Genomic DNA, 70204 nt, shown 5'->3' with positions numbered 1-70204 from the left:
CCACATTCTTCACATTCCAAACAGATCAAGAGATCCGAGAGGACCCAGAAGAGGAGGAGACGCGTGCTCGTCATAGGCGATTCCATCCTGAGAGGTGCGGAAGGGCCCATTTGTCGCCAGGACCCTTCAGCACGAGAGGTCTACTGCCTGCCTGGAGCTAAGATTCAGGATGTGACGGAGGTAATCCAGGCCAGGATCAAGCCCACCGATTACTACCCCATGGTCCTTGTCCATGTGGGTACTAATGATGCGGCCAGGAGAACCCCCGATCACCTGATGGCGGACTACCAGGCTCTCGGCAGCGTGCTGAGGGAATTTGGTGCACAGGTGGTATTCTCTTCCATCCTACCAGTGAACGGACGTGGAAGACGGCATGAGAACTGCATCCGAGAGACCAACTGATGGCTTCGGCAGTGGTGTCTCGAGGCAGGCTTCGGCTTCCTGGACAATGACCCACACATTACAACGAGGGACATGCTCAGCTGGGATGGGCTTCACCTGTCCCCCAAAGGTAAGCGTGTGTTTTCTTCCAGGTTGGCGGATCTCCTCCGGCGGGCTTTAAACTAGGCTCGTCGGGGGGAGGGGAAGATGAGGGTGGGGGAGGCTGTGGACCACCAAACCAGGTGGCACCCACAAGGACAGCCCAGCCTGAAGAAAGAGAGCTTTGGGAACGTGAAAGGCAGGGGGTGGACAGCAATACGGCACAGGTAAGGAACGGGAAGGTTAGAGACAAAAAGCCCTTTAGGACTTGGAGCGAGGGGGTAGCAAAAGCACCAGTCACAGGGCTCAAGTGCCTATATACTAATGCTAGGAGCATGGGGAACAAGCAGGATGAACTAGCGCTCCTGGTTGCACTAAACGACTACGACTTAGTGGGGCTGACGGAAACCTGGTGGGATCCATCCCACGACTGGGCGGTACATATTGAGGGCTATAGATTGTACAGAAAGGACAGAGTGGGGAAAAGGGGGGGAGGGGTTGCGCTCTATGTTAAGGAGCAATATACATCAACCCTCATCAAGACAGAATCAAAGGATGAGGAAGTAGAAGGACTGTGGGTTAGGCTACATGGGGGGCAAGGAGAAAAGGATTTGGTGGTAGGGGTCTGCTACAGACCCCCACATCAAGGGGAAGAAATAGATTTGGGGCTCCTGAGGCAATTCTCAGAGACCATAAAAGCTAAAGAGGCGGTGGTCATGGGGGACCTAAACTACCCGGACATCTGCTGGGAGACACAGACAGCAAAGTCCCACCGCTCACGCAGGTTTCTAACCTGTGTACAGGACCTCCACCTGACGCAGGAGGTACATGGTCCCACTAGGGGGAATGCCTTACTGGATCTGGTATTGGCAACGGGGGATGACATAGTAGGGGACCTACAGATCGGTAGCCATCTGGGGGACAGTGATCACCTAAAAGTACAATTCAACATAAGGCGTCGAGTGGGTAAGGTAACCAGTAGGGTGAACGTGCTGGACTTTAGGAAAGCTGATTTCAGCAAACTCAGGTGATTAGTGAAGGATGCACTGCAGAGTAGTAGTTTTGAAACGATGGGAGCCCAAGAAGGGTGGCTGTGCCTTAAGGAAGCTATCCTTCTCGCACAAAGCGAGACGATCCCCGTGCGAGGTAAAAGAGGGAAAGGGGCCAGGAGGCTTCCCTGGCTGACCAGAGAAATCCTGGGCAGACTAAGGGCCAAAAGGGGAGCACATAAAAAGTGGAAACAGGGAGAGATCACCAAAGAGGAATATACCTCTTCTGCTCGTGCTTGTAGGGAGGCAGTTAGACAGGCCAAAGCTACCATGGAGCTGAGGATGGCAACCCAAGTAAAAGACAATAAGAAATTGTTTTTTAGATATATAGGGAGTAAAAGGAAGGCCCAGGGAGGAATAGGACCCCTGCTAAATGGGCAGAAACAATTGGTGACGGACAGAGGGGACAAGGCTGAACTCCTCAACGAGTTCTTCGCCTCAGTGTTCCTAAGCGAGAGGCATGACAAGTCTCTCACTGGGAGGGTAGGGAGGCAGCAGCAAGGCACCAGACTTCCATGCGTGGACCCTGAGGTGGTGCAGGGTCACTTGGAGGAACTGGATGCCTTTAAGTCGGCAGGCCCGGATGAGCTCCATCCGAGGGTACTGAAGGCACTGGCCGACATCATTGCAGAGCCACTGGCGGGAATATTTGAACGCTCGTGGCGCACGGGTCAAGTCCCGGAGGACTGGAAAAGGGCCAATGTGGTTCCCATTTTCAAGAAGGGGAGGAAGGAGGACCCGGGTAACTATAGGCCAGTCAGTCTCACCTCCATCCTTGGCAAAATCTTTGAGAAAATTATCAAGGCTCACATTTGTGAGAGCCCGGCAGGACAAATTATGCTGAGGGGAAACCAGCACGGGTTCGTGGCAGGTAGATCGTGCCTGACCAATCTAGTCTCTTTTTATGACCAGGTCACAAAACGCCTCGACGCAGGAGGAGGGGTGGATGTCGTATACTTGGACTTCAGGAAGGCCTTTGACACGGTATCCCACCCCATACTGGTGAACAAGTTAAGGGGCTGTGACTTGGATTACTGCACAGTCCGGTGGGTGGAGAATTGGCTGGAGGGTCGCACCCAGAGAGTTGTGGTGGATGGGTCGGTTTCGACCTGGAAGAGTGTGGGCAGTGGGGTCCCGCAGGGCTCGGTGCTTGGACCGATACTCTTTAATGTCTTCATCAGCGACTTGGACGAGGGGGTGAAATGTACTCTGTCCAAGTTTGCAGATGACACTAAGCTATGGGGCGAAGTGGACACGCCGGAGGGCAGGGAACAGCTGCAAGCAGACCTGGACAGGTTAGACAAGTGGGCAGAAAACAAAAGAATGCAGTTCAACAAGGAGAAATGCAAAGTGCTGCATCTAGGGAGGAAAAATGTCCAGCACACCTACAGCCTAGGAAATGACCTGCTGGGTGGCACGGAAGTGGAAAGGGATCTTGGAGTCCTAGTAGACTCCAAGATGAACATGAGTCGGCAGTGTGACGAAACCATCAGAAAAGCCAATGGCACTTTATCGTGCATCAGCAGATGCATGACAAATAGGTCCAAGGAGGTGATACTTCCCCTCTATCGGGCGCTGGTCAGACCGCAGCTGGAGTACTGCGTGCAATTCTGGGCGCCGCACTTCAAGAAAGATGCGGATAACCTGGAGAGGGTCCAGAGAAGGGCCACTCGTATGGTTAAGGGCCTGCAGGCCAAGCCCTATGAGGAGAGATTAGAGAAACTGGACCTTTTCAGCCTCCGCAAGAGAAGGTTGAGAGGCGACCTGGTGGCTGCCTATAAGTTCGTCAGGGGGGCACAGAAGGGAATTGGTGAGTATTTATTCACCAAGGCGCCCCCGGGGGTTACAAGAAATAATGGCCACAAGCTGGAGGAGAGCAGATTTAGATTAGATATTAGGAGGAACTTCTTCACAGTTCGAGTGGCCAAGGTCTGGAACGGGCTCCCAAGGGAGGTGGTGCTCTCCCCTACCCTGGGGGTATTCAAGAGAAGGTTGGATGTGTATCTAGCTGGGGTAATGTAGGCCCAGCACTCTTTCCTGCTTAGGCAGGGGGTCGGACTCGATGATCTATTGAGGTCCCTTCCGACCCTAGCATCTATGAATCTATGAATCTATGGTACACAGCCTTTAGATCCTATTTCCACCTGTGCAACTAGCATGCTCAGAAAGGATTTGCTATGAACATTTATACTCTTTTGAAATCCTGGTCCTCTAGGAAAAATGCATAATTCCATCTAAGCCCCCACAACTTTATCTACAGTAAAACTACAAGAAGGAGCAAGAGCAAAAGCAGAAGTAGACAAGGACTCTGGCTCAAATTTGGGAGATTTACACAGACCTATGAGCTTTCCCAAGCAGAATAAGATTGCAACAGAATGTAAGAGGCCAAGCATGCTCAGAAAGACAATTGAGTTGTGCCAGAGAAAACAGGGATCTAAAATCTATGTAAGCAGCACCAAGTGCCACACATCTGCCTTTAGACAGCCAAGCAGCACTTAGACACCTAGGCCATGTACCCACAAGTGGGAACATGCGTTTCCCTGGTGACAAGCAGGAGCAGTACACCTTGTGTTCTGGCACATGGCAGGTTACCTTGGGTGGGGTAGGAGAGGTTGGAGCCAGCAACTGTGCTGGCCCCAGCAGCCTTATCTGGGGTCCCTGGGCCTTTGGACAGCTGCAGCCTCAGTGTGCCTGCAGCAGGGAGCCTGGCTGGCAGCTGGAGTATTGCTCTGGATGGCCGGGATCTGGTCTTGGGCGGAGTGCACTGCTGCCACATGCACTGCCCCGCTTTTTTTGGGCATCAGTTTTTTTGACCCCCAAATCTCCTGAGGTCAAGAAAGCTCCTTGAGCTGCATAGTTGAGTGCGGGGAACACCTGCATAAAGGGGAGAATGTCTACAACACCTTGTCTGGATGTGGCCCTATAGGTGAATTAGGATTGGAGAAGATTAAACACCAAAATTGGAATTGGGCCTAAGATAGCTCCTTGAGGCTGAACAGCTTCCATCACCTGTGGGGAAGTCCCAAGGATTCAGGTCAGGATTAACATTGCACACTTGAGGTTGCTCACTATTCTTGGCTGAGCTGGCATGCTGGACTGGAGCCGTCCTGAAATCTGTGAGTTTGGATTCTGATCAGGTCAGAACTTTAGGTCACACTTCATCAACATGGAAGGATGTTTTTCATGTGCTATTCCCTCATTTCCTTAGTTTTGTAACCCAGGTACATCCAAGGGTGTGCCCTATTCTCAATTGAATGGGATGGGTAGGCAGGAAGGTGTGCTGTGAGTGGGATGCCAGAATTTCAAGCAGATCCCTCTTTCCTCTAGAGAGTTATCCCAAGCCCAAATTTCTTAACTATATACATTTTTATTAAGCTATAATATACATAAACATAAAGCTAAATATCATATACCTATATTTACACAGTGAACACTAACCAATAACCAAGGTCAAACCCTAAATAACACTATTTACAACATCACAATGCAACATTTCAATTACAAAATATAAGGCACAAAGAGGAACAATCTTAATAACATCCAACCCTTAACATAGTCCCTGACCCAAGGCAAGAGACAGTCCTCCTTCCAATAGGGTCACTTAGGGGGTGCCCAGGAAGCACCAGGGGCCTTAGGTCCCTTAGGGCCTTTCCTAGGTGGGGGGGCTGCTCACCCAGGCCCTTCTCTGGGTTAGCCCGCCCCAAACGTCTTTCCCCTGTGCGACCCAAGGGCCCAACGACTCATGCTCTATCAGGTGGCGGTGCTGGTTAGGGTGCAGGTCGATGGGGTCTCCTCTGCTGGAGTGCCTCTCCAGGCCTCTCCCACACCGCTGGGTCCCTCCCCACCCTGTGCCCCACTCTGGGCACCGAGGGCTCAGCTCCTCTCAGCTGCTGGCTCCTGGGTGCTGGGCCTCATGCTGCAGCACTACCATTTCCCCGTGCCCTGGCTCGGCACTGAGGGCTCTCAGCACAGGCTGGGCCCTTCAGGCTCTGGCCAGCTGTCCTCATGCAGGAGGGTTAACCCAAGCAGCCTCTGCGGCTCCCAACGCTCGGGCCTGTGTGCCACCCTGTGCACTGTGGGACCTGGCTCCTTGCCAGGAGATGGGGCCTGAGCTGCCTCACCGCAGCCCCAAGGCCCTTGCCCTGTGCACTGCCCCATGCACCGTGTGGTCTGCTGCCTCCTCTGGGGTTGCAGGCTCAAACCACAGCTTGCAGCTCCCAAAGCCTGTGCTCCGTGCACCAAACTGCGCATCGTGATGGGCCTGAGCAGTCTCACGCTGCTCCCATGGCCAGATCGCTGCATAACATCCCTGCGCACCATTAACAGCCCAAGTGGTCTTGCACCACTCCCAAGGCTGCTCCTCCAGCAGCAGCTTCAGAAACCTTGGGCCTATTGCCTGCTGGGGGAGAGCTCCCGGCTTTTCTCGTCTCCACCCTTCCCGAGTCCCTCACAGCATCTGCCCCGGGGCAGCAGCTCCTTTTATACGCTCCAGGCCCCGCCCCTGGAGTCTGCCGGACCTGGCCATTCAGTCTTCAGTCAGGTCCGGGCAGCTCTTCTCCCCCTCCCCTCAGGAAAGGGGCGTGACTTTACTTCTCTGCTGCCTCCTGACTGGTAGATGGGCTTCACCAATCAAAAAAGCAGGATCTGAAGCCTGGGACTCAACTCCAGCTCTGACAGGTGAGCCTGCTGCGCTTACAGGAATTTGTCACAGATGCTGATTTCATCAAGGGCCATAAGGCATAACAACCTGGTGGCCAGAAACCAACAAGATGTCCTGAGCCGAGGTCCCTTTCCCAGGTTCTCTGGGCCGGGTTCTGTGGGAGCCACTGCTTGAAGAGGCAGGGGCTTTGGTTTAGTTTGGGCCCCACACCCAAGGCTAGAGGAATGAAACCACCAGCTGAGGAGCCTTCCGTCTGCTCTCTGTACTCTGGCCTGTGCTGACTGTTTGAAATGAGATGGGGACAGTCAGGATACTGGCAGATACTAGTTTAATCTGACAAAAAATCCGGCACAAATCTGTCAGCTCTTGAAAGTTAGGATAGTGAAGACAGATGTTGTTTGGCTTAGAGACACACACGGATCAGTGGGGCAGTCCACAACTCTGCACTACCAGCTCTGGAGTGACTCAGCTGGGTTGCAACCCTTGCTGACGGGAAGGAGTGAATCTCTGTCCAACTTATTTTAAGAGCCTATTCCTGGAAATGAGACAATTTCATTAGGAAAAAAGACCAGCTTGCTTTTCCTTCATAAAGGAAGGGAGGCAAACTATCAGTACTGGCTGGTTGTCTTCCCATTTTAAACCAGACCCACTACAGTCACAAAGATAACACAAGCAATGCCAATCATTCCTCACCCTTCAGGGCTGATCCCTAACAGAGAAAAGAGTATTACCTCCACATGGGATAGTTTTTCACTTTCTTCAGAAGTATTTGTCCTTGCCTCCCCTCAGACTCTATGGAAAGCATTACTGTAGTTTATCCTGCCATGGCTGCCCTTAATGGACATCAGTTGGGCCTCGCAGGCCTCAGTATCAGAGGCAGGAGAAGCACGCTTGCCCCGATAACTGCTTTCACTTATGCTATTCAGACACTATGCAACCTTTCACAAAGGGACACATCTCTGGTAAAAAATGAAAGTGGAGGAGGAAGCATAAAGTCTGAGCTGAGCTGCAGGGAGAATTCATTCTTCCCAAAATAATCACAGTCCTGGTTAGAAAGTTTGTGTTGAAAGGAAATTTTGGTGACAAATGCTTTTGTGAAATCCTTGTATGGTATCAGTCCCTGGAAGAGGCATTTCTGCTGGGAGTTACGCTTTGCTGTGCTGAGAGAGAAGTACTCAGTGGGAACTATCAGACTTTAGTTACCGGGGAGACTTTTTTCCCCAGACACTGACACCTGCCTCCTGAGAACTGAAAACTTTGAAGGTGCCCTTTGCTATTCATTGTCTGTATGAGGCCAGGAAGAAACAGATTATCTTGGAGGTGTCTTACCTTTTCACCACCTTGATAGAGGAGATGCTCCCAATGCACATCAGCGATGTTAATTAAACCATCTGTCATCAAGACCCTGACTGACCCTGTGCTGGTGGAAGGAGGGAGTCTATTTCCATTGGAGGAAGCAGTTGGGGTTAAGTCTTAGCATACCAATGAACTGAAGTGCAACAAAGGCAGGAGACTGGCAAGTGTACAGTGGTATAAAAAGGGTGGATATAAAGATGGAAAAGGCTTGAGTTCACTTTAGTATAGCTACAAGTGCACATAGGTAGCTTTACGTGGGACTGCACCTTGACGTTCTGGGAAAGTCTGTGTATTCTCTATCACCCTTTCAACTATACCAGTGGGAGTTTTATCTGGAACTAGTAGTTCCACCCAGACTGGATGAATCAAGGGATAGGGAGTAGGTGGACTGCCTTCCACTGGTCCTTCAGGCTGAGGGTGGAGCAATAGGGTGGTAACTTATCTTTTGGAAAAAGTCAGGTTAGATACATACCAAGGTAGTTATTCCAGCAAACAGTGTGATGGGTGGGGAAGACAATCTTGTTCTTGCTGTCTGACAGCAGGGAAAGGATTCAGCCTCAGACACAGATGTAATGAGAAAGGAGAGCAATGTTCCAAAAGAGGTGCTTCTAGGGAGAGGGAGGAACCTGAGCACTAAGGCATGAGGTAGGAAGGCAATCCCTAACACTGAGGCAAGACAGCAGCAGGGTGTCCCCATTCCACAAAGCAATGGGAGGGGTGTCAGCACAAAAATACTGTGGCACAGAGTGCAGGGAGCTTTGAACACTGTAGAGTATTGCATGGGTGGGTACTTAGTGGGAAAGGAAAAGAAGTGTTGTAACCCATGGCTTTGCACATGGACCTAGTGGTGAAAACAAAAATGCCAAAAATAGAATGCTTTGTCACTAAAGTCTGACTCTCCTAGCATGATGTGGCTGGGTTATTTTTGTTTTCTTATTATGTATTTATTGCCATTGCTGCAGTAGCCCAAGTGATACTGGAGCCCCTTGTGCCAGGCAGTATGCACACAACATAAAAGGCTTTCCCTCTAGGAGTTTACAGTTTAAGCAGAGGAAGAGGGACAATGGTGAAACAAAAGCAAAACAGTTTTTTATTTATATTTTCTAAAGGGCCAAAAACGGATCAGGCAGACTGAGCCAGATACTTGCAAACCCTTCCATCCTGCCTGTGCAGATGTTGCCTTACAAAATCCAGACTTCAGCATAAAAACCAGGCAGCTCAACTCTAGGTTGAGGATCTGTCATTAATAGCAGGAAAAAAAAAAGTCAATGTCATTTAATGAAAACAGCAAAGGAACTGGGGAGTCTAAACTCATAGGATCTATTCCTGTGCCTGGAGCTTATTATCCTGTGGTCATGAGCTACTTTACCTCTCTTTACTTCAGGTGCATTGACTATAGAGTGGGAGTTATAATGCTTAGCTGCTTGACAGCAGTGATTGGAAGCTTAATTAATATTGTAAAGTGACATAACATTCATAGATGAGAGGCATTAGAGGAGGCATTATAACTAAATAACAATGATGTTTACAGGATAGGGCAGGAGGTGAGAAGGGGCAGCCTAAGACCATAGATCTTAAGACTAGGCCTGTGCGAAGCGGCTAATATTCACTTCAGATAAGGATTTGGCTAGTTCAGGGGACAGTAATTCGAATCACTCTCCTGAATTGATTAGGCCAAATCTGATTTGGAGATTCGGCAGCTGCCGAATCACCTGAATCTCTGAATCACATAGGCCGCATCCCCTGGTTGCTCTCAATGGCTGTCCTGCCCAGCCCAGCTCCAGCTCTTTGAAAAAAAAAAAAAAGCCCCCAATCACCAGCTCCTGCCTGGGGTGTGATCCCTGCTGCCCCATGCCACGTGGGGGGCTCTGCCACAAGCCCCCCAACCCCTGCCCACTCTCCCAGCCCTCCCATGGCTGCCTTGCCCACCCCAGCTCCTGGCCCTTTAAAAAAAAACAAAAAAAGCCTCCTGGACTCACTGGCTGCTGCCTGGCCAGGGTGTAATCCCTGCTGCCCAGCGCTGCATGGGCAGCTCTTCTATACACCCCCAGAAGCCCCAAGGCCACTGCAGCAGCCGGTGAGTTTAGGGGGTTTTTTTGTTTATTTTTAAAGGGCCGGAAGCTGGGGCGGATGGGGCAGCCATGGGGCTGGGGGAGTGGGCGAGGATCAGGGGGCACTCAGAGGGGCTGGTGGAGCAGGCAGGGGGTGGTGCCTGGCAGGGGTCCCCCCATGGTCTCATCCCCCTCCTCCAGTCCCCCCTCCCCCACCCCCTACTTACCAGCGTGGAGTTTGGGTCCAGCTCCTTGCTGGAGCCTGCGGGGACTGCATGAATTGCTGAAGCTCTCTGAATCTTTTCTGAATCGATTTAAAGGCTCCAAATCATTTCAGACCTTTTAATTGGTCTCCTGATTCAACTCAGATTCAGAGATTCAGCCATCGAATTGGGCCAAATCTTCTCTGAATCGAATCAGCACCCAAAGCTTTGCATAGCCCTACTTAAGACCATTACAGTCATAATGATGTATTTGTAAATCGCATCATTAAATCATCAACCTATTTCTAAGTAATGGAGGTCAGGAAACTATTCTTCCTCTAGTTAAATTATTCTTTAAGTGCCCTTGATCAGAGTTCTTGCCCTGTCCCCTGAAGCATTAAAGTACTTGTAGCTCCTGGAAGCAGCCTACTGGACAAGAAGGACCTGATCCTGAGTGGCAATTCCTAAAATGATGCCAAGAACTGACCCCTTCCTCCAAGACCCCTTGCTGTAAAGGGGGAGGAGGAACATTTATAAAGCTCTGAAATAAAGAATACATCTGCACTAGGGAGTGCTGCAGGATATGCTTGAATTGGGGAACAAATTTAGTATTTCATTGAGCGAATGCTCCAGCCAGTGAGTTCACTGGCAGAAATGGCCTGGGGGAACATGTAACATCACCCCGAAGCTTGGGAATGTTTAAGTTTACTATTTGTTTTGAGACATGGCTGCCAGGGGAGAAACTTATCATGTGAGTGATATGGCCAGTCAAAGCAGCAGAGCTATCGTGTACTGCTTACTAAGAAAGCGTTGACCTCAAATAATTAATAAATCACCTGAACTATTTGACAAGTATTTGAATGTAACAAATAAATGGCAGGATAGTGCAGTCTGTTCATGGCAGTAGCATCACGAAGGAGGAGCGAATGGGGCACCAGCCCTGGGAACTGACCCTGGGGAGAGGGTGCAGAAAGAGTAAGAGCTGTACTACTGATATGGCTGCTGCTTCACAGGTGATGCTGCCTGGCATGTGGCTGTCTCCCAGGATGCTTAAGTGCCCAATTATGGCTCTGGTTAATGGGTAGGTCATGAAGAGAGTAACCTGCGTACACCCAAGAGTGTGCCCTATTCTCAATAGGATGGGTTGGGTAGGCAGGCGGGGGTGCTGTTGGAGGGATGCCAGAATTTTGAGTGGATCTCTCTTTCCTCTGTTGAGTTAGCCCAAGCCCAAAGTTCTTAACAATATACAATTTATTAAGCTATAATATACATAAACATAAAACTGAATATCATATACCTATATTTACACAGTAAACATTAACCAATAACCAAGGTCAAACTCTAAATAACGCTATTTGCAACATTGCAATACAACATTTCAATTACAAAATATAAGGCGCAAACATGAACAATCTTAATAACATTTATTCCTTAATATAGTCCCTGACCCATAGCAAAAGATACTCCTCCTTCCAATAGGGTCCCTTGTGAGGGGTGTCCAGGAAGCACCAGGGGCCCCTTCCCTTAGGGCCTTGACTAGGTGGGGGGCTGCTCACTGAGCCCCTTCTCTGGGTTTGCCCACCCCAAACGTCTTTCCCCTGTGGGACCCAAGGGCCCAATGATTCATGTTCCCTCAGGTGGTGGTGGTGAGGGTGCAGCTTGATGGGGTCTCCTCTGCTGAAGCGCCTCTCCAGGCCTCTCCCACACCGCTGGGTTCCTCCCCACCTTGTACCCCGCTCTGAGCAACGAGGACTCAGCTCCTCAGTAGCTGCACCACCGCTGCTTGCTCCTGGGCGCTGGGCCTCACGCTGCAGCACTACTATTTCCCCATGCCCTGGCTTGGCATTGAGAGCTCTCTTAGCTCAGGCCGGGCCGTTCAGGCTCCAGCTGGCCGTCCTCACGCCAGGTGCCTAACCCAAGCAGCCTCCACTGCTCCCCGACTCCCAAGGCTCAGGCCTGTGCGCCGCCCTGTGCACCATGGGACCTGGCCGCTTGCTGGGAGATGGGGCCTGAGCTGCCTCACTGCAGCCCCAAAACCCTTACCCCGTGTGCTGCCCTGCACAGTGTGTGGCCCCCTGGCCCTGCCGGGGTTGCAGGTTCGAGCCACCGCTTGTGGCTACCAAAGCTCTCCCTGCACTGCACCACACATCATGGTGGGCTGAGCAGTCTCACACTGCTCCCAGGGCCAGGTCTCCCTGCACCATCCCCATGTGCTGTCACCAGCCAGAGCAGTCTTGCAACGCTCCTAAGGCTGCTCCTCCAGTGGTAGCTTCAGGAGCCTTGGGCCTGTTGCCCGCTGGGGGAGAGCGCCCCAGCTTTTCTTGGCTCTGCTCTTCCTGAGTCCCTCACTGCATCTGCCCCCTTGTGCTGAGCACACCCAGCTTTTATTTACACTGGAGGCCCCACCCCTGAAGTGTGCTGGCCCTGCAAAGCACAGTCTTCAATCAGGTCCCAAGGCTCCTGGCAAGCCCCGCCCCAGCTGTTACCTGATTGGTGGAAATGTTCCACCAATCTGAAGTGTCCTTTTCCAAGCCAGGCAAAGCAGCGAGCCGGCCCCAAGAAGAAAAGGAGGATGTTTCACACACAGCGCTGGATCGCGGGCAGGAGAAGGTTCCATGAAGCTAGATTCTTGTGCATCGATGTGGACTTTTAGGTTGTAGCTGTGTTGGTCTAGAGAAAAAAGCAAACAAGACTCAAAGTCGAGACAACATCAGAAGATATCATCTTGACTATGAGTCCTGATTGCATTTTCCTCTAGACCAATAAAGCTACAACCTGGATACCTGAGACATGGAAGATATCAAATTATAGCCAATTTTTAAAACAAAATCTTATTTTCCAAAGCAGGAAGCAACTGTGACCACCCGAAACCTAAGACACTGCTTCTGCCTTTGTTTCAAGGTAATTTGCATCATCACTAATTTGCAACAACTTGGACTTGGTTGGACTAACTGAAACCTTGTAGGACCCTACTCATGACTAGGCAGTAGGCATTGAGGGTTACAGGTTGTACAGATGGGATAGAGTGGGGAAAAACCAGGGTGGTGTTGCTCTCTATGTTAAGGAACAATATACATCCTCTATAATCAAGATGGGCTCAGAGGAGGGCCAAACTGAGTACTGTGGGTCAGGATACAAGGGGGTCAGAGGGAAAGGGACTTGGTAGTGGGATCTACTATAGACTGCCACACCAGGAGGATGAGCTAGACCTGGAATTCTCCAGACAGCTCTCAGAGGCTGTACGGTGGAGAGATATAGTTGTCATGGGTGACCTAAATTACCCTGACATCTGCTGGGAGGAGCAGTTAACCAAATCTATTTGCTCACGTCAGTTCTTGACCTGCATACAGGACCTCCACTGAATGCAGGAGGTATGCGATTCCACTAGGGAAAATGTCTTGCTGGACTTGGTGTTAGCTACAGGGGATGACCTGCTGGGGAATCTGCAGGTACAAGGTAACCTAGGGGATAGTGACCATTGATTGATTGAATTCACCATTCATTGAAGGGTGGGCAATCTAACCAGCAGGGCTGAAGTGCTAGACTTCAGAAAGGCTAACTTCAGTGTGCTCAGTAGATTAGTTAGTGAGATGTTAAAGCTCAAGAGCATTGGCGAAATGGGGGTCCAGGAAGGGTGGTCGTTCCTCAAGGGAGTGATCCTATGGGCAAAGAAAAAGAAAATACCATTGTACAAAAAAGGGGGCAAAGTGGCCAAGAAGCCCTCTTGGCTGAACAGGGAAATCCAGGAAAGCCTAAGGGCAAAGAAAGAGATATAGAGGCTGTGGAAACAGGCGGTAGCTACCAAGGAGAATTATACCTCCCTGGCTTGCACTTGCAGGGAATCAGTTAGAAATGCCAAAGCAGGATTAGAATTTAGGCTGGTGACAAAAATTAAGGACAACAAAAAGTCCTTCTTCAGGTATATAGGAAGTAAAAGGAAGGCACAGGGTAGCATAGGACCCTTACAAGACAAACTAGGATAATTGGTGACAGCGAGGGGGGACAAAGCTGAGCTCTTGAATGAGCTTTTGCATCCATATTCATAGACACAGACCAAGACAAATCTCCCAATTGGATCATAGATAGACACAGGAGGGACACCAGCCCACCAACCATTAGCGCAGACTTAGTGAAGGGGCACTGGGAGAGGCTGGATGTGTTCAAAACAGTGAGCCTGGATGAACTTCATCCAAGGGTGCTGAAGGAATTGGCCAGTGTCATAGAAGAGCCGGTGGCACAGCTGTTCAAGCACTAATGGTGCTCTGGTCAGGTCCCAGGGGATTGGAAAAGGGCCAGTGTGGTCCCTATTTTCAAGATGAGGGAGAAACTGGGAAACTATAAGCCAGTTAGTCTCACCTCTATCCCTGGGAAAACTGGAAAAAATCATTAAGGATCACATTTGTGAGAACCCAGCAGGGGAAGTAATGCTGAAAGGAAACCAGCACAGGTTCAATGCAGGTAGATCTTGCCTGACTAACCTTGTTTCTTTTTCTGACCAGGTCACAAAATGCTTAGATGCAGGAGTCGAGGTAGATGTGTCTACCTAGACTTTAGGAAGGCCTTCGATACAGTATCTCATTCTATTCTCTTAAATAAACTGACAGGCTGTGATGTAGATGATTATGCAGTCAGGTGGGTGGCAAATTGGCTTAGGGGTTGCATCCTGAGAGTGGTGGTAGATGGGTCAGTAATTGACCTGAAAAGATGTGGGAAGTGGAGTCCCGCAAGGCTCAGTCCTTGGACCGGTGCTATTCAATGTCTTCATCAGTGACTTGGACAAGGGTGTGCAGAGCACCCTGTCCAAGTTCTCAGATGATACCAAATTATGGGGCAAAGTTAACACTCCAGAGGGTAGGAAACAGATCCAGGCAGATCTGGACAGGTTGGAAACATGGGCAGAACAAAACAGGATGCAGTGTAACAAAGACAAGTGCAAAGTGCTGCACCTGGGCAAAAAGAACGAGTAACACACTTACAGGCTGGGGGTGACTGTCTCAGCAGCCCAGCAGTGGAAATGGATCTTGGAGTCATAGTTGACTCCAAGATGAAAAGGAGTCGCCAGTGTGACAAAGTGATCAACAAGACTAACTGCACTTTATCATGCATTAGCAGATGTATGACGAAAAGGTCTCAGACTCAATGACCTACTGAGGTCCCTTCCAACCCTAACACCTACGAATCTATGAATCACAGCACCTCACAAGAGGCGAGACACTCCATACCAGCTATAAACTGAGTGCCCAGAGGCAAAAGACAGGGAGTATAGACTGAAGCATGTGGGTCACAGAGCTGGCAAGGCAGTCTAGGCATCCAGGCTGCCATCTTGAATAAGAAGTCGGTAGTCAGGAACCAGGAACAAGGATGAAGTTAAGAAGCCAACAAGCAGGGCCTGGGCAACGAGGAACAAGCAAGCAGGAACTAAATCTGGGGAACTCAAAACAAGAAGTCATTCTATTAAGTAGCCTTGTGAGTGCTGAAACAGCTGCTACTTATCAACAGACAGTCATGGACATGCAGGCAGCTGGGGTCAGCTAGGGGCAATTTAGCCTGCATGCTGTCCCGGCTCCTGACTTCTGCACTGAAAATCCATTAATGTATCCACTTTTGTACCACGCCATCATCTGACCCTTAAGGCTGTGTCACGAAAAGGCAGCACAGAGGAGGACCCAAGCACTTTTGTATTAATACTTTTTCAAAGACTTGAGCAAGGTGGACTAGTGTCACACTTTGTGCCATAGACTTCTTGTGCTCCTAATGGGGAGGATAGAGTTTGGCCCCATGATTCTGAAATATACTGGGTCTTTATTAAGAGAACTGGTGACAGGGATGCTGCAACCACAACCAGCATTCCAGCTGTGCACCCACAGACTGACTTCCTGGTGCCTTCCCTCCGCACCCTTCCCTCCAAGCTGTGCTCCCCCCTTCAGGTTACACACACTTGACATTTACCAGACAAAGTCTCTGCTACCAGTGTATTCATTTTCAAGCTCATTTTCATAATCACTTGCATTGCCATTGCCTCTGCCTGGCACTAGTGCCTTGTCTTTCTGTCACTGACCTCAGACCCTGCCAGATGGGTCTATATAGACTACTGGGTGAGAGAATCCTTCACCTCTTGATGCATCCAAATTCCACAGCTGAAGGAAGAGACAGTGTTGTAACCCTTTCCATTTCTAAGCCCATCATTTTGCAGATTTTCTCCCAAATATTTATGTGTCTTGATTACCCTGAAAGGGCTAATCAAATGCCCAGAGTAAATTGCTGATTTCTCAGACATGGGAGTGCTGGCAAAGCATCTGTGACTATAATTCTGTTGGAAAGTCAGGGACACCAGCTACACAGCTTTCCTCCTCCTGTTGAGAATCTAACCACCTTCTCCTAGTAAATGATTGTGTGATTGTGGGCACTTGTGCATGTGATGAAGGGTGGATGTTTTGCTGTTTTCTGTGGCAAATGTCTCATTGGTGGCAGGCAGTTCCCTGGCAGTGTTCCATTCAGTATAAAATGGTGAATGACCGGACATTTGCTGAGATGGAAGTTGTGATTATTTAATCTTTTTTAGTCACGGTTTAAAATGGCTTTGCATCTTTATAAGAAAATACAGGCTCAAAATATTGCAAAAACTCGCAACACACACACACGCGCGCACACACACACACACACACACACACTCTCCTAGTAGTTCCAGCAGTGCAAAGAACCAACCCATTGTTAATGGACAATAGGAGCCTCTGAGGTATAGCGCCAGCATCAACCCACCCAGACGGGAGTCACAGTGGCTCTGGGACCCAGGCAAGAGGAAAACTGAGACCAGCTACATGATGGCTGTGTCTTGGCTGCTTGCTGGAGCTAAAATCTCAGGTCTGGGAGTACTGCTGGGTTTCCTTTGCTTCTCAACCATGCTGAATGCAGCCCCAGAGTTTTCAGGTGAGTTTGTGAGATCAGCCAGTGTGTTCTGTTGATTGGGGGTGGGGGGTGGTGCTTAAGTTGTAGACCTGCTGTTGCTGGGACTTCTTAGCTAACAGTGAATGAGGATGGAGTTGGGTGGGGTTGGGAAGATAACTTCCTTTAATTGTACACCCAATTTATCAGATTTCTCAGACCCATCCAGGGAGGGATTTGTGACAATGCAAAGGGAGCTAACTCCGGATTGTGCTCCTTTATAAAATGGTGGAGGCAAGGGCTGTGTTTGCTTTTGATGGAGTAGGGAATAAGTGATGTACAAACAAATGCAATCCTATTTTAGTCCAAGCAGGCCGTTATTCTCCAGCAAGGTTATTTCTAGTCTGTCACAAAGTAGACACTGCCCTTACTTTGTATGAGTATCCTAGGAAGAGGGGGCCTGAACTAAGACTCTGATGGATTAGGATTAGGAACTGGAAACTTTGGTACAGAACATGAACTCTTGTTCATTTGATGTGATAATCTATGCATCTTTAGCTTCTGATGACTTTTCCCCCACTTTCCTCCAAAGAGGTATGTAGTGTCATGCACCACTGAGTGAGCTGCAAGGTACTGAAGAACCTGCAGAAGTCATATGCATTTTAGAACTATTTTGCTCAGTATTTCACTTCTGCATTGAAGGAGGAAGCTAACTGACACAGATGCTGCTCACAGCTAGGAAAGGCATCTTTAGTTATGAAAAGAGAGGCCCGTTTCTTCATTTTGCAGTCCACTTGAATGTTGAAATCTAAACACTTCTGTATTTGGGGGCAAAAGACTGATCTGGATTCTAATCCCTGCATCTGAACCAACTGTCCTGCACTGAAGATATTGCTTAGGTAATGCTTCTACCTGCTTTAAGGTCCCTGGAACCTGCTGGAGTAGTGTAAGGAAGCCTTTGAGCAGTTGAATAACTGCCCCTAAATTATTGAGCCCAGCTAAGCACACATCTACTGGGCATGATCCAAATTGTAATTGTTTCAGTCTCTGGTATCATCCAAATCTAATGGACTCAAAATAAAATTTAAGTGAAACCCAGCTGTTTCCTGTTTTGGGTGTAAGCTAAAACCAGATGAGCTTGGTATATTTTTGAGCTTCACAACAAACTGCTTAACACTCTGAGACTGAATAAGCCGCATGCCCATCTTTTACTAAATGTGCCCATGCTAAAAAAGTGCTGGTACATATCAAGACATTACAAGGCGTAACAGATCCAGCAGCAGTAAGATAAAAGGAAATGATTTAATGTAGGGGCTATGACTTCATAATCACAAGATCAGGGACTGAGTCACCAGAACCTCAATACGCAAATAATTCCCTGCAGCCTCTGTTACTATTGTTTGCATTAAAACAAATGTAACAGTGAGAAGTGTTTTAGAATAGTGTTCTCCAATCTCCAGCATCTGGGTAAGAAGAGATAGCACCAAGCTTGTTTTGTGCAGTCTGCCAGGGTACTGTGAGGAACCTCATCAGCTTTAAAAAGACTCCAGCTTTCATTTCACAATAAAAGCTTCTAGTGATAATGGCTGAAAGTCAAATCATTGCAATATTAGGCAACAACAGGTGCTGTTGACAAAGAAAAACTGGATCCACAGGTAGTTTTCATTATTGCCATTTAAAAATTAGTCAAGCACCTGGATGGACATCATGAGATTGGATTAAGAATGAAGTACCATATTTCACAGTGTACAGGTCAGCACAGTGTAGAAGTTAACCCATTTTTTTTATTCAAAAAGTTAGGAGTTTCATAGAACTGATATATAAGTTGATCTAATTTTTTGGATCAAAAATATGATGAGCCCTCACTATAGACCGGACACCTGGGGGAGTGAATATGTGACACAGTGCCGCTTGCAGGGGCTGGGGCTGGGCTCGGTTCTTGGCTGGCACAGCCCAGGCAGTGCTGCTTGCAGGGGCTGGGGCTGGGCTCAGCACCCGGCTGAGTGGCACCTTCCATGGTGATGGCAAGGCCCACAGGCAGGGTCTGCAGGAGGGATTGGGGGTTAGGCAGCATCCACAAGGGAATTGGGGGAGTAGGCAGGGTTTGTGGCCGGTTGGTAGGGTCCGGGAGGATTTGGTGGGATCATGTAGCCTGTGGGACGGCTTATGGGGGACCAAGTGCTCTTTTTTGCCCCGCCGCCCTCCCCGGTGAATCTACCTCATAACCCTCCCACTTCTCTCCCGACTGGGACTTATTTCCTCAACTCCTGGCATCGGCAAACACTGATAAAACTGGCACCAGGAGCAGCTTATGGGATGTGGGGCTTGTGGGCGAGGAGGGGGGCTGGCTGGTCTGCAGAAGGGAAGGAGTGAGGGGTCAGAGAGCTAAAAACAGCTTGGTGCCAGACAGGCAGGTAGGAAAAGCACAGGACTGGGGCTGGGACCAGTGGCTAGGCTTTCCCAGCCCTGGGGCTGCACTGAGACCTGTACAGAAGTTTGGGAAAGTTAGATCAGTCTAAAAATGGCCAAACCAGTCTAAATTAGACTACCTCCTGGGTCGGGGTAACTTAGATTGGACATTTTTAGATCAGTCTAACCTTCCTGGGATTTCTGTACATTTCACACTTAGATGCATCTAACTAGGGATCTAAGTGTAAGGTCCATATTGGGACGAACTACATTAGATTGGGTGGCCATTTTTAATGAGATCAAACTTCCCTCTAACCTCCGCAAATGTCTGTACACATATGAGTAGAGGAGAATATAAACAGCCACCGCCACCACCTACTGTCCCATGCTGCCACCGCTCTGCATCCGGACCCATGCCAACTCCCCCCCATCCTGCTGCTGCGTCTGGCTTCCCGGCCCAGCCCTGCACCACTCCACATCCGGCCTCGCACTACCTCTCCCCTCCCCCCCACTCCATGTCCAGCCACGCACTGAGGTGGATTAATGTGCACTGGGGCCCTGGGCAAACACAAAATTGGAGGCCCCTACCCCTACGGGAGCTGGGCTGCAGGGGGAGGGAGGTAGGGCCCCTTCCCCTCCTGATGCTGGCAGGGAGGCTGGGTGTGGGGGAGCCACGTGCCCACCTCTTCTCCTTGCTCCCTGCTCCCTCTCTCTCGCTGTGGCCAAACACACAGCCACAGACACACACACACAGGCATGCATACAGACAAGCACACACTACTCTCACTCTCTGTACATGGACACACAGACACAAACACACTGTCCCTCCTGCCATGAACACACGCATACATGCATGCACACACATGCACATATGCAAACACACAGACACATGCATGCACACACACAGATGGACATGCACTACTCACTCACTATCTGCACATGGACACAGACACAAACACACTCTCCCTGCCATGAACACAGATACATGCATGCACACTCATGCACAGACATGCATTGACACATGCATGCACACACAAACAGATGTATGCACACAGACGGGCACACACTGTATTCACTCACTCTCTGCATATGGACACACAGACACAAACACACTTTCCCTCCTGCTATGAACAGACACATGCATACACGCACGCACATGCATGCATGCATGCACACACAGACACATGCATGCACACACACAGATGGGCGTGCACTCTCACTCACTCTGCACATGGACACACAGACACAAACACACTCTCCGTCTCATGAACATGTGCACACATGCGCATGCACACGCACAAGCAGACACCCATGCAGATGGGTATGCACACTACTCACTTTCTGCAAATGGACAGACACAAACACACTCTCCCTTCTACCATAAGAGACATGAAAGCATGCATGCACACGCAAAGGGAGAAAAAGAATTGGGGGGAGAGGTGTGGAGCCTGCACCCCACCCCCAGGCAGAAACGTCTGCAGGGGGAGGGGGACTGGGACCGGAGCAGAGCCAGGCTTGGGATCGGGATTGGGGCCCACTGGGCCCATTTGGCCGCCCCTTTCCCCGTGCCCAGGGTTGTTGCCTGGTGTTGGAGACCCCTATGAAACCACTGCCCTCCAGCCCTGCACCAGCGCAAACTGCCTCTCCGCCGAGGGGGGCCCAGAGCCAGGGGCCAGGGCAGGGCCAGCCTTGGCTGCACTTCCAGGTCAGAGCCCCCAGGACCCATGTGCCTGCCCCACCAGCCCCTGGGAAGAGCCCAGTGCAGCCCAGTGCAGCCTGGAGGCATAGCGCTGGGGAGCCAAGGGTTGGGGGGGACACATCAGCCAAGTCTGTGCATGAGGCAAGGGCAGCTGCAGGGGTGGGCTGGGCTCTGTCTACTCCCTGCCTCCGCACCTCACTGCTGCTGCTTTGAGAGCAGCATGGAGCTGTGTGCCTTGCTGCCCAGCCTGTCCAGTGGGACGCACATGACGCTGTGCCACTGTCAAAGGTGGGAGCAGGGTGCACAGGCAGGGAGCAGGCAGAGCCCAGCCCCAGCCCCAGCTGCACCCACCCATGCCCCGCCCCCCGCCAGGCTCCTCCGTGCCATGCCTCTGGAGGAGCCACCAGGCTACACCCGGCTCTTCCCAGGGACACCCCAGGGCGGGCTGGGTGCAGGGGCTTCGTTCCCTCCAGTGCAGCTGAGGTTGGCCCCACTCTGGCCCCGGGTTCTGCCCCCGCCCCCCCCCCCCCACAAGTAGCGTGGGGAGGCAGCCAGGACTGGTGTGGGGCTGCGTGGCAGCTGTTTTGCAGGGGCTGTGCCAGGCAACAGCCCTGGGTGCAGGGGAAGGGGCAGTTGCACGGGTGCAGTGGGCACCGATTCCGGCTTGGCTCGGCTCAGCTCTCTCCCGATCCCTGCCCGCTCCCAGCTGCACTCCTTCTCTCCCCCCACAGACGTTCCTGCCTGGGGTGGGGTGCAGGGGCGCGCACACACATGCTCAGCTCCCCCAAGTTTTTTTCCTTTGTCTGCCTTTGGGAGCTGTGCCCTGCCCCATCCAGCTCCACTCTACCCCTCTCCCTGTTGCTTTGCATCCGCCTGGCTCCTGTCTGCCTCCCCTCCCCTCCCCTCCCTCCCTCCTTGCCTGCTGCTTCCCCCTCCCTGCTGGCTGTTCTGGGGGGCAGCCCTGCTGCTCCAGCAGCCAAGGCACGTTCCCTACCGCCGAACTTCCCCAGCAGCAGCTCAAACTTTGGCCCGTGCAGCCCAGGCCACCCACCCAATCAGCACGTGCCCTCTTGGCGGCACGTGCAGTTGGCCCAGAGTGTTACGGACAGACAGACAGACAGACTACGGCTTTTATTACGTTAGAATATATATATAAAAATATATACATATATATAAATGGTGTTGGGAATCCTAAAGTAAGATAAGATGCAGTACTTTCCAAACGTGGCTTGTCTAAAGAAACACGCAGACTTTTAACAGAAGACACACTCAAAATTTCTCACACACACACACACACACACACACACACACACACACACACACCATTTCTTGTGTTATTGAATCCTGAAGGTTTAGCAGCATTTGGGTCTTTGCTTCATACCTAATACCACCCTTTCCTCCTTGACATAACAGCCACAAATTTAGTCATGAATTATTACTATTGCTTGGTAAGCACCTCAGGTAATGCATTCTAAATCATGTGGGTTGTTATTTCTTATTACACAGTTTACCAGCCAATCGACGTTAGAACTTTTTTGATTGGTTTTGACTGGTTTGTCATTTCCTTTTAATATGGCAGGGCTGCCCAACGTCTAAGCTGTTGGGGCTGCATCAGTAGGGCCATATGCTGTGTAGGCTGCAACAACATGAGCTGTGGGCCACATGGGTACCTCCACTGCTGCACTGCAGCATGGGCACCCCAGCCTCACCCTCAGTTCTCTGGCTGTTGTTGCCCTAGGCCATGGTCTCCTCCAGCCCTGCAAGCTGCACCTGAGGCAGGGGCAGAAAGTGGAAGCCAGAAGAGGGGGGCGGAGCCCAGAGACCCAGATACAGCCTGGCAGGATGCGGGAGACCTCTGACAGGCTGCATGCAGCCTGCAGGCCACCAGTTAGACAGCCCTGCCACATGGTATAGTCCCTGGTGTACATCTGAGGAACATGTAGATTACTGGAATCTGGATACCTATATCCTGCTGGTTACTGATATACAATGAATTAATGCAGCTATGTACCTAGTGAAGAGGGGCTGGCATTGATTTATACTAACTGGCTTTCATTTTAGCACTGTCTGCAGAAGGCCTAAGGACTGATTGGGCCTTGGAGAATGAATGGGCTTTGAAGTGGGGCACCAGCAGTGGGAACTAGACTACTATGATCTGTGCCACATTTGTTCTGCGGATGAATGGTACCTGCCAGTTTTTGGAGCTCTCTGTCTGTCTTGTTTTCAGGTTCAAGCCAGGCACCAGACTGAGAGTCAGGAGACTTGGGTTCTGTTCCTGGCTTTGGCACTGACTCCTTCTGTGGTTTGGGTCAAGTCAGTTAGGATGTGTCTGTGTTGCTCCTGTAGCACTCCCAGGGAGGTGCCCACCTGCTCATGCTCCACCAATGCTCATCTTTGTGATAAGGGTATCCCCAGGAGATCTCTGTCTCTGGCATGCTTGAGAGCACTACAGAAGCAGCACCGGCATATCTTAAATCTGTCTGTGCCTCAGCTTCCTCTCTGTGAAGTAGGGAAACTACATTTGCTTTCCCCTTCCTTTGCTCATCTCGACTTTTTAGGTTTGCAGCCAGGGCTGGAACCCAACTCTTGTGGCCTCTAGCCCCTGGCCTAACACACCTAATGATCAATGATACACTAGTCACAAGGTGATCTGGGAAACCTTTTTAAGAGCAGTGTTTTTTCTGGAGTATGAGCACAGATCTGTTGAACCTGTCCTGCTCACCCAATGGGGCTCGCACCCCAATAGCTCCCCACTTTGTGCTGGATGAACCAGCTTGGCTCGTTCCAATAGTCAAATTCCAATCCAAGGAATGCTACTGTTTCTCCTGGTTGGGGCAGTAGGCCAGGCAGTGACCCCATTAAAGCAGTTTATCCACTGCCCTTTCATCCTCCTCCTTTCCTCATCTGTTTTCTCCTTTGTATGGACATTAAGATGAATGAAATATCAAGACCCTCCAGTGACAGATTTCAGATGTTTATTTGCCTTTCTCAGTAATGAAAAGGGAAGGAAAGAGAGGAAAATGGCATTGGCTGCTGAAATTTAACCCTCAGAGCCCCCTCCCTCTATCTTTCATTGCCATTAGCAGTTCACATGAGAACCTGATTCCAGACATCAAAGAGTTAATGTCATCTGTTGAGAAGAAGCCTGAAGACAAAAGGGGCCCATTGTCTAGCAGAGCCTGGTACCAGGGTTTCTGGATAGATTCAGAGAGAAGGCACGGGTTTGTGAGCTGGCAGTCTGTGTGAGGTAGGCATAGCTGGCTGGCAGCTCTTCCCCCAGCCAGCCAGGGTCTGGGGAAGGAGATAAACTAGGAGTATCCAGGCCTGCCATGATGCAGTCTGGGTCCTTTACCAGCTGTGAACTTAGTGCTTATTGGACCTACAAGGGAAGAAGAGTTGACTCCTGTACTCTGAGAGTTGTGCTAGGTCTCTAGAACGTCTGCTCTTCCTGAAAAAACTGTGGTGCTGCCAATTCATGGGATTAACAAGCCCTGGCATAGTCTGGGAGAATCAGCACTAGTACTTGTGCTGCATTGCTGTAAATTGTATTTATGGAAGTGGCCAGTGCTGCAGCTACCGCAGGGAATAAAATCTCAGTATACAGCTAAAACTTAGAAGGGACACCCTCCAGTGGGCTAACCAGGGTAGTAGCCACACTGGTTTTGGCATCCATAATTGCTGAAGGATTGTAAAAGATCTCACTGAGACAGTAGAGACCTGCTTTGTTCCAGGTTTAGGACAGTACTGCCAGGAGAGGAGTTGGGTAAAATGAGCTTTAAGAGAAGAGGAAAAACCACTGGGAACTCATGCTTCATGGGCTTCATAAGGTTTTAGGAATTTATGGCTTGGACTAGTGCTGGAGGGTCAGGAACCTTTTCTCAGGAAGCATCATAGAGGGAGGAAAGTCCCAAATTAATTGTTCTTTTAAGCAATTGGATTGTTAGGCTAGGCAATTCAGCCAAATTTCTACCATGTGACTTGGCATAATGAGTTCTGAGTAAGCGGAAAGGAAGTAAGTCATGGCAGGGGCCCATGTATTCCCTAATTCTTAAGTTGTGGAGTTTATATCATGGTCCTCTTGAAAAAGAAAAAAGAGAGGCATACACACAATGGAAGTTTGGGACAGTCCTCGTTACAACAGCAGTCCACACATGTAGGGAGAAGATTAGGAAAGCTAAGGTGGCGACTGAATTTAAGTTAGCAACAGGAATCAAGGATAATAAGAAGTCCTTCTTCAGGACATTTTACATTTTTCTTTTACATTTTTAGTAACCGAGAAGGGGGTGCAAGACCATCCCTTTCTTCCACCTTCCCTCCCTCCATCCCTATGCATGGCTGTAGTGTAAATTGTATTGTGATTTCTCAATGGAATTGATTGCAATTCAATTTATAAAAAATAAAAGTAAAGATGAGGAAGAAATAATTATGATTTGTACTTGCTCCTGCTTGATTTCATGGACCTGGGAGGCAGGGGGGCTGGGGAGTGAGTGCCGTTGTTTCCCCAAGGGGACACAAACACATATTTAGATTGGGTGGACTCCCCCTCACAGGCACCTCTCAATAATATGTCTGGGGATAACCATCTCATGCAAAATGTCTGGGTAATCAGACACATGAGTGTGGCTATGCATCCAGCGACAGAGTACCTCTGGAAGGAAATGTCCAAACAAGGCCAGATACCCCCTCCAGCTTCTGTTCAGCTCGTGCTCCTTTTCTGGAGATGCAAACCCAACTCCAACTATTTCCCCAGCAAACTTCTGCCTGCACACCTGAAATGACCAGGCTCTATCCAGGGGGCGGGGTGGGGCGGGGAAGACAGCAGGTCAAAGTGCTGGGGGGTGGTCTGCAGGATTTCTTTCTTTTCTTTCTTTTTTTTCTTTTTTTTAGAAAACGGTGTGCATTGCAAGGAAAGCATTTGTAAAAAAACTACTTTTTGCATCATACCTCCCATAGCAGCCTGCCTGCAAAGAAGCTGTTTTCAAACCTTCCCCCCCCTCAGCGACCATGCATTGTAATGCACTTTAAAGACTTAATAAAGACTTGCTAAAGCCTAAAGGGAACATCTTTTTCTTACAAGACATATGTGACTGGACGCACCCTAGCTAGCACTTAAAAAATGCTGGCAAAAGCAACTCTTCACCCTGCAAATATTTGCAAGTGTTGTTTCAAGTAATGTAATGCCAACCCCCTCCGCCCCCAGGCACAGCATCCTGTGGGGGGTGCAGTCAAAAAAACCCCAATTCTTCCAAAGAAAGAATGACACATCCATCATTATAATAGTAGAACAAAAAAGTTTACTGAAACGATTATGAAATGAATATAAAAAATAACTATATTGACATTTATAATTGACATATAAAAATAAAATTAAATACAAAATACTACAGAAGTAAAACAAAAGTCTTACAAAGATAGAAAATGTAAAAAAACCACCCCCAAAATGGTATTTAGTTGACCTTGGAAACCTCCTCACTGTCCTGTGGGCTCTTCTCCAGCGAGTTCTGCCCATGGAAATTTTCTGGAGGAGAAAGGAAAAGAGAAGAAAAGGAAGAGGAGGAGGTGGGCTTGGTGCACAGCTAACAAAACAGACTTTGCTAAACCCCGTACACACACACACACACACACACGCACGCGCGCACACACACACACGCACGCATGCGCACGCACACACACACACACAGTCAGTGGGACATATTACCCAAATATAATCTGTGACACTGTATACCCCAGGTGCTGTCTGGCAGGCAGCGCTTTGGACTCGCAGCTCTAGAATGTAATGTAATGCAAGTTTAGGTTGCAATATTGAAGGAAGTCATGTAACCACTCCCTCCAACAAAGTTTCAAAATATATAGTCAAAGAAAAATTACCATTTCCCTGGTACTGCTGAAGCTGTTGCAGACATTGGGAGCCATGGCCACTACACGGGCAGTTGATGGGGTGTGAAAAGGTCGATGCATAAAGCGGTTCGTTTCTCTGGAGGCCCGCAAAAAAATCACAGACACACATATGTTAGATGGCACAAAAGGTGTATTTGCAAATAGGGTCAGAGCAGAGTCAAGAACTCAGATCACACCGAACCAACAAAGGAATTTTGCAGGGAATATTTATCTTCTCCCTCCTGGGCACGTGTGCAGAAACAGGAACTCTTACAGCTCACTTCCATTTCATACAAGCATACATGTGGTTACATCACTACATACATCGCATGTATAGTATAATTAACTACTTAAGTATGCAGGGCGGAGAAGTAAATATGCATCAGCTAATTAAGGCATGCTCAGAAACTACAACAGGTCACCAAAAGTTTACTTCCCCTACCCCTTTTCAGGGACACAGATAATTGAATTCTGGCTCCTGCAATCTGTATGAGAAAGACTAGGGAGAGGATGGGGGAGAAACTGCAATTAGCATGAGAAAGGCTGTAGCAAGGCTGGGAGAGGAAAAAAGTCCTTGGCAGTATCTCTTTCTTTTCAGGTGCAAGATGCAAGCTGTGCATTTCTAACAATATTCCATTTCTAACAAGGTCACAGCAGGTGGAGGATACAGAGAGAGGCCAGTCTGGAGGACAGGAGGATACATGGGTGGTGGTGGTAACACGTAGATGATGAAATTTCTCTGAGCCATAACTTTTCTTTTGCTTGAGAAAGTAATAAAAGGATAGGCAAGGTTGAAGGTTAAGAATAGGCAAACAAACAAGCAAGGAAGCACACACATCCTGAAATAACCTGACTGTGGAGGGAGAGGAGGAGGAGGGAGGTGTGAGGAGTGAAGGAGGGTAAAAAAAACCTTAAAAAGTACAGCGTCACCTACTGGCTAAAAGCTGGAACACAGCGGTCCCTTATGGCAAAGGGGTTAATTACAAGTCTTTGGAGTCTCTGCCTGTTTGCACAAACAAAATCGACACATGGAGCACCGTAGCATGAAAGCGTCACACGCTAAAACCTCTCTAAGCAGTGTTAGCATACAGCGCTAAAATGGACTTAAAAGCAGCAGGAAATTGGGGTTGTGCAAACACAGACACAGTTGCATCACTGTAAATCTCAGAAAAGTTTATTAAAGAGGCCATCCTTAATGGACTGGCCGACGCCAACATCCTGAGGGATAGCCAAGCACAGGTTTGTTGCGGGTAGGTCTTGCTTGACCGATCTCATTTCCTTCTACGACCAGGTGACCTATCACCTGGACAAGGGAGAAGAGATTGATGTCATATATCTTGACTTCAACAAAGCCTTTGATCTGGTATCCCATGATCACCTCTTGACAAAACTGGCCAGTTGTGGCCTTGGGTCCACCATGATCCTCTGGCTGGGAAATTGGCTCTGTGGTTGGACCCAGAGGGTAGAAATTGATGGAAGTCAATCATTGTGCCCTGTGACCAGCGGGGTCCCCCAAGGCTCTGTCCTTGGACCCATGTTGTTCAACATCTTCATTAATCATGTGGACATTGGAGTCAGAAGCAGACTGGTCAAGTTTGCCAATGACACCAAACTTTGGGGCAAAGCATCCACACCAGAAGACAGGCGGGTGATCCAGGCTGACCTGGACAGGCTTAGCAAATGGGTGGATGCGAACCTGATGGTGTTTAACACTGAAAAATACAAGGTTCTCCACCTTGGGAAGAAAAACCTGCAGCATCCTTATAGGCTCGGCAGTGCAACGCTGGCTAGCACTATGGAAGAAAGGGACTTGGGGGTCATCACTGACCACAAAATGAACATGAGCCTGCAATGTGATGCTGCGGCTAGTAAAGTGACCAAAATGCTGGCTTGCATCCATAGATGCTCCTTAAGCAAATCCCAGGACGTCATTCTCCCTGTGTACTCAGCCCTGGTGATGCCACAGCTGAAGTACTGTGTCCAGTTTTGGGCTCCACAATTCAAAAAGGATGTGGAGAAGCTTGAGAGAGTGCAGAGGAGAGTCATATGCATGATCAGAGGTCAGAAAAACAAACCTTATGATGAGAGGCTGAGAGCCATGGGACTCTTCAACCTGGAAGAGTGCAGGCTCAGGGGTGATCTGGTGGCCACCTATAAGTTTATCACAGGTGTTCACCAGAGCCCCCCAAGGGATGACAAGATCAAATGGTAACAAACTCCACTGTGACCAATTCAGGCTGGACATAAGGAAGAACTTCATTACTGTCCGAGCCCCCAAGGTTTGCAATAGGCTGCCGGCGGAGGTGGTTCAAGCACCCATTTTGAATGCCTTCAAGACACATTTGGATGTCTATCTTGCTGGGATCCTATGGTCCCTGCGGACTTTCTGCCCCTGGGGCAGGGCTGGACTCAATGATTCTTCGGAGTCCCTTCCAGCCCAAATGTCTATGAAAAGCTCAGATACTGGTAGCAAACTAGTCAGGGAAGCATATAACCCATAGTGGGATAACCCCCAAGGGCTTGTTTTGTTTCTCAGACAGGTTTTGCAACTCCTGGTAAACTCCACGGTGCTGCAGTCAAACTACTATTGGTGCCTGAGCTAGTTTAAACCTGCCTTCATATAGCAGTGTGGCATCCCCAGAGGTTGCTGTAAGCCCCTGGTGGCCCCAAAAATTCCGTTTTTGCCCTGCTTGCTCTGGGAAACAGTCTCCCCTTCACTTTTCTGCCACTTTCCTTACAGGCTAGGTGGCGCCAATTTGACTAGCATCACAACCAAAAGGGACCTAGTGGTAATAATCAACCATCACATGAACATGAACCATTAGTGTGATGCTGTAGGCAGCAGAGCAGACAATACTCTGGCATGCATTAACTGATGCATCTCATGTAAGACGAAGGAAGTGATTCTTCCACTGTACTCAGCACTGGTGAGACCACAGTTGGAGTACAGGTTTCCCTCGCAAACTGCTGGGGTTAGGTTCCTGAAAGCTACTGTGGTTGGCAAAATCATGGTTGGCAAGACAAAAGGCTTATGGGAAAAATGGCAGGTAGTGGGCTGATGCATGGCCACAGAAAACTGTGGTTACTCAAAACTATACCGTGATAGCCAAAACGATATATAGAATATTAAGCATGAATACTCAAAACTGTGGTTGGCAAACTCATGGTTGGCGACAGAAACCTGTACTGTGTCCAGTTCTGGGCACCACACCTCAACAAGAACATGGAAAAGCTTGGGAGAGTCCAGAGAAGAGCCACCCGAATGATCAGAGACTTGCAAGGCAAGCCATATGAGGAGAGGCTGAGGGACCCGGGCCTCTTCAACCTGAAAAAGAGAAGGCTAAGAGGGGACATGGTAGCAGCTTACCACTACACCAGCAGAATACATCAAGAACTCGTTGACCAGCTGTTCACCAGGAAACCCTTGAGGAAAACCAGGAGTAATGGCCACAAACTCCTGGAAGATTGCCTCAGGCTCAACTCCAGGGAAAACTTCTTCAAAGTCAGAGTGTCTAGACTGTGGAATAAACTCCCCCAAGAGGTGGTGCAATCATCTGCCCTGGGTATCTTCAAGATGAGCCTGGATGGCCATGTTGTTGGGGTCACCTGACCCCAATTGTCTTTCCTGCCTAGTGCAGGGGGATCTTGCGAGATCCCTTCCAGCCCCTAAAGATCTATGAATCTATGGATCCACTTCCTTGGGGAGAAACACACACCAAGGAACTGATTACTCTCTTTAAAAATAACTAGTGTTACCCTGGAAAGGGTTCAAAGAAAAGTTTCTGGGAAACATTATGTAAGCTGATACAGTCCTGCCATAGAATGACTGACAATCTTAAAAAGCAGCTCTGAGGGAAATGGGCATCAGGGTTAAATCAGAAACCCAGTATAGACAATTTAAGTAGCAATCCAATTAATGGGCACATGTACACGTGTGCCCCACTGCACAATTGGTACTATGCAGTCCCAGCAGCGCACGGGTCACTTTTAACCTTACTGCATAGTAGCAATGAGCTACTGTGCAGTAGACAGTTGCTACTGAACAGTAGCGGCGGCATCATGGTTAGTGCCTGCCAATGCTACATCACCACAGTGATGAGCTATGGCACCATAGCATAGACCCACTCAAAATGTCACTGATGATCATTTTAGCAGAAACATCTGGCTAATGTGTTCTTTCCTCAACTCCTATTTCCTTTTCTCACCTTCAAGGAGGTCAAAAGCCCCATTTGCCTCCTACTGATCTGCAGGAAAGGGGGTCCTGGGCTCTAACCTATGTCCCTGCTCTTAATCAGGCAGAAACTTCTATGACACCCTCCATCTTCCCCCGTGACAATGTCTGTAGTGCAGATACTCTATGAATGTATCTGCAGCATTCTGTGAACTAAAAGAAGGTTCCTATTGCCCTCTATGTTTTTAAATGGTACGTGTATAGCCAAGTAAATGCAGTCATGGGCACATACAAATAATTTGCAATTCATCTCCTCTCTTACACTCTTCTGTGCTATGAAGCATGCTCAATAGGGCTGTACTTATCACATTCACTCATATGGCCAAGCAAGTCCTGCAAGTTCAGTCACAGAAAATCCCAACTAGGGGGTAATAAATGATGAAGGAGGAGGACAACCCTTCCATCGTTTAGCACAGAGGTAGGCAATTATTTCAGCTAGAGGGCCACTTAATGAGTTTTGGTGAGCTGTTGAGGGCTGCTATCACGGAACGGGGCGCGTGAGCGGCCGTGATCTCTCTAGCGCCCCCTGCCATGCCAAGTAGACGGTCCAGCACCCTCTTACTCGCCCGCCACGTCTTGTTATATGGTTCTAGAAGGGAGGCTGCCTATTGTCGCCCTTGACACCGTGCTATGCTTATACTGTCCCCCGTTCTGTAGGGAGTGACCTGATGCACCCCAGCCTTATGGGCCATGCATGCCTCCAACCTCCCCTTTAGCATGCCCCAAGCCTCGCAGATGTACCGGACGTTATCCGGTCAGTTTCCTGTATGCGCCCTTCACCGGCGCCCCTGGGCTTGTCATGCAACCGGTGCCCCTTCACCGGCACCCCGGGGCTTGTCACGCAACTGGCGCCCCTCTATCCGCTAGCCCTCTTGGGGCTACTAATTATCTTCACCCCCCTCCTGGGGTCCGCTCAATATACTTGCCCCTCCTGGAGCCTCTCCACATACAGATGGTGGCCCCCACTGGGGCCTGTCCCTCCGCGCACTCGCCCTCTCCGGGCTCTCTGTAATCGCGGACTCGCCCTCTCCAGGCTCGTTGCTATAGTAGCACCCTACCCTGGGCTTCTCTTCCTGTGTGCCCCGCTTTGGCCCTAACACAAGCCCCTCGGGCTTCTCATGGGTGCTCCTTGCAAGTGGGGCTCAGGTGGCCTCAGCCGTGCCTGGCCCCCGCAAAGTCCTCTTTGCCCTTTCTCAGGGCTGGGGTATTACACCCCGAACTATAGTGCCCTCGCCAGCACTGTGCACCTTGTCAGGGCTGGGGTAATACACCCCTACTATGGTGCCCTCGCGGGCCCCAGGGTCCCCGCCACTGTGGAGCCCCTCGGGGACTCTTCCTAATTGGGGCTCAGGCGGCCCTAGCCTTACCTGGCCCCCGTGACCCCTTTCTCTGGGTCCTGCCCCACTAGGGCTTCCACCTATGCCCACGTTGGGCTTCCTCTCACTAAACATGCCCTCCCCAGGCTCCTCAATCTGTTCACCCCTTCTGGGGCTGGTTTCTATATGCCTTGCAATACAGCACCCCTCTCTGGTGCTGGGAGCACCCCACCTCCCTGGGGAGCTCCTGATGAGGCCTCCTCCACCCCTACAGCCTCGCCTGGTCCTCCGGTATAACAATAATTAAACAGAACCATAAGCCAATCGGCTGTAATGCAACAACAAGCCTCCTGGCTATAACATAGGATCTAGGCCCACCTGGCTCTCTTGCAAAGGCCTCCCAGTCAGGGTTCTCTCCACCCTTACCATGGTGCAGCCCCTTGGGAGCTCAGCTCAGCTCAGCTCAGCTCAGCTCAGCTCAGCTCAGCTCAGCTCAGCTCAGCTCAGCTCAGCTCAGGCTGCCCAAAGGGAACTGCCGCTAGGCTTTGGCCTGGGCTGTTTATAAAGGCCCGGCCCTGCCCCCTTCTGGTCATGTGACCAGCCTGGCTGCTCTGGCAACCAACACCTGTGCTGTCTCAGGGAGCTTCAGCAGCCCTTATTCCTTCATAGGAACAGGGCACCCAAGTGCTCCTGTGACAGCTGCACACACAAAATCTTTTAGAAGGTATCATTTTAACAAATTATAGATAAAAAAAATAAATCATATACTAAAAATCAAGCATCACTATAACATTTTTTTTTTTTTAAAAAGTAATTTTTGTCCTGATTTGTTTTTTGTTTTTTTGAGTAGTATACATAGAGGTGATTGCATAATAGCTCAAAAGACAGCCTTACTCTTATACATTGTGTGTGGGGGGGGGGGGAGTGGGGGGGGATGGGTGTGGCGGGACATGCGTGTGCATGTGTGTGTTGGGAGGGATCTGCCTGGGCACTAGGTCCCAGGAGCTAGTTGGGGGTGGGGGAGGAAGGAGCGGCAGGGGGCACATGCAGCAGAGCTCACCTGGGCAGTGCAGTGTAGGTGTGGTCCATGGCTGCCCCCGCAGTTCTCCACATGGGTCTGAGCTCCACTCACTCCTGCCTGGGGCAGCTTGTGCCATGCTCTCACCCATGTCTGCTGGCCCTGGCATCACCCTGGCCAGGGCACGCAGCTTCCCAGTAGGGCTGCTCCTGGTGTGGCTGCTGATGCCCAGCTACTGTTTGGCTCCCCAAACCTCCACTGACTTCTCTGACTTCTGCCCCAGCTGTGCTGGACAGGTGGAGTGGGTGGAAGGGAGCTGGAGCTGGAGCTGGAGCTGGAGCCATCTGGCTGAAGCTTTCCCCTACCTGATGCAGCAGGGGCAGGAGGAGCCACTGGATGTGGGGGGAAACTGAGCAATACCTGGGTGGCTGCAGCCATGCCAGAAGCAGCCCTGCCGGGAAGCTGTGCACGTTGGCTGGGGGCAGCAGGCATTGATGGGGGCAACCACAGATCAGATCCAGACAATAGACAGCTGGTCTCCATGGTCCAGGTACAATCAGTTGGTGGGCTGGATCTGGCCAGTGGGCTATATTTTTCCCACCCCTGTGTTAGCCCAATAATTTAGTGGTTAGGGCTCTAAGCCCTAGGTTCTAGACTTCACTGGACCAAAGGCTATGCATTGCCCAGTCTCTTCTTCTTCAAGCTGGCCCACTGCTTAACTCTTGGACAAGCAGCACCAGAGAAGTCTTTGCCCTAATAGGATCTTGAGTATAGGTTACAGGCCAAGACCCCTGCCGTTGTGGGGCAGCCTGACACCAAGACCCTCCTCAGCCCACACATCTCCCTCTCTCAGCTGCATTGGCTGTAGGATTTTCTGGCTGAAGCCTAAGGTTTCCATGGTAACCAAGAGGCCTTGCTACCGAATTTAGGCCCACTTTGCTACAAGGAAGGATGGGCTCACCCTAGTTGCAAATTGGGCAGTCCCTGGGGGTGCTTGCCAGTGACACTGTGCTGACAAGAATAGGGAGTACGTGTGTCTGTTAAATATTGTGTCATGGATAAGAAAAGGCTCCCCCAAAGGGCCTTTCTTTCAAGTCTGGCCATATCCGTGGGTGCCAGGATGCACCCAGGCTGAAGTGTGCACTGAAAAGGGAACTGGAAATAGATCCCAATGCTGTGTTGTAACCATGTCTTACTTAATGAAGCCTTGCAGCTTTTGCTGCTCTGGGATTCTGTGAGAATCCAATCGCACTTCCACTGGTTTCAGTGGTGCAGACCTAAGCCCTAAAGGAGTCTAAGAGGGAACCTTTTCACATGGATCCTTCATTAGGTCAGTCTGTGCTATTCAACTAATATATATATATATTAGCTATATATATATCTATCTAGTGCCTCGAGCTGTGAGGAACTTGCTCTGATTTTCTTTCCTCTTTTATCACAACTGCTCTAATGCCTGAGGTGTAGTGTGATGGCACCGGTAGGAAAGGGTTTGTCTGAGAAATGCCATACACATATGATCTCTGAGCCTTGTCCATAAAGTTGATTCCTTGGTCTATTTCATAATATAGAGATGTTTTTTAGCTTTGCCTTCTTGCTGCTTCATTTATTCCCAATAGACCCAGTATTGTTCTGTTAATTGATTTGTGAAAATGATTTAAAAAAAGCCACAGGGGTGTAGGTTGTAGCCATGTTGGTCTAAGGACCAACAACAACAACAACAAAAGCCATATACTTCTAGCAGGGGAAGCCCTCTGTTAGAAGTTTTCATGTCAGACAGTGGATTCATCATATTTCATGCTATAAAGGGCTGGATCAGAGTAAAAAGAGTAGGGGAAGAAGTTGATATGTGAAAGGCTTAGTTCTTGCATCACAACTGGGTGTAATTCTACTAACTAGAGAAATTATTACTGACTTATCAGACTTGAAGTCTCCATGGACAGACCATTTCCTGTGGATGCTCTTCTCAGGGTTAGGATGGAGTTCCATTTTTAGTGGGAGGGCCTCCATGTAGAAAAACCTGGAAGAGATTTTGATGGAGCTCTGCGTAAAGCAATACCTAGCTCTCCTCTCCTCCCACAGTCAAATATGCTGTCTCTTCAGTCCCCTGCTTATCTGATCTCAGATTCTTTGCAAGCCAGTGCATTGTACCACTAGATAGATTACAAATGCTGGCAGTTTCCAAGCAGTTGTATAAGCTAAAACATCTGCCTGTTTCTAGGGCTCCAAACTGAGGCCCTTTCATAAGGTTACATCTGCCCAGCAGTCATTTCAGAGTAATATAAGCATATCAAAGTGTGGCAGGACACTTGGGGTGCATGCCACTTTAGGAGGTCAAGCTGCCTGTGAAGCTGTCGGCAGGTGCAAGCCAGGGCTGATTGGAGTCAGCTGACCCAAGAAGCCAGCAGGTGAGGCTAGACCTGATAGAGGGAGTCACCTGACTCGGGGAGAATCTCTTGACTCAGGAGGAGGGCAGCCCAGAATGAAGATGGCCAAACCAGACCTATCCGAAGACTAGGAGGGCCGAGAAGAGAAGGTGCTGAAGGGAGCGAACAAGAAAATCGTTGGCCTGCTGGTGGGCCCAGGGCCAGAGACAACAGCAGCAGGAGACTGCCAGAACCACAGAAAGCCTGGAGTTTTCACCTGGCCCAATGCTGGGCCCGGGCCTAGGAGAGGCTGAAGGTCCAGGTGTGGCCACAGCCGAAGAGGAAGTGGTTGGAGAAACTGAGGCCTGGAATGAGTATGGCTGGGACAGGGCCATTGGGTGTAGAGGAGGGTCCAACAGTGCCAAGACCGGGGGCCCAGAGGTAGGAGAACCAGGGGCAGAGGAAAGAGAAAGCTGATCCGAGAAAAGGGGTGTATGAGAGCCAGGGAGATCAGGGCTCAGAAACAGAGAGAGCTGGGGTCAAGGGAGCCCAAAAGGGTGACATCAGTAAGGGGTCAAGGAGCTCATAGATAGGGTTGTTAGCCAGGAACACTATCTGGGGACAGTGGCCAGGCCCCAAGTTGGTCCTGGGTATGACCAAAAACTGCATCCTACTGGGGTTTGGGGTCATGACGGTGGGACTGCTCATGGTGTAGCAGCCCCTAGAAAGTGCCACCAGGGCCAAACCCCAGGAAAGAGAGAGTCTAAGATCCCCTAAAGCCCCAGCCCCTGTTGCCTTGTGGATAACTCTAAGGTGGGGCAAGACAAGGGGAGCAAAACCTGAAATAAAAGCAGAGGTAGAACCAGGTCCAGAGGCCTAGGAAGAGGCTGGGAGTGAATGGGACCAGGAGGGTCCAGTGCCCCAGCAAGGGGTCAGGAATAGTGTGGTAGGACCAGAAGGGTCCAGTGGTCCAGTGAGTGGCTGGGAATAGTGAGGCCTAGAGAAGGGCCACATGAGAGACCAAAGGGTCTGGCAGCCCAAAGGGGAGTCGAGGGAGGAGCCAAGGAGTGTGGCAGCCCAGAAAGTGGCTGAGTGAAGGACTGAGGAGCCTGGAGACTCGAGTGGAGCTGTATGAGAGACGGAGCAGTCTGAAGGCCCAGAGGAGGTCTGTGGGAGTGTAGACATGTAACAAAAAGAACATCCACAATGATGCTGTATGCAAGGCATGGGGCATGGTGTAGAGGAGGCATGGAGCCATGCTATTAGTCCATAAGGCAAAGGACCACGGCCACCAAGTGGTCATTAGCGCAAAACCAGGTCTAGGAAGCCCTGATGCAGCATCCCTTTTTTATTCATAAAACCATAAAAGACATCAAGGTGTGACAGGAAAGTGAAGGGGAGACTGTTACCAGAGCAAGCAAGGCAAAAAGAGAGTTTTTGAGGCCACCAGGGGCTTACAGCAACCTCTGGGGATGCCACACTGCTACACAAAGGCAGGTTTAAACTAGCTCAGGCACCAATAGCAGTTTGGCTGCAGCACCGTGGAGTTCACTGGGAGTTGCAAAACCTGTCTGAGAAACAAAACAAGCCCTTGGGGGTTATCCCACTATGGTTATATGCTTCTCTGACTAGTTTGCTACTGGTACTGGTACTGGTGAGCTAGATAGTGTAAAGCTATATAACCATAGTAAAGAAATGCCGAGAGCCAGAGGTACTCTAGCTGCGGCCTCACCAAGGCGAAGTACAGTGGGAGGATGACATCGTGGGTCTTGCTCAAGACGCATCGGTAGATGCAAGCCAGAGTTTTGTTCATTTTGCCAGCTGTGGTATCGCATTGATGGCTCATGGTCATATGGTCAGTCAGGACCCCCAAGTCTCTTTCATTCATGGTGCTAGCAAGTGTAGCATTGCTGAGCCTATAAGTGTGATGCAGGTTTTTTTTCCCAAGGTGGAACACGTATTTCTCTGTACTGAAAGCCATAGGGTTTTCATCTGCCCACCTTGCACACCTATTGTGGTCAGCCTGAATCATCAACCTATTCTCAAGTGTGAACACTCTTCTCCAAAGTTTGGTGTCATCAGCGAACTTAGCCAGCCTGCTTCTGACACCAGTGTCCCAATCGTTTATTAAGACATTAAAGAGTACAGGCCCAAGAATGGAGCCTTGGGGGACACCACTAGTCACTGAGTGCCATGTTGATTCGGTTCCATCAACTACCACTCCCTGGGTCCAACCTTGGAGCTAGTTCCCCAGCCATTGGACTGTGGAGTAGTTGAGGCCGCAGTTGCCCAATTTTTCCATGGGGACATCATGAGACACCAGGTCAAAGCCTTTCTTGAAGTCCAAATGTATGATATCAACCACCTCCCTTTTGTCCAGGTGCTATATCACCTGGCCATAGAAGGAAATGAGATTGGTCAGGCAAGACCTACCTGCAACAAGCCTGTGCTGGCTGTCCCTCAGAACATTTCCTTCTGTTAGCCTGTCAAGAATGGTTTCTTTGATAATTTTTTCCAAAATCTTTCCAGGGATTGAGGTCAAACTGATTGGCCTGTAGTTTCCCAGGTCATCTTTCCTTCCTTTCTTGAAGATAGACACCATATTGGCCCTCTTCCAATCTTCCGGTACTTCGCCTGAGCACCACAAGTTCTCAGATATCCTTGCCAGTGGCTGCACTATGATATCTGCCAGTTCCTTTAGCACTCTTGGGTGCAGTCTATCCAGACCACCTCATTTGTGAGCGTTCAGCCTTCCAAGGTATTCTCTTACAAGCACTACACTAATGGTGTCCCTCACCCTGGTCATCCTGCATCTTGTCAGGCAGGGTGGTCCCTTTGGGCTTGTGAAAGACTGACATAAAGTAATCATTAAGTATGTTGGCTTTTTTTTGGGTGTTGGTTGTCAGCTGCCTCATTTGGTTTAGCAGGGATCCAGTGATGCCCTTGTTTTTTTTTCTGACTTCCACATATCTGAAGAAGGACTTTTTATTGTCCTTGATTCTTGTAGCCAGATGGAGTTCAGATACAGCCTTGGCTTTACTAGTTTGCTCCTTACAGGTGTGGACCAATGCAGAATACTCCTCCTTAGTGGTGTTTCCTGTCTTCCATCCTTTATAAGTTTCTTTTTTTAGATGTAGGAGGTCCATAAGTTCCTGTTAAGCCAAAGGGCTTGCAGAGCCCTTTTACTACCTTTCCTATGGGCTGGAATGGACTTCCCTTGTGCTTTTAGGATCAGTTCTTAACAAGCAACCACTCATCTTGAACTTCCCTCCCTGTCAAATCATGGCCTTTTGGGGCCTTGACAGCAAGCCTCCTGAGCTTATGAAAGTAGGCTTTTCTGAACTGAAGGACTTCTGCATTGCTGACTGACTTGCCAGCTTTGTGAAGGATTGTGAAAGTGATCATCAATTCATGGTCACTGTCACCCAGTTTCCCTTCGATTCTTAGGTCACTGGCTAGTTCATCCCCTTTGGCCAGTACCAGGTCCAGCAGCGCCTTACTTTTTGTTGGCCCATAAACTTCTTGAAACAGGTAGTGCTCATCCATGCATGTGAGGAAGCTCTGTGACTGATCAGATTTGGCTGAATGCTCTTCCTATGAGATGCCCGTGTAGTTGAAGTTTCCCATGACAAACATAGTTTCATAGTTTCATAGTTTGTAGGGTCGGAAGGGACCTGAGCAGATCATCTAGTCTGACCCCCTGCCATGGCAGGAAAGAATACTGGGGTCAAATGACCCCAGCAAGATGTTCATCCAACCTCCTCTTAAACACCCCCAGGGTAGAAGCCTACACCACTTCTCTTGGAAGCTGGTTCCAGACCCTAGCTGCCCTGACTATGAAGTAGCACCTCCTGATGTCTAACCTAAACCTACCCTCTGCCAGCTTGTGACCATTATTGCTGGTCACTCCTGGTGGTGCTTGGGGGAACAGTGACTCCCCCAATGCCTGCTGATCCCCCCTGACTAGTTTATAACAGGCCACAAGATCCCCCCTCAGCCTTCTCTTGTGGAGGCTGAACAGGTTCAGGTCCCGCAGCCTGTCCTCATAGGGCCTGCCCTGTTGTGCCCTGATCATACGAGTGGCCCTCCTCTGGACCCTCTCCATGCTATCCACATCCCTCTTGAAGTGCGGCGCCCAGAATTGGACGCAATACTCCAGCTGCGGCCTGACCAGTGCTGCATAGAGGGGGAGGATCACCTCCTTGGACCTGCTCGAGATGCATCTGTGGATGCATGCCAAGGTGCGGTTGGCCTTCCTAACTGCCTCTCCACACTGCCGGCCCAAGTTCATCTTGGAGTCAATGATCACTCCCAGATCCCTTTCCGCCTCCGTGCTGACAAGAGGGGAATTCCCCAACCTGTAGGTATGGTGCCGGTTGTTCCTCCCGAGGTGCATCACCTTGCACTTGTCTGTGTTGAAACCCATCCTATTCTCGTCCGCCCACCCTTGTAACCTGTCTAGGTCAGATTGTAGCCTGTTGCATCCTTCCAATGTGCCCACGTCTCCCCACATCTTAGTGTCATCAGCAAATTTGAACAGGGTGCTTTTTACCCCCTCGTCCAAATCGCTGATGAAGATGTTGAACAGTGCGGGCCCGAGGACCGAGCCCTGGGGGACCCCACTGCCCATGTCCCTCCAGGTTGAGAAGGACCCATCCACCACCACCCTCTGGGTGCGGCTCTCCAGCCAGTTGGCGACCCATTTGACTGTGTGGGTGTCTACACCACAGCCCCCCAGTTTCTTAATGAGAACAGGGTGAGAGACAGTGTCAAAAGCCTTCCAGAAGTCCAGGAAGATTATATCCACTGCTACCCCTGCATCTAATGATCTGGTGATCTGATCGTAAAAGGCCACCAGGTTGGTCTGACAGGACCTGCCACTGATGAACCCAGGTTGGTTGCCCCTAAGCATGCAGTCTCCTGCTGGCCCCTCCTGGATGTGTGCCAGCATAATTTTCTCAAACAGCTTGCCTAGGATCGAGGTGAGACTAACCGGCCTATAGTTTCCCGGGTCCTCCTTCCTGCCTTTTTTGAAGATGGGGACCATGTTGGCCCTCTTCCAGTCCTCCGGTACCTCACCAGAGTACCACAAGTGCTCATAAAGTTGTGCCAGGGGACTTGCAATGACCTCGGCCAGTTCCTTTAGAACTCTAGGGTGGAGATCATCCGGGCCGGCTGACTTGAATATGTCCAACCCCTCCAGAAGCTCCCTAACTAAATCCTCGCTAACCCGTGGCCCAGGTGTGCCTCCCCTGGGGCCCGAGGGGGGCCCAGCAGGGAGGTGGTTGTTCTGGTCCCTACTTAGGAAGACAGAGGCAAAGAAATCGTTAAACACGTTAGCTTTGCCGTCTGGTGTGACGACCAAGTTACCCATGTCGTCCTGCAAGGGCCCCACATTACCCAGGACCTTCTTTTTACCCCCTACGTATTTAAAAAAAGACTTCTTATTGTCCTTAATCTGGGAAGCCAGTCCCAGTTCCATCTCTGCCTTGGCCTTCCTAATTGCCCCCCTACATCCCCGAGCAACTACAGAATAGCCCTCCCTGGTGATGACCCCTTCTTTCCACTGGGTATAAGCCTCCTTTTTAGCAAGGAGACCTTCCCGGATTCTTTTGGTGAGCCACAGAGGCTTGTGTGCTCTCCTGCTCCCTTTGATCCTCGTTGGGATTACCTTCCTTTGGGCTTGGAGGATCATCTCCTTAAGGAACGACCACTCTCCTTGGACACCTGGCTCCCCACCCCCCTGGGACCTCAGTGCTTCTCCAACTATCCTCCTTAGCTCGTTGAAGTCTGCCCTCCTAAAATCTAGGGCCGCTGCCTTACTGCATGCCTTTGCCACCTTGCGCTGGATGGTGAATTCCAGCAGGCGATGATCGCTGTTGCCCAGACACGGAGTGTGTGCAGCCTCAGCTAGTTCTGTAGTGAATTCATGGTTCAGCTCTTGTTTCTGATTTGGATGTCTGTAGTAGACTCCTACCATTGTATCCCATTCATGTTCCCCTCATATTCTAACCCAGAGGGCCTCCCATTGTCTTCCTTGGGTGCTATACTCTGCTTGTAGGGAAACGTACTGCTCCTTCACATAGAGAGCTACACCACCTCCCCTTTTCTCAGCATGATCTCTCCTGTATAACCATCTATACCCATGGTCCCATAGGAGAAGTCCCACCAGGTCTCTGTTATCCCTATGAGGTTGTAGTCGTTTCTGTTTAGAAGAAGGACCAGTTCCTCCTGAAGGACCCCAAGCTCCTCGCATTTATATAGAGGCAAGTAAGTGTGCCGTTGGAGCCCTTAGATTTCCTTACACTCCTGGAGAATCTCTGTTCCTGGGCTGAGCTAGTGATGAGTTCCCTTGAGCAGCCTAACCTGCTGATTTAGTGGTTGATGCTCAGTGAACTTGCACTGGTGGTTGTCCGCCCATCCCCCAATGAGCTTAGTTTAGAGCCCGGTCAAGCAGACCAGCCATTCTGGCTGAAAAGAGCTTCTTCCCCAGTGGAATGAGATGGAGGCCATCCCTTCCCAACAGGCCGCTGCCTCTCTCTCTGAAGTGCAGACTGTGCTCATAGAAGCCAAAGCCTTCACGATGGCACCAATGTCGCAGTCTTCTGTTCACTATTTCAGTTTGTCTCTCCCTTTTCAACCCGTGACCTGTAACTGGAAGGATTGAGGGAAAAAAATCTGTACCCTCAACCCCGAGCCCTGCTGCCAGAGCCCTATAGTCATTCATGACCTAGCTGGGATTGCTCCAAGCCATGTCATTTATGCCCACATGGATAAGGAGCATGGGATAGTGGTTGGAGGGCTGGATAAGTTTTGGGATCCTCTCAGCTACCTCCCAGATATGGGCCCCTGGGAGACAGCAGACCTCCCGGGCTAAGGGATCAGGGCAGCAGATAGCTCCCTCTGTCCCCCTCAGGAGGGAGTCTCCCACAGAAACTATTTTGCGATTCTTCTTAGGGATAGTACTGATCACATTTCTTTCTCACTTGCAGGAGCTGGTAGCTCTGCTGGCTCTACTGGTGCTGCAAGGGCTTTGTACCTTTTGCAGATATCCAGGGGGGATGATGACCCTAGTGCAGTGAGCCTTGGGGCCAGTGACAACCTTCATCCAGCCCTTAGCTGAACAGTATGGGAGCTCGGTGTCCACTTTTGTCCTAGCTCTTCCCTCTTCTTCCTTGGGGTAAGAGGCCTGGCAGCAGGAGTCAGTCTCTTGATCACTCTCAATCATCTGTACATTTCAGCAAGCTGTGAGCTATATACATCATCAGTCTGTAGCAGAGATTAGCGGTGTGCAGCATCCCCTGCTGTAATTTAACATGAAGAGATCAGCGGGGTGGTTTGTTAAGCGGTGCCCTCCACAGTAATTTACTGTGAATAGTGCACTGAGCATTTTATGAGATTTAAAACCAATGAGTGATGGAAAAATAAAACCCACCATTTCAAGTTAGGGGGGTGTAACGGGACCTTCTCGGGCTGATTTGCCTTTGGCCCACCCACCTGTTTCTGGGCCAACCGCCTGCATTCTTTCCTGCCATGCCTTGTTGTTAATTAATTAATTATCTTAATTAGGCAGGAGGCTGCCCATTTCTTGCCCTGATGCCAGGGGACACTATCTGTGGCTCCGTTCCTCCCCTACACCACAGCCCAAGTCTTGCAGATGGTTTTATAAATTCTTTTTTATGTTGGGGTCTCAGCTGCTGTGGGCTTACCCCTTCTCTCTCTAGCTAGGCCTGTCAGTCAAAAACCCCCACTAATTAGGGCTTGACTCCAAGGCTTTAGCTCTCAAAAACTCTAGTACCACAGGGCTTCTTGAGCCCCTTATTATGGTGCCCCTTGGCACTAATGAGGCCTCCTCCACCCCTATAGCCTCAGCCACAAACCACCAGCTACCAACACAAACCAAAGGCTTCTATGGCCATATAATGGAAAAATAATAATAAAGAAATAAGAGAGGCAACATGCCTGCTTACTTTAGATGATAATGTTTCTGGTTCACAGCGTGGCGTATTCTTCCAAAAGAGGCTGCTGCTGTGGCACCATGGTTATTGGGAATCCCCCTCTCTGCTGCCTCTCCGACCTTCTCCACTCACCGTTTATAGGGTTCTGGCCTTCCCCTTCCTGTCACCTGGCCGGCTGGCAGGGCCTGAGCCTTAACCCCTACTTGATAGGCCGGCTGTGCCTGGAAGGTTCTGGATTTAAAAGGACCACCCTGTTTCTTGGTAACAGGGCTAGGGTTCCCTGTTACAGGGTGAATAGAATACAACCCTGAAAAACTAAACCTCCATCACATGTACAAGTAGCCTTGGAGTTTTTAAGTTGAGACTGGATATTTTTCTTTAAGATGTACTTCAATTCGAAATATTTGGGTTTCTTGCTTAGAATACTGGGTAAAATTCTCTCACCTATGTTATGCAAGATGTTAGACTAAATGTTCATGATAGTTGTGATAGAGGGCCGTCTTGTGGCTGGTCCAACCATTGGCCCGCCCACCTTTCCTGCTATGCCTTTGATGTAACTTTGGAAGTTGTTTATAGACAGGAGCCTGCACATTTACTGCCCAATGCCAAGGAAATAATACATGGCTCTGTACCATCCCTACACCATTTCCCATGCCTTGCAGATGGCATCACTAGATGACTCTGGCCCCACAATGGGTCTCACTTTATGCCTGCCTGACGTTCGGACCCCACCTGGATTCCTCCCCCTCAAGTGGTCTAAACTCTGCCCTCATTCTGGGCTGCAAAACTCCCTAAGCCCTTTTCCCTTTCAGCAGTGACCCCCTCTGGGACCTTTGGGCACACAGGCACTGGTCTTGCCTCTAGGCCAGTCAGGACTTCAGGCCTCTAGCCTCTGGCTGTCCCTCACAGGCACCCTGGACCTTCGAATGGCTTGTCCTGGCTTGATCATGAGCCAGTCAAGATTATTTTGGGTACATTATTGAGCTGCTCAGCCTCTCTTTAGCAGGTTTGCCTTCTTTGAGCCCCTCCAAACACTGTGCCACATAGTTTTTCTGGACCCCTCCTTGGCCTGCTGTTCTGCCCTCACTGGGCTCACTCACTTTCTACTCAGGCTGGCCTACGTGCAGTCCTTCAAGCCCCACACAGACCCTATTCTACGCAGCCCATGTGCAGTCCTTCAGGGCCCCCATACGGACCTTACTCTATGCAGCCTACTCACTCTCACATACCCCCTCAGTGGGGCTAGTAGGCCTTATCCCCTGTGGGCCTCAGGTGTCTGATGCCATGCCTGGGACCCCTCACCTGCCCCATCTATGGGGTAACCCACCAGGTCATGGGGGCTGAGGCTGTATGGTGCCCCATACTTGCCTTTTACAACAGAGGCACAGGTGTGACATTTCCTTGGGGCTTCCCCACCACAGGCAGTCCCACCACCCCATCCACCCCTAGCAGGGTATAGTTTCAGGTAATACCCCAGGACCAGAAACCTCCTCCATCCCCATAGTTTCTACCCTTAACCTCCAGGTGTTCTGGGAACAGCAGATCTCTAGGTAGGCGGTGTTACTCCAGTGGCCTCCCTACAGCAACTCCCTGCTCAGGTCTGAGGGCCTGGGTTTATACTGAGGCCACCCATCCTTATCCTTCAATCCGGGAGCCCTCTTGTAGTCATGTGATTGCTTCAGTCATTAAACCTAGTCACACCTGCCACTGCTGCACAGCCTGTTCAAGCCTCTTAAAGTGGCAAACACCAAAGTTGCCTTTCCCCAATGGTCCTTAAGCTCTATGCATCTATGCACTTTCCTATATTGTTTCTTTAATAGTTTTGTAATTTTCCCAAAACCTTGACCGTCCCAATCTGGATCTCTTAGCTTAAACACATTCATTTATGAACCTTTCTGTATCCAAACTTTGCTGCTTCTCCAACTGGCTAAGTTAGCTCTCATTGCTTTTTACCCAGCCCTAATAACCTCCTGTGTTATCAGGTTACCTTCGGAAGGTGCTGAAGAACCACACAACCCATGCCTGTGATGGGGAGCAACTGGTTATCATCTGTCCCCACAAGACCTCCATTAGCATCCTGTCTGCATTTTATGGTCGCCGAGTCCCCAGCCAGAACCTCTGCCCGGGCACCAGCAATGTCTCTGTTGAGAGCAGAGACTGTATGTCTCCTACAGCCCGACAGGTAAAAGAAAAAACACCTATGAAATTCACATGTGCCAGTTTTCCAATGGAAGCTATCCCTGTGCAATTCACAGAAGTTCTCAGAATGACCAGGAACAATTCAAGGTTAAGGCAAGACTAGAAATATTGTCTGGATAGGACCTCCTGAATATTCCAGAGCTTTTCCAGTGCTTCCCAAGTGGCTTTCAAACTTCTTCACTATTAGAACAGTGAGGTGCTAGAATAGATTGCCAACAGAAGTTGTGGAGTCTCCATCATGGGAGGTTTTCAAGAGAAGGTAGAATAAACAATTCTCAGGTATGATCTAGGAGTAGCTATGCTTAAAGGTCCCTGGTTAGAGGGTCTTGCCCCTTTTCTCAGGATGAGACCAATCCACATCTGGGATCAGGAAGGATTTTTACCACCTGGTCAGATTGGTATGGACTGTTGGGGTTACCTTCTTCTGTCGTGGAGGGGCATGGCCTGTTTCCTTGGATCTCTCAAGTGTACTAACAACCTTTGCAGCAACAGGACACTGAATGCTGTTGTCCCTCCGCCTTATCTGTGGCATGTTAGGGTGCTGTGCCTTGTAGTTTTGTGAAAGGGTTGATTGTGTAGTTTTAGGAATAGGTTAGACAAGGACTTGTATGCTGTGATACAAATGATCATGCCTTGAGCAGGGGGTTGGACTAGATGACCTCATTTTCTATGATTCTGTCAGAGTTCTCTGCCGTCTTCCTAAAGTAGTTTAAGACTTGGTGATATTTATTCCCCTCTCAGTTCTGTGTCTGCAAGAGGATCCAAGGTTGTTATTTTGTCAGCAGGGTAATGAAGAACATGGATGCAATAGGACCTCTTTTGATTGGTTGAGTGGAGCTCATCTAGTGGGACTGCCTAGGCTATGAGCCTAGGAAGGTGTAATATAAATTTACTTTTGATCCAGAGGTGGATTTGGAATTATCACACAAAACAAAGCAAATTGTGAGAAACAGGTCTATGGTAGGGCTTGAACCAGGAAAGAATGATGGTCTGGCTTCAGCACCAGCTTAGACTGCAACAATTTGGGTCCAAGGCCTGCTTTGGTATAGACTTCTGGTATAACCTTGGATAAGTCCCTTTGTGCCTCAGTTCTCCAGCTGTAAAAAGGGAGGTGATAGCACTTCTCTTCCCCACAAAATGAACTGTGGTGAAGGTAAATGCATTAAAAATGGAGGTACTTGTTACTAGGAAATATAGAAAGTCAGATCCTAACCATCTTATAAGAAGGCACAGAGACCTTTTATGGATCCAGAAGGGGCTGCCACCCCTGCTTGGCAATGGGGTACAGCTGGAGGGAGTCAGATATTCCTGGCAGATTCCCATGTGGGAGCATTTAGAAATCTAAATGCTGAGGGAAAAGGGGATGCTGAAAGAGGTGGTTGTTGCTGGAAGAAAATGGAGAACATTTATGGCCTGAACTGAAAGAGACAATGTTATTTGCTTTTGATTTTCTTTGTTGAGGACAGTGGGCAGAAAGGCCCAAGTTTGCTGTGTTGAAGGAAAACTCCAAATAAAGGACCTGTGTGTCTTACTGGACCCCAAAAGAGGTATGGCTGTGATTCACACTAAACCAGCTGGCAGAAGGGAGAACCAGTTCACACTTATACCTATAGCTGTTGTGTTCTAGCACCTAAGTCACAAGAGGCTGAATAATGAACCAAAATAAAAATCAACCAAAAAGTAAAAGATAGGAATGAAAATAATAATAATAAAATAAAAATGGAAATTTTAAAAATATTGATATAAAATTTTTAATTTTTTGTATTAAAATATGTATAAAATATGTGTAAAAGTTAATAAAGTTATTGAAATTAATGAAATGACACTTAATTAAATTAATTAAATTAATTAAATCCCACCACTTTCAGTCATCTGTATATATCAGCAAGTTGTGAGCTATAGACATCACCGGTCTATAGTTGGGATTAGCAGTGTGTGGCTCCCCGTGCTGTAATTTAGTATGAAAAGAACAGCAGGGCGGATTGTTATGAGGCACTTCCTGCAGTAATTTACTATGAATAGCACACTGAGCATTTCATGAGATTTAAGATTTCATAGATTTCATAGACATTAGGGCTGGAAGGGACCTCGGGAGATCATCGAGTCCAGCCCCCTGCCCAAAGGGCAGGAAGTCAGCTGGGGTCATAGGATCCCAGCAAGATAAGCATCCAGTTTACTCTTGAAGGTGTTCAATGTAGGTGCTTGAACCACTTCCGATGGCAGACTGTTCCAGACCTTGGGGGCTCAGACAGTAAAGACACTTCCTTATGTCCAGCCTGAAACGGTCTTGCAGGAGTTTGTGACCATTCGACCTAGTCATCCCTTGGGGCGCTCTGGTGTACAAATGTTCCCCCAGATCCTGGTGGTCAGCAGGGCAGGCCTTATGAGGATAGGCTACAGGACCTGAACCTGTTTAGCCTCCACAAGAGAAGGCTAAGGGGGGACCTTGTGGCCTGCTACAAACTGGTCAGGGGGGATCAGCAGGTATTGGGGGAGTCCCTGTTCCCCCGTGCGCTGCCAGGAGTGACCAGGAATAACGGTCACAAACTGGCGGAGGGTAAGTTTAGATTAGATATTAGGAGGCGCTACTTCACAGTCAGGGTGGCTAGGGCCTGGAACCAGCTTCCAGGGGAAGTGGTGCAGGCTCCTAGCCTGGGGATTTTTAAAAGGAAGTTAGATGAGCACCTTGCCGGGGTCATCTGACCCCTGGGCTCTTTCCTGCTAAGGCAGGGGGTCGGACTAGATGATCTACCTAGGTCCCTTCCGACTCTAGCTACTATGAAACTACTATGAAACTATGAAACTATGAAACCCCTGATAAACTTATAGGTGGCCATCAGATCACCCCTGAGCCTGCGCTTTTCCAGGCTAAAGAGTCCCATGGCTCTCAGCCTGTCATCATAAGATCTGTTTTCCTGACCTCTGATCATGCACGTGGCTCTCCTCTGGACTCTCTCAAGCTTCTCCACATCCTTTTTGAATTGCGGAGCCCAAAACTGGATGCAGTACTCCAGCTGCGGCCTCACCAAGGCCGAGTACAAGGAGAGAATGACGTCCCGGGATTTGCTCGAGAAGCATCTATGGATGCAAGCCAGCATTTTGGTCGCTTTACTAGCCGCAGCATCGCATTGCAGGCTCATGTTCATTTTGTGGTCAATAATGTCCCCCAAGTCTCTTTCTTCTGTAGTGCTATCCAACGTAGCACTGCTGAGCCTATAAGGAAGCTGCAGGTTTTTCCTCCCAAGGTGGAGAACCTTGCATTTTTTGGTGTTAAACACCATCAGGTTCCCATCTGCCCATTTGCTGAGCTTGTCCAGGTCAGCCTGGATCACCCACCTATCTTCTGGCGTGGATGCTTTGCCCCAAAGTTTGGTGTCATCGGCAAACTTGGCCAGTCCACTCCTGACTCCAATGTCCACATCATTAATGAAGATGTTGAACATTATGGGTCCAAGGACAGAGCCTTGAGGGACCCCACTGGTCACAGGACACCACGATGAGTGACTGCCATCAATTACAACCCTCTGGGTCCGACCATGGAGCCAGTTTCCCAGCCAGCGGATCGTGGTGGAGCCAAGGCCACAACTGGCCAGTTTGGCCAAGAGGTGATCATGGGATACCAGTTCAAAAGCTTTCAAGATATATGACATCAATCTCTTCTCCCTCGTCCAGGTGATAGGTCACCTGGTCATAGAAGGAAATGAGATTGGTCAAACAAGACCTACCTGCAACAAACCCATGCTGGCTATCCCTTAGGATGTTAGCCTGGGCCAGTCCATCAAGGATGGCCTCCTTAATAAACTTTTCTATGATCTTCCCCAGGATAGAAGTCAGGCTAATGGGCCTGTAGTTAGCCGGATCCACTCTCCTCCCTTTCTTGAAGATCGGCATCACATTGGCCTTCTTCCAGTCTTCGGGCACTACACCAGAGCGCCAGGAGTTTTCAAAGATCCGTGCCAGGGGCTGGGCTATGACGCTCGCCAGCTCCTTGAGTAACCTGGGGTGCAGATTGTCAGGGCCGGCTGACTTGAAGGTATCCAGCTTCTCAAGGTGTTCCTTCACGAGGCCAGCATTTATGGAGGGTAGGGGATCCCCATCACCCGGATCTCCCTGTCCCATAGCAGGCATGGGCATCCCATGGGACTGATGAAAGACTGACGCAAAGTACCTATTTAATAGGTTGGCTTTTTCCTGGGCGTCAGTTGTCAGTTGCCCCATCTGGTTTAGCAGGGGTCCAACGTTGCCCTTGCTTTTCCTCCAGCTCCCCACATATCTGAAAAAGGACTTTTTGTTGTCCTTGATGCTTGAAGCTAGTTGGAGTTCAGTTCCAACCTTGGCTTTCCTGGTTTGCTGCCTGCAGGACCGGACCAGCACAGAATAATCCTCCTTGGAGGTGAATCCCGTCCTCCATCCTTTGTAGGCTTTCCTTTTTAGCCGCAGGAGGTCCGCTAGGTCCCTGGAGAGCCAGGAGGGCTGCTGTGCCTTCTTGCTGCTTTTCCTCCGTGTTGGAATAGATTTAGCTTGTGCATTGAGGATCGCTTCCTTGAGAAGCAACCACTCTTCTTGAACTCCTATCTCCCTGGGGTCATGGTCCCGTGATGTGTAAACAGTGATGGAAAAATAAAACCAACCGTCTCAATTGAGGGAGCACAAAATGCAACCCTGAAGAACTAAACCCGTCACGTGTACAAGGGCCCAAAGAGATGACCTTTCACTTGCCCTTCAAACTCTGTTTTTAGCCTGGAAACCATCCAAGGCCAGAACAGCTGCAGATAGAGCACACCTTGTCTTGGTGACACTGGAATGAATTTGGAACTTTAGGAAATGTACATGGCAGGGACTAAATACAGAAAGATTACAGTCTTAATTTACTGGGGTTAATACAGCACCAAAGACAATCAGTGTTTCCATTTTAACTCATGGTTACTTTCACTAATGCTGTTGTTTGAGAGGTGTTTTGTATGAGCATTAATGGCTAAAGGAATTTTTAATCTGATGCCTGAATAGTGAATACTTAATGCATAATATGCCACTTCACTGGAAAAAGGCCTGTCTTCAGTTGGGCATTATGAAAGAAACAGATTTTGTGCCAAACAGATGGAAAGCCAGCTAGAGGAAAAGGATTTGAAACATTGCTCGTAGTGTGCCTCCTAGTCTGGGTGTGGATCATAGGCGTAGGTGGGTTGGGGAGGAGAGGTTGTAAGGGTGAAGTTACATGTTACACTTAGACCATACTAAAGGCACTGAAAATTTGAGTGTCTGCATATTAAAGCTCATTAACTCATGCTAAGAGGCCCCTGAACATCTCAAAATTACACCATTTCAGGTGAGGGTTAACTCTGGGCTGTGCTACCTAGTTTGTTTAGGGCAGGCTTGTCCAACATACGGCCCGCGGGCTGCCATGCGGCCCACCAAGCCATTTTATCTGCCCCGGAGGCGCTGGCAGTGGTGGGGCAGCAGCGAGGCAAGGCGGGCAGGGCTGGCCTGCAGGCCCCAGCTGGCAGTGAGGGGAGGGGAGCTGCTAACCACTGCAGGGCTGGCCCATCGGTGATCCAGGTCCTGCCGCCGCTGCCCCGAGGGCTGGTCCGACTGCAGCTGGAGTACTGTGTCCAGTTCTGGATGTCACAGTTCAAGTGGGATGTGGACAACCTGGAGAGGGTCTAAAGAAGGGCCACTCGCCTGATTCGAGGCCTGCAGGGAAGGCCCTATGAGGAGAGGGTAAGGGACGTTAACCTCTTCAGCCTCTCCAAGAGAAGGGTGAGAGGGGACCTTGTGGTGGCGTACACGTTCATGAGAGGAGAACAACATGAAGTAAGCGACAATCTGTTCACCAAGGGACCCCCTGGAACGACAAGGAACAGTGGCCATAAGCTACTAGAGAGAAGGTTTAGGCTGAACATTAGGAAAAAGTTCTTCACGGTGAGGGTTGCCAGAACCTGGAATGGGCTCCCAAGGGAGGTAGTGTTCACTCTATCTCAAGAAGAGACTGGACAGGCACCTGGCTGGGATCACCTGACCCCAGGGTTGGTGACTCTTTTCTTGACTGCCAGGGGCAGTGTGTCGGACTAGATGGCCCATTGAGGTCCCTTCTGACTCTATGAATCTATGAACTGATGGGGCTTTCCTCAGGGTTTGGGCTTCTGGAGCTGATAAATTGACCCCTCTTCTCACAGCCCCACTCCTTTGATGATTGACCCTGCTTATGGCGGGGACAAGGGTTTTTTCACGGTTGTTGGCAGCCTGGCTGCGGGCATCTGAGGCAGGCAGCATGTGCCTCCTCCCCTTCAGCCGGGCCAGGGCAAGGGTGTGGGGCTCCCTGTGGGACAGCAGTGGCTTTCCACTTCTTTTGAAATCTGAACTGCCAGGACTGTGGGTGGGTGGGGAGGTTGGGGGGAAGGGGCCTGCCATTCAAGTGGGGGAAAGAGTCAGGAGGGGACCTTCAGGGGGGCAGGGAAGGGGGCATGGCCAGGCCACCAGGCACAGCATTGGAGCCCCAGCCCTTCCCATTCCCTCCAGCCCATGCTGGAGCCTGACTTGCTCCAGCCTGGTCATGATGAGAGCAGCTGGGGGTCCCCTCCAGCAGGGCTGACCGGACCAGGGTGCTGTGAATTGGGGGCGAGGAGCATGGGGGAGCAGTAGGCTGTTGGGGGGTGAGGGGCACTGGTGGGCTGAGAGGCTGTGGATGGGGGGTGATGGGCACTGGCAGTGCCAGGGGGCTGCAGATCCTGAGTGAGGGGCACCAGCATGGCCTGGGGAGCTGTGGGTTGGGACTGAGGGGTACCAGTATAGCCTGGGAGCGAGGGGCACTGGTGAGGCCATGGGTTGGGAGTGAGGGGCAGCAGCAGGGACACCCCTGCACCCTACTTTTAAAATCACAAATGGCTTACATGTTCGTCTCACCCCTGCATCCTACTCCCAAAAACCTCACTCCCGCCAGCCATCCCAAGCACAGCCTGGCACTGTTGCGTGGCTGGCCACTGTACACAGGGGCTGCCTTGGCTCAGACCTCCCCTCTGCCCCAAACTCGATCCTGATGGGCATCCAGCCAAATGTCAATGCCCTGTTTGAGTGAAATAAAAAAACCACCCAGTGGATTTATATACAAAATAAAGTTTACTTGATGACTTAGTAAAATGAAAATTAAGGTGAAAATAAAAATAAATAGGAATAAAGATAGGAATGAAAAAGATAAAAATAAAAGAACAAATTTTAAAAATCTATTGGTAAAAATAGGTGTAAAATATGTTTTAAAATAAAAAAATTAATTACAGTAATTAAATGACAATTACATTAAATTAATTAAACAGCACCACTTTTGGTGATCTGCACATCATCAGCATGCTGTCAGCTATGGGCGCCCCCTGCTGTCATTTAGTATCAAGAGGTCAGCAGGGTGGATTGTTATGCCACAGCCCCTGCAGTAATGTATGAGTGCTTATGTGTACACCATGGCAGAAAAAATTAAAACCCATTCTTTCAGTGTAGGAGGCATAGAATGAAACCCTGAGGAATAACGCCCCCATCACATGTACAAGTGCCCATAGTATCTTCTGTAACTTGTGTCTACCTGCCTGCCAGCCTCTGAGCTGGTTTCAGGATGGGAGTGGGGAAAGGAACCGAAGGCAGTTTTGTCTGGAGGGGCAAGAGTATTGGAGCCCCCCATGGTGGGAGGGGCTCCAATCCACCCTCCCTACCCTCCAGTGCCAACTGGGGAACCCCATGAATGAGCGCCATCTGCTCCCTTTCCCCCTCCCATTCTGAAAACTGGGCAGGCTGGCAGGGAGCAGAGGCCAGGAGAAACCAGCTGCAGGCTCAAGTCAGCAGCTAGACTCCCCTTCCTCCTGAAACCAGCCACAAACTTCTGCTCGGTGTGGGGCATTGCTGCAACTGAGAACACTTCCTGCAAAGTGTTCTCAGTTACAGTCAGGAGCTGCTCTTCTGTCTGCTTCCAAGGAGTCTCTGAAGGTATCTGAAGAAGTGTGGACTACCTGTGTTGCCACCAGGGGATGGTAATCTTTCAGAAAAGTGAGACGAGCATATAGGCCATTTGTTATTTTAAAAGCCTTCTTTCTAATGCTGTCTTTTTCCTGATAAAACAAAACATCCTTTAATGAAAAAGGCTGGTCACTATATTCCCCACTGGTAACAGACTCCTGAAGGGAAGAATGAATTGCCTCAACACTCAGCCAGTGAGTACATATGATTGATAAAAGAGCACTGTAGCTAAGGGCTTGGTCTAAGACTAGGGAGAGTCATGAAATTTGTTACAGAAAAATGTGAAGACACAAAGCCTTTCAGCTGAGAGGTTCACCCAGAAAGAATAAGAAAGAGGCAGAGTAGAAGTTGTGGTACAGTTATCTAATGACCAAAAAGTTAAATCAGAAGATCTAATCAGAAGCAATAAAATGGTGTGTCACAGCTCTAACATGACATTGTCACGGCCATTCAGATAAAATCCTGCTAGGATGAGGTATAAAGAATAAAAGATGCCTTAGCTTTCTGAAGAGCTCTTTCTCCTTTCCTATCTTTTGACCTCTTAGCAGCCTGGAAATAGTGATAAACATGAAGCCATCCTTTTGGGTTTCAATCTTCCCTTTTTAGGTTTCTTTGGAGTACCTGGCTTATTTTCATACCAGCCACACACATGCCCACCTCTAACCAAACCAGCATTACTCAAGCTCTGTCTTTTCATTTATCTAGGTTTGTATCCATGGTTGTGAGCAAAGGTTTCATATGCTGTTCTACCGTTACATCTTATCCCTTCTTATAAACATCCTTTATCTCCCTGTCTGGCTGCTTTTTTGGAATAGCCATAAGGATTAGGCTTTGGTAAAGAGTAGTGCTAGGTCATCCAGTTCAGTCTACAAACATGGGCGCTCATGCACTCATGCAGTGAAGCCTTGCCGGGGTTGTATGTCGTGATGCTTTTCTGTGTTGCTGTGTCTGTTATGTAGCCTCTTGCAAGGGCCACTGGAGACAGATGGCATCAAAAAGGGTTTGTGTTCAAGGCACCACAGTGTATTTTTACAGAGGTGCTGTACTATAAGACAATTCCCTGAGGCTGGCTACCTTTGAATCTTGAGGCTACCTTGAAGAAGTTAAAGAACCCAGGGCATCTTTGATAACTGTGGTACACATTCCCTTGTCAGTAGACAAACCAAAGCTGAAAGGCAGAGCTTTTCTGCTGAGCTTCTGTATACAATGGCTGCTGTGTTTGCCTTGCCACATGGGGTTTCATTTGGTTTAGTTCTCCCTAAACTAAAACAGTGGGTTTTTAAAAACTTGCTGTTTCCACCATTTCAATTTAGGGAGAATTAAACTGAACTAAACCCCTGTGACGTGTACACAGGGGTGGGGGCCTGATCCTTACCAGCCTCTCTGTCAGCAAGGGGAGCCGGGGGGTAGGGAAGAGGGGGCCCAGTGCTTCCCTCCACAGCTGCAGTGGGGCCGTTCCCTCTGTGGTGGTGGCAGCACCCCCTGGTGGCACCTGCCCACTGGCACCCAGCCCAGGCAGCCCTGGGGGATGCCACACCCGTGGAGGAAAGGACCAGGCCTCTGCACAGTTCAGGCAGGCAAGCAGGCTCCAGGGAGGGGTGAAAAAAAGATCAGGCTCCTTGCCATTTTTTTTTCTGCAGTGGAACCTGCCTGCCTGCATGGGCTGCCACCAGGTCGCACAGCCCCTGAGCTGCATGGGGCCTGGTGCTTCCCTCCATGGCTGGCCACACCCCGGGACTGCCTGGGCTGGGTGCCAGTGTGTGGGTGCCACCTAGGGGGCCCTGATACTGCAAAGGAAAGCACCAGGGTCCCCCACAGCTCAGGGGGTTGCCGACCTAGCAGCAGCCAACTCCCTCCTGCTGCCCCCCCATAATAGTTGAATTATATTACTATGAAGACAATTGGTGCCCTCTGGTGGCCACTGCAAGTAATGCTTGCTGTGAATGACCTAGGCCTGCGGGAAGTACATGATACACAAGCTCGTCTGCCGCTCCAGCCAGAGCCTTTCAAATAGAAGCTCAAATGGTGTCCCAGTGCCCCCCCCCAGCCTACTCAAGGGGTGAATGCCTGCCTGTTTGCAGAGAGGGAATGAGGGCTGCAGGGCTAGTTGCCAGGGCCAAAGCTTTGGGCCTTGAGTTGCAGTGCCCCGCTAAGATTGAGACTTCCACAACCTCCTGGTACAGTAATTGTCCGGAGCGGTGAGAGACACACGGGTGAAAGCCCGCTGTGCCCCCGCTCCCCCAAAGCCCCCCAGACACCCCCTCAGCAGCCGCAGAGCCCCCTGCCGACCCCCAGCACAGCCCGAGGTAAGTGGTGGGCTTGTGGTGGGAAGGGGTTAACTCCTCGCTCCCTGGGAGGAGGCGGCTGCCTGGAGCCGGGGTCAAGTCCCCGCCCAGGCCCCTACTTGGCCCAGCCCCCCAGGGAGAAAGAAGAGGAGTGGGTACTCACCAGTCCCCCTCCTGTAGGGCAGGGCCCCCCAAATCCCAGGCAGGGCCCCCCCTGGCCTGAGAAATCAGCTTTCCCCAACGGCAGGCCCACTGTGCATGCGCGCAGTTTAAAAGAGCCCGCCAAACAGGGAAAAAAAAACTCAGGCTCCAGAGTGGTGGGAGTACTGTATCCAGTTTTGGGCTCCACAATTCAAAAAGGATGTGGAGAAGCTTGAGAGGGTCCAGAGGAGAGCCATGCACATGATCAGAGGTCAGGAAAACAGACCTTACAATGATAGGCTGAGAGACATGGGACTTTTTAGCCTAGAAAAGCGCAGGCTCAGGGGTGATCTGATGGGCACCTATAAGTTTATCAGGGGTGACCACCAGGATCTGGGGGAATGTCTGTTCACCAGAGCGCCCCAAGGGATGACTAGGTCGAACGGTCACAAACTCCTGCAAGACCGTTTCAGGCTGGACATAAGGAAGAATTTCTTTACTGTCCGAGCCCCCAAGGTCTGGAACAGTCTGCCAGCGGAGGTGGTTCAAGCACCTACATTGAACACCTTCAAGAGTAAATTGGATGCTTATCTTGCTGGGATCCTATGACCCCAGCTGACTTCCTGCCCTTTGGGCAGGGGGCTGGACTCGATGATCTCCCGAGGTCCCTTCCAGCCCTGATGTCTATGAAATCTATGAAATAACACTCACCCATTTCTGCTATTAAAAGGCAGCTACATGCTCCTGATGTTGCAGCTGTTCCTGCAGCAGCATCATGCAAGACAGGAAAATAAGCTGGCAATCTGTAAGGCTAGGGACAGAAGTTACACATAAACTTGTTTAAGTGATAAGAAACTGGTTTAAACCTATAACAGAACAGAAGTTTAGTGCACATGAACCAATTTAAAAATGGATGAAACTGGCTGAATGTAGTATCAGACTTAATTGATTTAAGTCAAACTAGTTTATGAAACTTCTGTCCCAGATGCCTTCCTGGTTCAAATTAAATCACAGTCCCCCAGCATCCCAGGATGCTTTGTGGCCCTGAGATGGGCCATGCTGTTTGCTCCAGAGAGCAGGGCTGGCCCCGCCCCTCTGCTCTCTACCCAGAGCAGTGAGGGCTGGCTGACAAGGGGGTGGGGGTGGGAGTGGGAAACCAGGCTGGGGACTGCAGCTGGGTCTGCCTGGGGAGTCAGTTCCTGCCAGACTTTTCCCCACTGGAAGGGACAGGGGCATGGGGCAGGGCATGGAGTAGTGGGGGGAAAGCCTAGGAGGGACTGCACCCCACAGGCAAAAACTGGCTGTCGTCTGGGGCCAGGGAGGGGGTTAAACCCCCTTCCCTGGCTCAGTTTGCTGGCCCTGGGCCAGGGCGTGGCCATGCCCCCTGCTCTCCACTCAAGCAGAAAGCGGGGCACGGGGGTGGGACAGCAGCCTGGGAGGGACTGCCTCCCCAGGGCAAACCCCAGCTGGGGGAAGAGCTGGGTCCGCCTACTCCTCCAGCCGGGCGTGAGGGGGAATTTATGTTTGTGCCTGGCTGGGGGTGGGGGTGGCTGTGGCTACTTGAGAGTGGCAGAGAGTAGAAGCGAGCCCTGCACCTGGTGGGGGAGATGGCATGGGGCAGCCTGTGCATGAAGCAGCTCCACGACATTAGGAAGCTAAAGGGAAAGAGCAAGGTGCATGCCCCGAGGGTCCCAGGGGCCTCAGCACGAATGGGTGGCGGCTGGCTGGGCAGCAGCACGGCAGCTGCAAGTGGAAACCATGGTGGCCAGACTGTCTGTGCAGGATGAGCCCTTTGTGCCCATGGCCTCCAGCTATCTGGCTCCTAGCAGCCACCCACCGTGGGCACTTGTGTGCCTGCATCCACTGCCACCACCACACCCACCTGTGCAATGCATGCTTGTCTGTCACACATAGCAGCTACAGCGCACCCTTCCCTGTGGCCACCCCATCACATAGGACATGGCCCGTGGAGTCCACCTCTGCTCCACTGCCCAGCCAGCCACCACCTGTGCACACGGGGCCCCCAGAACCCTCAGGGCATGCACCTTGCTCTTCCTTTTCAGCCTCCTGATGCCACAGACCTGCTTCATGCACAGGCTGCCCCTGGAGCTGTCAGGCTGTCAGCCAAGGTTTGCCTGCGGGGGAGAAGGATGGTGGATTGTCGAGGGGGTGGGCCAGCTAGTGCCTTGGGAGCTGATGCTTTGGGACCTAGGATCTAAGGTGGAAACATTATAACATGGATTACAAAAGTCTCAGAAGGGTACTGTCAAGCTGCAATGCACAGAATTTCAATCCACTTAATTGATTGCTGAAGACCTAAAGGTTTTTTTGACCCAGTGGGTCTCAATTACCAGAAAGGCATGAAACCAGGTATTGAAAATTGGATTAAAATCTAAGGCAAAGACAATACTTAATTCCTGATCACAAGGATTCTCTGTCAATCTCTAAAACACACATCAGCTATAGATGTTCCTGAGCATGATCACTGTTCTATATATTTACTTTTATAGTACATATATGGCATTTTGCAAAAATATTTCATTTCAAATAAGGGGTGGCTACCTTAAAAAGATTGAGAAAAGCTGATTTGAGGAATAAATAGATGGTTAATGGAATTGCCAGATATTAAACTGAGAGGACTTGTGAACATGAGTGAGGAAAGGGAAATAATACAAAATAACAGGGACTGATAAAGTATAGGCAGAAAAAAAACTCAGATTAAATTTAGACTAATGCAGATGAATGCACCTATGGAAGCATATCCTGCAGGACAGACAGTCAGTAAGAAAGTAAAGTCTAGAAAGAATTAGCCCTCAATAAAATGAGATCTTAGCACACCAAAAGGTACCATAAAGATAGTATCCTACTTACTTGAATCTAAGACCCCCCACCTACTTGGCATAGTGGGGAAAGACCCTTGTCTTAGATTTGCAGACAAAACAGAATTGTGGGGTGGGGGTTCTGCAACTCTGACTCTGGCCTTGAACATGAACATGTTTAGTTCTTTCTGTTCCCTTTCCTTCTCCACAACCATGAGGATAAAAAAAACTTACTTTTGTTTCTAAATACAAACTGTGATTCTCTTGTAACCACTTTACTCCATGAGCCAGAATGCTAAGAAAAATTACAAATATCACAGGACTTCTGATAAAGCTGTACAAGTTGGCAGCACTGGTGTTTCCAGTGACTTGAATCTTTCCACTGGGGCTAGTGTAGCTGATAGAAATATACCAGAACAAACAATTTAGCCATGAGTTTGCAGTGCAATGTGCCTTCCATAGACAAGGACAGGGTTAGGCTGCTTAAGCCAAGACGTTGTGTAACATTGGAGTGATGCAGGATAGTTCCCATTCTACATATGTCCAATATGGCGATGGGAGGAATATTATGTTCAGTTCTGCATTGTGTATTAGATATGGGAGGCGGGGGGCATGTACTAATTGAAGGAAATATGTTTGATTTGGCTAAGATGAAGGAATTGAGATACAGATAGGAGAAGGCTGTGAACATCAAAGAGCAATGCCTGATGCATAGGGATAACAGGGAGATGCGTCCTTTGTCATGCAGTGAAAGAGAACAATCAGATTGGCTTATTCCCAGCGTGGCAGGCACCACTCAGCACATGGCAGACATAGAGAAAGGAGGAGAAATCACTGAAGGTTTTGAAACTCATGGGCTCCATACTTTTCTATTATAACTTTTTTCCTTTGGCTGAATAAAGTCTGGTAAAGGGTAAATTTCTGTTTAGCTGTTTTGGAAGAAAGGGTTCCTGGGTACAGCAGAACGTTATTGCTGAGGTCAAATGCCCAGATGTTTTACTTGTTATAAAAGTTTGGGAGTGTGATCCATCACCTGGATCGTACCTCCATGGCCTGGTGTCAGTATATGGAGGTGCTCTAGGGTAGAGGGACATGGCATCGGGATTTCTCATGTTAAATGTATATTTGGCTGCTCTCTTCCCACAGAAATTGTTGGATGAATGCCAGGACGAGAGGTGGTGCCAGTTCTCTGTGCACAGCCAAGTGTTTGGGCAAGACCCATGTCCTGGGACACACAAGTACCTGATAGCTTCATACAAGTGTAGACCAGGTAAGCTTTGCAAATGGATTTAAAATGCTGGGGCAGGCTTTGCTCAGCACTCTGTGGTTGTCCATAGGCTATTGCTGTATCAGGATATAAAGGGGATTTGTTGTGTTTGTTGGTGCATTGCCAATGAACTTCACTGGTGACCTAGATGGATCATCCTGTTACTGGAGAGATGGGAATTATTTTTATTAATATTGCAGCATGCCTTTGTGTGCTAGGTACTGTACATTTGCACAGGGAAAAATTGTCCCTATTAAGAAGCTAAAAAGAAAAAGTGTGACCTAAGTCATACAGCTCAACAAATAGTCAAAGAATCCATAGGATAAAAAGTACTTTTCTACTCCTATATGGAAATTGTAACAAACAGCTAATACATTTGTCAACCAGCTGGAAAGAACAAAGCAAAGGCAATGTTATAATGCTACTATTTAATGCCACTATTAATGCTGCAGTTGGGTTTTAAACTGCAGACTTTGGAAAGGACTGGAAGCTTCCACTTCTTCAAGGCTCCAATACAAGGCACTGTATTCCTTCATAGATGAAAAGACTTAACGGTTAATGATGCAATAGCATGTTCTGTCATGTCGTTTCCCAGCTAACCACCGCATTAAGACAGTGTGTGAGAATGACAAGCTGAGGTTGCAGTGTAGGACTAAGTCCGTCCTAGCAATTTACTCTGCAAGTTATGGGCGATTACTGCGGGGGAAGCCGGAGTGCGATGGTGCGAGCAGGACTGGCCCCCATATAGGTATGTTGGAAAGGTACAAACTGGAAATCTGGCTGAGACCACTTCACAGACAGATGTGTTCAAGAATGAGTTGGGATACTGCCAAAGACCTTATGCACTCTAGAGCCAGGACAATGCTATGTGGGTAATCTTTCATTTCCATGCTTATAGCCGAGGCATTACCCTGATATGGGTGGGTACTTTTCACCTAGACACAAGATTGTATTCACATTGAGCCTGGCCCCTCACAGCAGATCCTGGAGCCATGCTCCACCAGGCTATTGCTCTAAGTGTATGCACATAATCATGGAAGTGTATGTACACAATCAGCACCCCAGACACATTAGATACATCAATCATCCTTAACCAGCTCCCTGCTTAACGAGCAGTGAGATATGTATGCAGTCCTGACAAGTTGACCCATATATGCTCATTCATGAATGCTTTCCATGGCATTGTAACAGGACCTTAAAGGCCATGTCATGGCACTGGGCTCCAGGGTTTCTTTATCCAAATCAGGAAATCACAAGCTCTCAGGGTTTGAATCTCAGTGGGCACCTAGTTCAACCCCTGCACAAATTGCAGGATTTTCTGTTTTTACACTGCTGCAGATATATCCCTTTTCTGCCTCTTGAAAACCTCCTTTGGAGGAGATACAGTTCTAAGTGCCATCCTGCTTTATTCTTAGCTGTTGGGTAGTATCAGTCTGACAATTGCTCATTGCATTTGCAGAGTGTTTAGCTCCTGATGCCCTGAGGAGAGTCTCCAAGAAGTGTCACAAGAAGGAGAACTGCACAGTCTTAGCTGACACGGCCACCTTTGGGGATCCCTGCTTCCCTGGCATGAAGAAACAGCTGCGGGTCTCCTACACTTGTGGTAAGAGCCCTATTGTGTTTTTAAATTCAGGCAGTGGCATTCTCAGTCATGCTCTGAGTCTAGTGCCCTTTCTCAAGCCTAGTAACTCACAGGCTAGTGCAGTTTGACACACTGGTGTCTGTAAAATTGGTGTCTATAAAATTGTGTTTTTAAATTCAGGCAGTGGCATTCTCAGTCATGCTCTGAGTCTAGTGACCTTTCTCAAGCCTAGTAACTCACAGGCTAGTGCAGTTTGACACACTGGTGTCTGTAACATCTTTGACACCCTCAGCCTGATAACCTGGTACTGACTTACAACTGTGTCAGCTGGGGCAAAAGTCCATATCAAGATACCTTAACCACTGTCCAGCTATACCTTCAGGTTTCCCAAGTGCCCACCTAGGATATCTTGCAGCCCTCCTATCTCCTGACAGCCCCTGGCTGTCACACATTTTCTATAGGTTGTGACCAAGCTGCTTTTTCAGTACTGTCTCCTTTTCCATTTCAGTGCCAAAGCAGCTGATGGAGGAGGTGGGCCATGACACCTCAGATCCCTTCTTGCTTTCAGACTACACACATGGTAAAAATCTGATATCCTCCTTGAGCTTGTACTGAGTGGAGTAAGACTGTTTGAGACTTGTGGGTGAGATGGTCACTCTCTGTCTGCCTGAAAACACTTTAACTCCCCACCATGCATGTGATGTCTCCTTCAAACACAAACTGAGTGTTGGTGGAGTTACTCAAAGGCTGAGTAGTACTGCCTTAAGAATGAAGGGAAGAAATTTCCTAAGCCAAGCCATAGAGCAGACATGCTTTTACCCTTTGTGAGGAATGCAGATTTCACATCATGAAAATAGAAATCGAAACCAGAACTTTTTCTCAGTGGCCGAGGCCCAGGGCCCATTTCTCATGGTTACCAAAATTCAGGCCATATGTCTTTCTGCCCATTCTACATATTCTAACAAAATGAATGTGGGTCTAACCTCTTGCCATGTGGGTATTTCATACAACCTTTGTGCATGCAAAACTGCATTGAGCTCCCATGCCTGTAAATACACGTGATTCAGTGCAACAGTCTCCGCAGTGTTGGCTTCTTCAGTCTTTGATTTTGTAACACTGCTCCATCAGTGCTTTCAGTGTACCCCACCTCTACCCTGAAGGCACCCTATCTGGTGGAAATGTATTCAGCGTGTTTACTCTGTTTTGGGTTTTACAAACCGTCTTCCAGACACCCCATATCCTACCCAGGGAACCCATTACCAGCTAGGACAAGTGGAGATATTGCTCTCTATATTGTTTCATCCTAGGCTGGATCCTAGCCCAAATTTGCAGGGTTACTTTCTTCCAGTGAGGAAAGGGCAATTTAATTGCTCTGCAAAGTCACTCTCTGGTGGATACATGGGCCATATCCAGACATGCAGGCATGTGTGGTTTGTGGCTCTGCAAACCTCTTTGCAGCACCACAAACTGCATGCCTGGAATGTTAAAACATGCCCCACACTGCAACTATGAAGTGCAGGGAAAACTTTTCTACTGGGGTTTCCCGATAGCAAAAAAAAAGGTTGAGAAAAAAGCAGCGCATACTACAGTGCCGTGTGCCAGAACAAACAGAGGCTTGGTCCTCCAGGGAGATGCTCTGGCTGCTGGCCAGAGCATCTCTGTTTTTTTATTTGCACCCTGGCTGCTATAGCACTCTGGAGGCCAGGAGGAACAGGGAAAGGGCAGTTTGCCCAAAGCGAGACAATTTGTCCCTCATCAAGGAGCAGGTGAAGGGGAATGCACTGCAACACAAAGTAGCAGCACAAATTTGTGCCGCTACTATTTGTGCTGCTGTACGCACATGCCCATGCACATCTGGACCTGGCCATAGTGTCCTATTTAGTATCAGTCAGTGAGATTCTCCGAGGAGGCAATGCCAGCAGTGAGGAATGATTGATGTCCACATTGCAAGTAGCATAGTATAGTATGGAGATATTGAGCTACATCTAAATGAATGAGCTGGGGTGTTTGCAGCAGCCTCACTGCAACAGCCTGGAGTTCTGTACAGGCTAATTTATTCTGCTTCTCAGTTAAAGCCAGTTCAAGTATCTCTGTATGCAGGGCAGATCTAGAATTTTGAAAAGGGAGTGCAGATGGTGAGGTGCATCATTCTATATAAAACAACACATATTTTTCTCTAGTTACAAAGTACACTTGAAGTTTTATTAATATGCCAGGAGCCTAGTGCTGTATTATTCAGTTTAAGTTTGGAACAAAAAATATAACTTCTTTGGAATGAGTTCAAAACTATCTGCAGGGCTGTGAAACAGAAGCTTCATCACCAGGAGCAGTGAATACACAGCATAATTGCAGAACTAAAGATAGCTTGATTAGTGGAACATCAAGATGCTGAAAAAGAAGAGAGGATCATTAACAACTGTGAAATGAAAAGTTTAGAAGGGATTAGGTAGATTGCAATAAGCCATGAAGCCAAGTGACTCCCTCAGCACTGATTGACTAGAAATGCTGCTGCCACTGCCAGGCAGCTGGTTTTAAACTTTGAATGGACCAGGAATCAGAGTGGGGTGCAAGTGCACGAGTGCACCCTCCTATCTATATGCCTTACTGAAGTCTGTGCTGTGGGCTTACCCCTAGAGAAAAGCAGCAGCTGGTGGGGTAACAAAAGCAGGGTAGAAGATTTTACACTTCTCTTAGTTTGGGAGCATTTTTATCATGAACAAAAGCAAGGTTCGAAAACCAGGAGAGAGAGATGGAGGAGGCTGTTTAGGTGGCCTCATGATCTGCCACTCACTTTGGGATCTATGCTCATGAAGAAGAAGGAAGTGGAAGGAAAAAGACCATCAGAACAGGATGGAGAACAGGAAATATGGGCAACAGGAAAAGCATTGGATCTATGGAGGGAGTTCTATAGGACATAGCAAAGAGGAACAGAATTTGGAGGAGGAATAGGAATAAAGCAGAAGGGGGAGAAGTGGGCAGATGTGCAGCAAGGAGGCCAGAAAGCAAGAGGGTAGTCTGTAAGAAGATGTAGAGGGAGGAGTGGAGAGTGGGGCACAGAGGGCAGGGGAAGCAATGAGAAGAGGTTAGCTAGGATGTAGTGACTGGCAAGGAACACATGAGAGATGTGCCGAATGGGAGCGGGGAGGAGCAGAGCCCCTGAGGGAGAGCAGACAGATGATGATTCAGGTTTACAGAGCTGATGACAGTTGCCAAGCAACTTGCTTCTGTTGTTCCTGAATCCCAGTTTGTAAGCCTGTGTCCCTTTGTTCACTGCAGGTGGCTGGTACAAAGGGCCGCGGCTGTCCAGGCTCCGTGAAGATCTGATGATTTTTACTAGCTCATTGACAACTTTTGCTCACCTCCGGGGTATGTGACTTCTCTGGGTATGAGCCACTCCCTGAGGAGAGGGAAGGGACAGAGACAGGTCTATGATTCAGTGATTCTTGCTTGTAACAACGCTGGCAGAAGCAGGCACAAAAGGGAGCATTGTAGACCATGATGCTACATTATTGTAGGTTGGTGCACACTTGAGGGAGACTTTCCTGGAAGTTGTGTGCAAGGTACAGCTGCAAGGGTAGAGCAGTGTCATGGAGATTCAAGGATTGAATGAACCTGGGACTGAAGCACCCTCTGCCCCATGGACAAGGAGACTGTACCCTGTACATGGATAATAACAAATCTGATGACAGCTACATTCCTCACCCACTATAGGGAGAAAGAAGGACACTGTCCAGGGTGACCAGCAGGCAGCATTTGTGACTGCATAGCCCTTCTTCCTCTTTCTTTTAGACTTTTGAGTCAATTTTCCTAAAGACACAACAATACCTCATAGAGCTCACAGCTAAGACTCAATGGCTTGATGAAAGCTCTCCCACCGGACTGAGAGCACTTGGCAAAGTAACCCTCAATAATGGAAAGTTACTCATACAAACGATTTGACATAATTCCCAGAACTAGAAATGAGGCCATTGCACTACCAGCCCCCAGCCCTCCCAGGAGTCAGACCAGACTTGGATTGTGTTGGTTGCAGGAATGGAAAACTTGTCCCAATGGACCAGATCAGTGATCTGTATCCTGTCACCTACAGAAACAAAAACACATGCTTCTAAGGAATGTGTAAAGCCCTATCATGCTCCTAGTTGTGTGACAGTATATCATGGAGGCTGGGAGAGATTCCTTCTTGAACACAGCTAGGTCCAATACTGGGAAGCATGAGGTTTTTATATTCCTCCTTCCCTTTGCTCTCATATTTGCCCATTAGAGATATGACATTAGTCCCTTGCAAGGTAGAGTGATGCCTGTTACTCTTTAGGCATAATTCATATGTTGAGGTGAAGTGTTTGTCCTTTTTTCCCCAGGTGTCCCTGAGAAGGTGGGGCTCTATTTTCTTTGTGGAGTCTCTGGAGGCTTGGTGATCCTGCTTTGCATCTTCAGTCCTAAAATGGCCTTTGTACAGGACATGAAGGAGCTCTTCAAAGATTCGGAGATGGGAAGTAGCTCTGAGCTGACCAGGACCAAGTTACGGGATAACCAAGATGAGGACAACCACAATGATGACAGCTCCTCAGACTCCTCCTTCCGCCGCCTAACCCGCAACTACCGTGCCTCAGAGAACATCTTCAGCCCAGAGCTGACTGCAGCCTTGGAGGATGCAGCTGAGCTCCGGGGCCATGAGGGCGAGGAGATCTGGATGCCCAAAGAATCTAGCCCCTATGCTATTCACAAAATCAAATCTGCCACCAAATGAAAGCAAGGAGCAGCACCATGACTGTGAACACCATGTCATAATCAGCAAACAGCTTGTCCTCTCTGCAGTTACAAATAATGGGTGAGAGTGGGAGGGCAAATAGCTGTGTTTGATGCCAAGGCATCTCGTCTGTGGACACCCAATCTCATTGCAGGTTTAGGTCATATGTGCAATATATTCATTGCTTTCAATCTAGTCTCTGATAAAGTTTTGTTATGATCCAAACACACGCTAGAACAGGTCAAATCTAGCAGAAACAGCTATCCAGGAGCCATTTCCCAGGAAAGAGAATTCTGGAAATCTCACTAATAAGAGGCAGAGGATTCTTAGCCATGCCTGATGGACTCAACTAGCCCACTACGCTCCACAGATACAAAGATTCGGTAGCTTCTGTTACATACAGTAACTGGGAAAATCATGACATTGATTGATTTGGCAAAAGTTTCGTTTTAGAAGAAAACTTGAAGGGGGAAGAGTTTCAGAATGTTTGAAAAGCTGTTTTGAAACAATTTTCCATTTAAATTTTTGAAAAAAATTTTCTGCTCTCTAACACAAAAATCAACAGTGAAACAAAACAACCAGAAAAGAAATGTAGTTTTAAGCTTTTTCAGGTTTTGGCTCCAGTTCAAATGAAAAAGGATTTCAAAATCATGAAATCTTACAGGAAATGGAAGTTCTTTCATCTGTGCAGCTGTGTTCAAGATCCTTTCCAAAGCACCAGGGGGCACTGCAGGCCAGGATTTATCTGGAGTCTAACTTTAATCCTAATTCTGACTAGGAGATAGTCTGCTTGCTAAACAAATACAGAAGCGGAAATCTTCCATTGTTCTAACTGGGCTTTATTTATGATGTGGTGATGTAATATTTGTCAACTGACCAATCTTGAGAGGAAATAACAACAATACCAATCAAAGGAGTAAAATTGGTGCATTCCATGGCATTTTGTCTACTTTCCTGGAAATATCTGTCTGCTTTTACCGAATTAACCTTGCAGTTCATGCTGAATTCTCTGCTTATTCATGGTGGAATTTCTGTCAGCTGCTAACCCCTCAAATACTGCTAAATAGGCCTATTTTGGTCTCATGTGATTAGGTAGAGCTGTGTGGGACCCAGGACTGTGATGCACTGGAAGCAACTGGTGTGCAAAGTTTATCTTGTTCTGATGGCAGCTCTTGTTGTCCGTACCTTGTTTTCAGAAAGGCCAAGTATCACTTTAGAAGAGAAACCAAAAAAGCACCAGTCCTGTGCTCTGTATTTGTACATTACCTTATCAAACAACAGTGTTAAATGATATTAGGCTAAAGTCAAGCAGAAAGTAGGACAGTGTGGCATCTTAGAAACTAACAGGTTCAGAGAAGTGCCTTTCATAGGCACCATACTACTTTGTCAGATGGTAAGTTGTTGCCTCTGAAACCTCATGTTAGTTTCTAAGGTGCCACTTCTGACTTATTGAGCAGCTTGACTTCCCACAGCTGGAGTTATATAGACAAATGATGGCTTCTGCTTACAGTCAGGATTTCTTTGCATCAAGATTACAGTACTCCAGATTACAGTGAAGTAAGCATCACCTTCTACATATGAAGACACTTACTGTGCAGTAATTTGCTGCAGTCATGAGTAAATTTGCTACCTGTAAATACAAGTATCAAATTTACTTTCAGTTACGTACTGCACAGTGCGGCACATGTAGACAGCCAGCCAGAAACAAATGTGCTCCTGGTCAGCTGGGCAGCAGCGGGCAGGAGATTGCTCCTTGCCTTCAGAAACTGCCTGCTGCCACAGACAACTCTGCCACCAGAGCCCAGGTGCCTCCTTACCCTGGCAGCAAGGAGCTCCCAGCCCCTGTTCCCCAGCTGTGACTGGGGAGCAGAGGCTGGGAGATTCTTATCTCCTAACCCAGAGGTGTCCAACCTTTTTGAATGTGGGGCCAGATCATGAACTTTTTATCACCCCGTGGGCCGGTAAGCCATGTTCAAAGACCGCACAGGAAGTGGTATCACGTTAGGAAGTGATGTCACGATTATATAAAAGCAATATAAAAGCAACAATGAAATAATACCAAACACTTGATTAAATAAACATTTTCGCTTCTACTCACTTCTCAATGAATGAAAGAAGCATAATGCAAGTTGACAGATCAAATGTGGAAAAGATATTAGCCAGAGTGGAAACTAATCAAAGCAACAAAATATGGGCATTTTTTAGAATAATCTTCAAGAAGATTTATTGAATTAATAACTTGTTAGTAACACACCTTTAACAAGTAGTGACAAGTTGAACCCCCAATCCTGCACAAAGAGAAACAGAAGCAAACACAATCCAGATACTGGACAGTATTTTTACAAAGATTTTTACCTGCTCCAAATTTATGTTGGAGCCCAGATCATTCATGCTCTATTCTTGAGAATATTGTTCAGTCTTAAACGAGCATACAGCATAGCTGCAGGGGGCTCAGCCACAGCTTTTCCTCCCTGGTGCACCCTGGCCAGCCCATCCCATTCCCTATCAAGCAGCGGCTTCCCCACGTACTGCTGCACTTGCCCCCTACCTGCGCCAGCTGGTCTTAAAAGGCAGGAGGCACCACCGCTGCTTCTGCTGGCCAGTGTCAACCCAGCCGGGCATCCCCAGCAGCATGTGGGAAGCCAGCTTCAGCCACATGCTGCCCCGGATCGGATGGGCCCAGCCGGGTCGGCACCGGCCAGGAAAAGCAGCATGCAGCTGAAGCTGGCTTCCCATGTGCAGCTGGGAATGGGAGGAGCCTGGCCAGGTCTGCACCAGCCAGCAGAAGTGGCGGCAGAGCTGCGTGCCACTTGGGATGGGACAGGACGAGCCCGACTGGAGCTGCAGGAGCTGAGCTGCATTTTCCCCCTGCCTGCACTCGTCAGTCCCGGGAGGCACATGGCTCCGCCGCCGCTTCTGCTGGCTAGTGCCGACCTGGCCAGCCTCCTCCCTTCCCCAGCAGCACATGGGAATCCGGCTTCAGCTGCATGCTGCTCCGGATGGGACAGACCCGCCCAGGTTGGCACCAGCCAGCAGAGGTGGCAGCAGAGCCATGTGCTGCTCAGGACTGACTGGTGCACGTAGAGGGAAAGTGCAGCTGAGCCCCTGCTGCTCCAGCTGGGCTCATCCTGTCCCGAGCGGCACATGGCTACTCCTCTTCCCACATGCACCATGTCGGCAACGTCAAGTTGACGCGGTGCATGTGGGAACCTTGTCCCTTCCCCAGCCCTTCAGCAGCCATTAGGAAGCTGATGAGGGGCTGGGGGAGGGACAAGGGGTGGGAATGAAAGTAAACATTATTTACTTTCATTTCCTGTCGCAGCACCTTAGGCCTCAGAAAATGCCTTGGTGGGCCGCATGTTGGCTCGCGGGCCGCATGTTGGATAAGCTTGTCCTAATCTGAGCTCTGTGGTCACAGGGCCCTGTCTGGGAGATAAGACTCTCCCAGCCCAGGGCCCCATGACGACAGAGCTCAGGCTGGGAGACTGTCCCCACCAGGGCCCTAGTGGTAGAGCCCACCTCATCAGCAAGCAACTCCTGGAGGCAAGGAGCAGTGTCCCAGCCCCCACCAGGAAACAGCTGTCTCCTGGCCTCATGCTCCCTGCCAACCCCTGGGC

The 70204-nt window shown here is 49.3% G+C and overlaps 1 protein-coding gene across 1 annotated transcript; it reads left to right on the top strand.

Annotated features, from left to right (window-relative positions):
• The first annotated feature begins 16590 nt into the window (after window positions 1-16590).
• LOC149858366 (protein eva-1 homolog C-like) lies at window positions 16591-67829 on the top strand. Its single transcript, XM_090060308.1, has 8 exons — window positions 16591-16726; window positions 45535-45734; window positions 60138-60261; window positions 60854-61006; window positions 61718-61861; window positions 62349-62420; window positions 65117-65206; window positions 66199-67829. Exons 1-8 carry the CDS (start codon window positions 16618-16620, stop codon window positions 66585-66587), a joined length of 1281 nt encoding a protein of 426 aa, XP_089916434.1. The 5' UTR covers window positions 16591-16617; the 3' UTR covers window positions 66588-67829.
• Window positions 67830-70204: the final 2375 nt, after the last annotated feature.

Source organism: Crocodylus siamensis, chromosome 8 (assembly GCF_052110815.1).
Source record: "Crocodylus siamensis isolate JL-2025a chromosome 8, ASM5211081v1, whole genome shotgun sequence".
Classification (NCBI taxonomy): Eukaryota; Metazoa; Chordata; order Crocodylia; family Crocodylidae; genus Crocodylus; species Crocodylus siamensis.
Note: the sequence above shows the minus strand (reverse complement) of the source record. Positions and strands in the feature narration are given on the sequence as shown.

Coding starts and splice junctions, on each gene's coding strand:
- LOC149858366 (XM_090060308.1), top strand. CDS start 16,618: ATGATGGCTGTGTCTTGGCTGCTTGCTGGAGCTAAAATCTCAGGTCTG. Junction 16,727..45,534: donor TGCAGCCCCAGAGTTTTCAG/GTGAGTTTGTGA, acceptor CTGTGTTATCAG/GTTACCTTCGGAAGGTGCTG. Junction 60,262..60,853: donor TTCATACAAGTGTAGACCAG/GTAAGCTTTGCA, acceptor GTCGTTTCCCAG/CTAACCACCGCATTAAGACA.